The sequence below is a fragment of the Haliotis asinina genome, chromosome 6 (genome assembly GCF_037392515.1).
Source record: "Haliotis asinina isolate JCU_RB_2024 chromosome 6, JCU_Hal_asi_v2, whole genome shotgun sequence".
Taxonomy (NCBI): domain Eukaryota; kingdom Metazoa; phylum Mollusca; class Gastropoda; order Lepetellida; family Haliotidae; genus Haliotis; species Haliotis asinina.
Window position 1 is genome coordinate 40058057 of NC_090285.1, and position 72089 is coordinate 40130145.

The window sequence follows — 72089 nt, forward strand, 5'->3', positions numbered from 1 at the left end:
ACATGACCAGCCGTGAACACACATGACGGATGTGGGTGCAGTCGTGCATACTACCACAACCTGGTTCCCTTGGTCCGTTGCGTCTGTGTCGGAGCGTTAGTGCAGGCGCAACAGACCCAGGGGACCAGGCTGGCTACCACTTCAGTATAACGTTATGTTGGTGGATAGAAACATCTGGTAAAACTGTAAAGTGACTGCACAGATCGATGTTCATGGTGTCAGCTAATATACTGTGCTGTCCTATACTTGACTATTTAAAGCCCCCATCACTAGCTGTGTTTAAAAAGATTGATACTCGGAAATATCTTCGACAAGGAGTGAGTGAGTGAGTTTTAGTTTTACGCCGCTTTTAAGAGATATTCCAGCAACATCACGGCGGGGGACACCAGAAAATAGGCTTCACACATTGTACCCATGTGGGGAATCGAACCCGGGTCTCCGGCGTGACGAGCGAACGCTTTAACCACTAGGCTACCCCACCGCCCTCTTCGACAAGGAAAGCAAATATGATTATCGATATGATTACACGATATGATTATGTCGTTCATACACCTCTGAAATAGAATAAAGTTTGAATTTACCCACACAATACACACTATTCATCGGTTACTTCTCATCTATATTCAGTAGGCCGTATTGTTGAGACCAGGTTCCTTTCTTTCAAACCTTTGGGGGCATTTACGCTCAAAGATATTTCTCGGATACGATCGATAATGGATAATCGATTGATATTTAGTAATTAAAATGATGATTCATTGATCTCTATGACATATATCGACAGTCAGCCCTCTCAGTCAAATAATAAATAAATTGACGCATCACACGGACGACCTTCACATAGGTTTAATGGTTAGGTGTGCTCAATATTAGTTGTCAACAGTCGAACAAAGGAACTACATCTGTTCATTGCTAATAAATACTGATAAAGTCTGTTAAGAGACATGCTGTTGCAATTAAACTTGATACCGTTAAAATAACATCGACCGTATCGATTTCCGTGATTACAGAAACATATCAGGACAATAGTCATTTATTGTAACTACTAGTTTTCGAACATTGCCTCTAAATGCATATCCAGTCAATCTATTTTCAAAGCATATTGAACCAAGGAAATTTAGATTTCATTGGTGAGATTGGGAAAGAAAGGGTATGTTTATGCATGAGTGTGATGTATATATGTGTGCATGTGTGTGTGTGCGTGTGTGTGTACGTGTATGTGTGAGGTTGCGTAAATGAGTACCAGAGTGTGAGCGTATTTCTCTATAATTTGAGATCAGACCAATGCTCTCACTAAATGCTATTTGCAGCAGAACTTAAAATGGACACTGCAATGATCTGTAATACACTGGTACATGGCATTTCCACAATGATGACAACATAGACTAACACAATACATTTATGCAATAATCAGGAAGAAGATCGGGGCTCTTCTGATTCGTCACCAGGACACACAGGCATACAAGTCAGTGCCTCTTTAGTAACGGAAAGAACAGTTTCAAACCCCCTGTCATAACCGACGTACATCCGAGTGGCAGGGGTGAAGGGAATGTAGTACTCGTACCCAGTCATAGCGTGATTTATACATTAATGTCACGACAAAAAGACTGAATGAGTGATATCAGCAAAAGTGCTCAGGTGGATGGCAAAAGAACAAGCATATAAACCTCCTAGTTCTTTGTTCAGCAGTCCAGAATCTCTTCGACTAACTTGGAACTATTTTACAAATGATCTCTTGCCTTGTATTAATGTCCCACTGACAGAGTTCAAACTAATATCATAATAATGCATTGGGGTTATAACATTTAAATCTATCTAGGTGAAGTTTCACTTTCCTGTTCGGGAAACGATTTAAGGATATGTTTTGTAAAATCCAAAACAGATTTAAAACCACCATGATGTTTTAGAAATGAGTACCATGAGATCTTACAAAGGCGGTTTTGATGTCTCTACACCTTGTGAAAACATATTCATGGAAACTTTAATGCGTCCACAATCCTGGGTGAACCATAAATACGAAGCACATACACTGTATGCATTTATGTGATAGCAAGTACTACACACATGTTCATTTCCCGGGAACAAAGCTCATGGGAGGACCCAACTGTCTAAGTGAAAGCGGTCCTAGTTTTACACCGGTACAACCATCGGCATGGCATTCCTATCGCTGATGCTTTCAGACATTGCTACATACGTGTTTATTTGTTTTCAAAGACAAAAAGAAACGCTCACAATTCCTTAAAAATGTACTGTTCGTAATTCATTGTATCGGTATTTTAAACGTTTAATAAACATTCAAATCCAATTTTTAACCAAATGATGCATTCAAAATTTTGACGATATCCTATTTATATATCGGTCTGCAAAAGCTTACAAAACTTTAAATCATTTTTAACAAAAAGCTATTTTCAAGAAATTCCACATTACATTATGCTTCAGCCAGAAAACATGCAAACATGATGCTTTGTACCTCGCTCCCATCAAGATTTTCGAGTCGGACTGCTGGTTTATGGTGTCTCCAGTTGATGTCCACACTCAAAACCGCGGTTAAAAGGAATAGCAGGGATAAAAAACAAGAACCATTCTTTGAGGGTATCGGCTACGACGAGACTGTTTGATGCAAAAGTTGAACATGTGAACAGGCAGGTAATTTATTTTACGGAAAAGCATGATTAATCACACTTTACCTGACAGGTAACGTTTGGGAAATAACATGTAGGCTTTTGCTATTACTATTGAGAACCCAGTTTACGCTGCGCACAATGTTACTGTCACTAGTTCATTACATGAGAATGCGCTTTTTTAGCATGGTTGACAAACAATATGCTGTCGCAGTGTTACAGTTTTCGGGTGTTAGGAAAGTTAGGAAATTCACTAGTCTATTTTCAAAGGATATAATTAAATGTATCTTAACTTCCCCTATTGGCATTCTCTGCAGAGTACAGGTATTTTATAAAACTGTCAGGTGTTTTTAGGTGTTTTTAGGTACTTTTAGTCGAGCATTTTCACTTAAAATGGCTATGTGATGCACCTGTATGCACAATCTATGCAAGAGTGTATTCCCTGTGAAAGTTATGTGTGTTGTGTTGTTTCAAAACATAGAAATCAAAATGTGAACTTGTCTCTTTTATCAGGTCACCGAAGTTCGGCTGTAATATCATAAAAAGAACAAGTACATAAATGCAAGCAAGCATATATGATGTTCTCTATGGTAAAAAGTCCAAAGGCTGCGATGGGAGAAATGGCGACGGCAGAAAAGATGGTGATGGAGACGGCAGGAAAGATGGACACAACGGTGGCGATGGCAGGAAAAATGGTGACAAAGGTGGCGATGCAGGAAAGATGGTGACAACGGTGGCGATGGCAGGAAAGATGATGACAAAGGTGGCGATGGCAGGAAAGATGATGACAACGGTGGCGATGGCAGGAAAGATGATGACAACGGTGGCGATGGCAGGAAAGATGGTGACAAAGGTGGCGATGGCAGGAAAGATGGTGACAACAGTGGCGACGGCAGAAAAGATGGTGACAGCGTTGCGACGGAAGGACAACAGTGGCTGTAGCAGGAAGGAAGCCAACAAGCCATCCCTTTCGTTTTGTTTCAATTTTTCTTTGTGAAATTATTTGGAGAAGTAACAAAACAAACCCAACGCCTGAGTTGTAATTTCAGTCAGTACAATTTTGATAACTATCATAAGATGTCTTGATGTAAAGTGATAATTCTGATTCAAGGTCTATCTGCCGTAGATTTATTTGGTAACACTAAAACAACAGTTCTTTCTGCCTGCGTTAGAAAGTTCTGAGTTGCGTTCTGTCTGCGGTAGAAACAGAAATATCACTTTTCACTAAGCAATGGAGTATTGTCTCGCCCAGTTCTTACTTGCTGGTTTTGGTATGGTGCAAAAGAATGGAGTGACGTCAAATGAGTTGTATACTTACTCTACACACGTTTTGGCAAAATAACGCTGACTAATTCTATTGAGTATTGAGTCTGTCCTTTTAGAATCATCCTTGGTCTTTCTTGAAACGCGTTGGTTAGTTTTGACGTTGACGCTATGTCGGCGTCCTCGTGCACGTTTATGAAGTCACTTTCAGAAGATTTTGAAAGCCACGGCAAGACGTCAGTAATCAGCTCCCCGTGGTGTGTGGCTGTGGGGCATGAAGCTGGCTTTGAATATATTGGTCGATGTTGCGGTTTGCATACATTATACCCTTAACCATTCCTATGTCAGATCTTAGAGTGTAATGTATCACATTCCCGCTCGGGAATTCTTTTGGGAATAGTTTCTATCGACGTCGGTAGACATGTTGTCTACCATACAGAGTTAGAAATGCTGTTCCATAGAATACTTTGTCGTCGGTGCTATCGTATCAGTTAAGAATCAGTCTCGAGATGCTGTCGAGAAACTTTCGTCAAATGTTTTTGGCTGCTATACTTTTATTCATTGTCACTGCCCATGACTCTCACACATGGCAATTTAACTGTTACTGTCAGTCGTGACATGTACATTTATACGTTTACTCAACCGCAGCGTGCCATCAGTTTGAAGCAAACGTAAAATCGGCTCATACGGTCACACATTTAGTATAACGGTGAGCATTTAGTAAAACACAAGTTAAGATAATTCCTTGAGCTAGTTGTGTAAGCGTACCACTGACAGTCTGAATAATTATATATAGATAATAACTGTATTATTTATCCAGGATTAGAAAAAAATTCTGAGTTTGAGCAAATGATAGATTTCACTGCAGTGAAAATATCCATACTGATCAAGGACCCCGAGTTATTCAGTGTTCCGGCAGTGATCTTCAGTAACACATGCTTGTCGTAAGGGGCAACCACCGAGATCAGATGGGCAGGCTCGTTGACGTGATTGATATGTCATCGTATTCCAGTTGTGTAGATCGATACTTGTGCTGTTGATCACTGGGGTGTGTGGTCCGCGGAGTACGTAGTGCGGAATAAAACTAGCCCTACACACTCAATCAATCACTGTGAGAGTGAGACTGAGTTACTCGCTCTTTGGAGGTCACGTCTCATATCTGGGGAGTTTGCTTCTGTCCGCCTCACGTACAGTACGATATGGCAGCGTTCAACACTGACATATCTTTACGCATGATTGGGAAGGGCCATCACGTTATTCTTACTGACATATTTATTCGTACTGACATTGTAAGTCGTTTACCTGGTTTTGCAATCATTGCGTTGTTTTTCTCCTACGTTTTTAACCGTTTACGCTAAGACTAGAAACAGTCGTTTGAGCGATATTAATATCCCATTCACAGATTTACCAAAATGGCAGTATTTCTATGCTAATTCTAAAATACAGTGACGTGTCCAAAGACAAATATTTCACTCGACACCCTGATTATATCTACACATAAGAAGGAGTTCGATGAAATTGAAACTCTACATGGCTATTCTATGTATAATCGTCCTGTTTGGGCCTAAAACTTACTTTACTCGTTAAAACTTGTATTTACCGTCTTTTCCTTTGGTTCTCTTATCTCTTATCTTGTCTTCTGATGAAAGGATGTTTGGCATCCTCTCTTTCAAAAGGGTTACTGACCATCCGATCCCGTTAATCGGCTGTTACGACCAGTGCGGGTTACTGAAGATAATTTCTATCCCCGATCTTCGTGGGTATCGACCAGTAACCATAAGAAAGCGTGATCATATATCACTCTACCCTCCATTTCCTATTAACGCTGGCATGTCATGATACGTATGTTTGTTTTCATTGCTCTAAAGTAATCAAGAATAATTATACGCCCGTTTTTATTGTTCACACATAATAAAAATCACCATTCAATGTTTACGTTTCACTTATATAAGTTTATTGCCTACGCACTGTTGATGCATAAAATGTGCTCCGAATCGCCGGTAACCTAGAAAACTAATCTCATACATAAACGTTGAATACATACACCGCAAAAAATAATTCATGGATTCTTGGCTGTGGAAACCCACACATACATGCAATATAGTTAACAACATATGGTGCAGCATGTAATTATGGCAGCTCCCCGTAAAACCCATTCGTGCTTGTATTTTATTCAATCTGAGCTGTCTCTGGACCCGCGAAGATTCGGGGCATCAATAACCCATACTTGTCGTAAGAGCAGACTAACGGGATATTGCAATATATAAGTGCAGAGATATATCAGATGATACTGAGTAATATTTATGTATCCAGTCAAATGAATTAGCCTAAAAATTCGGGACTTGTTATTGCACTAAGTTGCAAACATGGACAGAACCCAGTTCCAGACCGAACGAGACTGTTGTGTAATTGCGATCAACGTTTTGATCGTATCCTAATTGCGTAGATCGATGCTCATGGTGTCAATCACTGGATTGTCCGATTTCAGATTCGATTATTTACAGACTGCCGCCTTAGAGCTGGAGTATTGCTGAGTGCGGCATAAAACTAAACTCACTCACACGAATTACCTAGATCCAGTCTCAGAGTCGACTATTTACAGGTCGCTGCCTATAGCTGGAGCTCACTCATTCACTCACTCACTCGCTCGCTCGCTCATTCACTCGAGACGACTGACATGTTGGGCAGGAGGACATCATACGCACCTCATATGTCAACTGTTGCTCGATGAGATCTAGACTAAACTGTTTTTCTGACTGCACTGACAGATTGATCGTTCAACAGCTGTGCATAAGATGGGGTGGTCTGAATTCGGTCATCGCTGCTGAATGAATTACATGTCCAGACAGAACTTGTTTCGCGACTTCTGTAGATTTCAATAGGACATGGGGCAGTGGGACACCGTAGTGTTTGAAACGTTGGCTTGTCACGCCGAAGACCAAGGTTAGATTCTCCACATGGGTCCAATGTCTGATATTGCTGGAATATTGCTAAAAGAACTGTTAAACCATATTTGCTAACTCACTTACTCAATACGTTAGGCTAAAGCGATCGATAATCGGAGATATGATCAATAGGAAGCATTATCAGTAATTATCGATACGGAATAGGAATGATCGATGACATGGTTTATACACTTTCATGACAGAGTTAGTCTTCATATACTCACACAATACACCAACTTAGGTTTTTATTCACGGATTGCTTCACATTTATGTTCATATCCATCACTCATTTTCAGTGATTCGTTCATAATATGTTCACAGCTATTTTTCCTTATATAGTATTCCCAGAAATTATTGAGAATCATGTTGCGTCATGTAACTCATTACGTTTATTAACTTCTGGCGTTTTACTTACATAAACATGTTAAAACATCATCCATTACTGTAGTCTCAGTCTTGTTTTAGTACTTTGTTAGACCTCCTCGCTCAGCAATGCATGCCTGAATACGGCTATGGAAACTTTCCCATCAAAGTTTGCAGGTAATCGTGTGACAGGGTATCCCAATATTGGACCACCTCGGCCTTCATATCTTCAATATTTCTCAGTCCCTTTTGGTTTATTCAGTCCTTCATGACTCCCCACACATTCTCAATTGGGTTTAGGTCTGGACTGTAACTGGACCAGTCTAAAACTTGAACATTTTCGCCCAACAACCACTGTTTTGTGTAGCGCGCAGTGTGTTTTGGATCATTATCATGCTGGAAAATCCAATCATCTTCATACAATGTTTGTGCTGTCGGAAGAAGGTGACCATTTAGAATGTCAACGTATCTTTCTTTTGTCAAGTTTTCCGTGAAAACACACAATGGCGTCACTCCGCGAGCCGATATGCCACCCCATATGTGAAACTTCAGGCTATGTTTTGGTCGCTGGTAGATAGGTTTGACAGTATCTTTGGTCCAAATTTTCACACAATTAGGGAAAAGCCAAACAGAACTTTTCCGAAAAGAAAACATTATCCCAATCTTGATTTTCATGAGCCCGACACCAGTTTAAACGTTTTTCCTTTTGTGCATCTTTCATCAACGGCGAGGGAATTCCACGTTTTTTCACCCAATTAAGTCCCTGTAATTCCTGCCTAACTGTTTCATTGCATACCTGAGGACTTCCTCTGCTAATCATTTCATTCCTGATGTTCTCAATACTTTTCAATTTGCCCCTACTCACAATCTGCCCAAGTCTTTGGCGATCCACAACACTGAATTTCCTAGGCCGACCTGCCCCTGCTTTGTGCTCTATCCCGGTTCCTGTTTGAATATTCTTCAAAGTTCTGCATACTGTAGACAGAGGAATACCATGTCTACAAGCTAACACTTTAGCATCAGCCTCACCCGTTTCAAAATCATCTAGAATGAGCTTTCTTTTCTCTCTTGCTGTAAATTCTGCCATGTCAACACAGGAAGCCGTCTGCTCAGACAAGGGAGATAACTCTTGACGTAATGAGCTGCCTTCTAAGCCTTCAAGAGTTGTCTCCCTTATTTAGTATGCTTAGTGCATAGTGAAAGCCCCTTTTCCAATCTTATCATCATTAGAAAAAAACCCAAAGATTTTCTCAATAATTTCTGGGAACACTGTATATCGAACCTAGTGTGTTGGTGAGGATAGATGATACCAGTTATTCTCTTGGACGGATATTCCTAAGGCTTACTGAACTCGGGGCTGGTTATCGATACAGATCATACAGATCGATACAACGTTACATATCGGAGAAGTAACTCGGCAAAAACATCACGTTTTGTGCATGCCCATGCATAAACATGTCACAGTCCACCCGTGATGTGAAATTTATTAATTTCTTGCTCAGATTATTTTGACAGTTTTGCTCAGAGATTATGTACATAATCACGGGAGCGCAATGATATACTGATCAGCAAAGGAAGCGCAACTTTAGCTATCTGGTCTAGAAGACATAGACAAAAACGCTTGGTTTTATGAGATTTCATTTCATTGGAAAACTGCGTTCCTTTTGCTGTTCAGTAGACATGGCACAGTGTCATGTGTAAGTTAATCACTCTTAATGCTTATAATTGCTACTTTTTGTGATCATCTACAGATTAGGCTCAGCTACATCTGTTGACTAAGGCCATGATCCCGTGTAGTTGGCAAGTAGTCACCTCTAACTGCCATACTGCCTGCGTGAACGTGGTTCATCGTCTATGGACTTTCTGGCCCGCTGAAACTGAAGAGACCAGCGACAAACCGTGGAAAAGCTGTGAGCATCCTCACCCATCACGTTACAAATGCGATTATGTATTTCTGTAGCTTTACATCATTCCTGTGTAAGGAACTTAACTATAGCGCGTTGCTCATGTTTGAGGGAATCCATGATTATGGACACCCCTCGGTCAATCGAGGATTTATATCTAAATTACTGTTGTGTCTAGGAATTGTTATGACATGTGCCAACACTATGTTTTGACTACGGTAACGCCTGCTAAGAGCTGACACTGGAAATGTAAACACGAAGGCAAAGCTTGCGAAACTTATTGAATGCCCTACGAGGGTAATGTATTATCAGATTAGTGTTTTTTATCCGCTCCCCAAAATACCTGTTGTCACCCCGACCTAATACACTAAGGTACCCGAGTGATCAGGCTCGCTGAATTGGTTGACACATGTTATCTATCTCAGTTACTTAGATCGATGGTCGTGCTGTTCATCACTGGGCCGGTTGTCTAGTTCAGACCGCCGCCATATAGCTGGACTGTTTCTGAGTGCGGTGTTAAACAACAAATATACAAACAGACAAAACAGAACTTATGAAGCCGTAGGGTTACATTACACTGAACGTGTAATGAGTGCAGTGTAAACCTAAACTCACTCACTCTGTCCAAGCATGCTCCATACAGGCTTTTGGGATCACAGGATAAAGATCTCTTTGTTAAACGCGGATCCAGCAGTAGATTAGTTGATCGATCTTTCAGGTGTGCAATCCCCACTCTTTGGAGCAACATTCCTCTTACTTTAAAGTCTGCATCCTTTGTACAGCCTTGACGCTTTTTCTTTTTTTTTAAAAAAAAAATCTGTTCTCCGCAGAATGATGTGTTCTAGCGCCGGAAACTGACAGTATGTAAAGCCTGTGAGCGACCTACCTGGAACGCGACGCTAAATAAATATTTGATTATTGTTAGTTTACAGATTAAAAATAGTATGCAACAGAGAGGGTTCGGGTGATCCTCACAAAGTCTGGCTGGGAAGACTCATCAACAGTTCAGGAGCCTTGCCCCTTCAGACCGCCGCCATATAGCTGGACTGTTGCTGAGTGCGGTGATAAACAACAAATAAACAACAAATAAACAAACAGCCCAGACAGCAAATAGGACTCCTCCCAGGAAACGTTGTCTAGTCGAATCCACCAAGAACTTTCCGGAGAATATGTAGGCTCATCAACACTGCAGCGTTTCGTTTTACCCACAGTGTCAAAAGGGTTGCGCTCTCGGTGGAGAACCCGATCACTCTACTGCACTGAGCCAAGAGGTCAGGAGAGTGCTCAGGACAAAGGCACCGTGAAAAATGGGAAGTCGGACGAGCGTGTTGTTGGGATGCAAGCGAGACATACCTCAGGCGAGGTCCGCCAGAGTATAGAAGTAAGACAAGAGTAAAGACAGAGGTAGCGTCGGGAGAGGTAGTTTTTACTCCAGATGTAAATATACGTGGTAGGTGCACTCTTGAGGTTACATGGACGAGATTTCCACAGTGAAGCAGCTGAATGAGAGGAAGATCGAACACCGAAGACTTCAGTCTACATATTCTGGTACAGTCAAGAGCAGATGGTAAGCTGATCGAAGATTTCAAGGGGGTTATAGTGGTGAAGCATATCCTGAAGATTGGCAGGGGTAGTGTACCATAGTAAAGGTATTTATTGCCAATGTTAGATTTGTGTATTCTCTAACACCACTGCCACCGCTTCATAAACTAAGCAACTGAACAGAACAGAACATATTTATTGAGATTTCGTGGTGCGCATCGTGATCCAATCTTACACAAATGTGAATATGTGTCACCACTGGATACGACACACAACCATCTGCCTTAACCAGCGATTCCGCTTCACAAAACAAATTAATAAATCAATATGTTACTTGTCTTGTGAAGGCAAGTATTTCAATACAAATCCATATCACAATTAACCAGTCTATAACTTGACTTTTAATTTAAAAAAACATAGAACAGACATAGAAATATACTAGTTTTGATTGATTATAATCAAGACAATAATTATTATTCATGAATAATTTACATATAACACACGCTGATTCAGGCGTCCCTCCGTGCGAATGGTTCCACTAGAAGAAATACGGCTCCGATGAACTGAGTTGCCCCAAGGACATGAAACGAGGTTGTATACGTTCCCGTGACATCGCGTAGAAATCCTGTGGATATATGATCGATATAATAGAAAAAGAATGAAAACATTCAGTGTTACAATAATACTGTTAACATAAAGAATGCTTACACAGAATGTACACAGAACACCAAAAGACATGCAAGGTTCGAAAAAATGAAATCTCATTAAATTACTACTAGGCATTCATGTTCATGTCGTATATTTAAAATCTTGACAATAAAGAGAGTTGCGTTTCTTTTGCTGTTCGGGATATTGTGTTTAACCTTACAACAGTAGTGCAAACATGAATATGGTTTATCAAACAAAATAGAGACAATACTCTGCCGCGGTCTTTGTTGCAGGAGTTAAGATGTAGATTTTCGAAAAAAAACCTAATACATATATTATGATAACGATTTAACTAGTGCAAGTTCAAAACAGATCCATAACTACCCCAGCGGTAATTGCATCAACCACACTTCACTTGAAATCACGAACCTTTAAAATTATTTGGTTGAAGTCTCTGAAGCATGACGTCGACCTGGGTACTGAGGGTGAGACATGACCTGATTTCTTTTCATCAGTGAATTAGGAGATAAACATCATGTGATGGCCAATTTCCGGGTGTTATTGAGTATTTGAAGCACGGGAATGCATTTGGAATCGACGGCTTCAGCCGGAGGTTTCAAATGAAATATTCCCGTGCTTCAAATACTCAATAACACCCGGAAATTGGCCAACACATGATGTTTATCGACATTGTAAACACAAAAGTAAACCAAAGGGGTTTTAGTGTCTGCACTCGTTTACATCGAATACGGACACAGCAGTGAAGTGTCATCGGCTGGCCGTTTCAGCTGGTTCTCATGGTAGCATCTGGAGTTGCTCATTTGTGACGTCATTCTAACTTTACGTCACAATACGATTTGAATGACGTCACCACTGTCGATGACACAACACAACAATTGTTTACGTGTCAATACGCGGTGAATAGTCTTTCAGTTTCCGGGAATCTAATACCATTTAATCATGTTTTTCAACCAATCAGATTACAGAACACAGTAACTTTTGGTTTACAATTAGGAGATAAACATCATGTCTTGGCCAATTTCCATGTGTTATTGAGTGTTTGAAGCACGGGAGGGCATTTGGAACCGACAGCGTCAGCCGGAGGCTTCAAATGAAACATTCTCGTGCTTCAAATACTCAGCAACACTCGGAAATTGGCCAACACATGATGTTTATCGACATTGTAAACAAAAAGTAAACCAAAGGGGTTTTTACTGTCTGCACTCGTTTACATCGAGTAGGGGTACAGCAGTGAAGTGTCATCAGCTGGCCGTTTTAGAAGGTTCCCACGTTAGCATCTGGAGTTGCTCATTTGTGACGTCATTCTAACTTTACGTCACAATACGATTTGAATGACGTGACCACTGCTGGTGACACAACAAAACAATTGCTTACGTGTCAATACGCAGTGAATAGTCTTGCAGTTTCAGGGAATCTAATACCATTTGATCATGTTTTTCAACCAATCAGATTACAGAACACAGTAACTTTTGGTTTACAATATTCGATCAATCGCAACTATCTGTACGTTAATAATGCCAAGTTATGAAGACTTTAATGTCACTGCACAATACAAAATACAGTTTTTTGCTACTTGTTCATTTTTGTATACTTTTATCCTTATGTGTAGCTGAAACATTTAATCGTTTCGGATTGGGATACATATTTTGTAACTGACAAATTTAATTGTTTCGGCTTAGCTTGCGATCCATATTTTGTATGCCCAAGGGGCAAGGGAGGTAACTTTAAAGATGGGAATGATAGTGGACCATGTGCTTCGCTGCGGCGAAGATGGAACTTTGTGGGTTTACAAATTTTGTGAGTATAATTTTTTAATTACAAGTAATGTAATACGCAGTTTGTATCTATTACAGTTATATGCATAAACCTGCTTCATTTAGTCACAAATGTGCAGTTATTTCAGTTTAGGAACGCGTGGGTTAGCCAAGCTTAGCGTCATGTTTTTCACGTGTTTATTTTTTCTTGACTGTTACACGTGAATAGTACCCTCATATTTAGGGTCTTTGGACATGTAGGAATTACAGTTGTTCTTGCAGAAATAATTTCACACTCTGTCATGAACTTGTGAACCATAATGTTCCATGTTTAATGCGTTGCATTACACCGGCCAGTGTTTGTAATGTTCGTTTATGGCTACTAGAGTAAGTGTATTTCATCTCCAAAACATTATCCGAGGATACATTGTTTACCATGATTATGTAATTGGGGGGAACATTTGTCAGTAGGTATTATGTATTATAAAGTATAAAACATCATGTTTTAGCTTGAACCGACTGCCGCGATGACGACAGGGATGATGATGATGATGATGATGATGATGATGAAATGTGGAAGAACATGAGAATTAATAAACACTGTGGTGTATGTAATGATGATGAGATGTCGAGTACAAGAAACAAACTGAACCCATTTGTTTGTTGAATTATAACATTATGTGCAAAAGATCACGGCAGGTGAAACGTTTAGACGGTTGGAAACCTTTCATTCAAACTGTTTGTGAAAAGAAAGAAATACTATAACCTTGCACATTATTATTGAAATATTACATAAATATCTATGTTCGACAAGCTTTTTTTATATTTAAAAAAAAAATTAAATTTTTATTTTATTTTTTTTTCTTATGGATAACAACTTTTCTTTTTCTTTTTTACAGGACGTTTCAGGTCACATCATCAGGTAATGACGTTCCCGTTCAAGTTGTTATCCATAAAACGTATCATGTGTTCATGTTCTTTCAGTTTCTAAATGCCTTTCAAAATCATCAAAATATGCTGTTCGTATAAACCACATCATCGTCGAATAACCATTTCATGTTTAGTACCTTCTCATGCTTGATAACATATACTATACAATACTAGCGGGATCGGTTGGTCAGGCTCTCGTACGTTTTTGACACGCGTCAATATATCATAACTGCGTAGATACCCGTGACGATCCAGGTTAGAACGGACCTTGTCGTAAAAGAAGATTAAGCGGATCGGGTGGTCAGGCTCGCTGACTTGGCTGACACATGTTATCGTATCCAAATTGCATACATGTCGACGCCATGTAGCTGGGATATTGCTGCATGCGGCGTAAAACAACAAACTCCTACTTGATATTGTATCAGTTGCAGAGAACACCTTTGTAACTACTTACCAAGCAGAGGAAATGAGGTAGACATTGCAGCGCCGTGGAACACTTGAACAAATCCAAACACTTTGGAGAAATGGTCGAATCCTAGGAAATCTATTATGAGCGGTGGGTGTAGAGTAGCGTATACTCCATTAATGAGTCCAAACAACACAACAAACATAAGCATGAGCTTGAAGTTGGAGTAGAAATATGTAAACTGATAGATGATCCCAAGAAAGATAAACATGATGATCAGCATGTACCGCTTGTTTACCCAGGGTAGCTCTGCGACAATACCGGAACACAACCGGCTGATAAAGTCTAATCCAGCAAATAGACTTACAACCAGTGCTATTTCCATTTCACTCAAGCCCTTTTCATTGGCTAACGGTGGTAGGAGGGCTGGAAACATGTTAGTTCCTATGATTCCAAAGAAGGTAAATCCAAATATTATCCAAAACTTTAGGTTCGTAAATAAAGCCGCATCGCACTTCCTGTTGGAACATTTGGATTCCCTGTTCAAGGAACTTTCGCTCAATGCTGTGATATTGCTGTGCAGATTAAATGTAGACAAACTAATTGAGTCAGAGTGACTAGAAAACTTGAGAACCTGAGAACTACTTGATATATCTGAAGTTAAACAGCGATTGAAATTAGCATCTACGCTGTTACCAGTAGATTCTGGTAGACGTTCCTGAATCCGGATGATCGGTTTGTGGGTATTGGTAAGTTGTCTCTGACAATCACAGGATTGATCTTCTCCTGTGATATCAGCAGAAGTAAGTTCAGGTAGGAGGACGTCTTGCAGCCCATTACACTGTTGTTTATGTAAACATCCATTGTTTGCTGTGTCATCCACAACTCCAACATAATGTTCTTCAAAGTTTACATCTTTGTCACCGAGCCATTTTCCTTCAATTTTGCCAGTAGGTGCTCTATAGAAGCTCACAAATACGATAATTTCCATCATTAACCCCCCGAGTATAAGAAGAGCGCCTCGGAGGCTATACGTATCGAGGAGGTACCTCAACAGAAGCGGCATAAGCATGGCTCCAACACTGATCCCAGATGCAGCTATAGCTGTTGTTATGGTTCGCCTCTGGTCAAAGTATTGCCCAATCAGCACTATCCCAGGACCATACAACAACCCTTGCGAGGAACCTAGAAAAGAGACATGTTACGCTTATAACTCACCATAGATTTACGGTCGTATACATATTCAGTGGCTTCTTTCGATAATTTTGGAAACTTTACCAATGTTGCCACGTTTGAAATGATAATATAAAGTGTGACGATGGTATTTCAATTGGAATAAAGACTCAAAAGAGGATTCGATACGGAGCATTTCTGTATTTTATTCTTTTTAAATTAGTACTTGGGCTTACACTTTACTGGGATGTTCAATGACTCTTACCGACGAGTAGACTTTGGGAAAACAGGAGGAATTCTATACTGGCAGATACAGATGAGAGGGTGACACCGAGGGAAATAAGAAAGGCGCCTGCCAGTGCCAATTTCCTGATGCTCAGTCGGTCCATAAGAATGTTCAGAACCACGAGAGCTTGCAAAGGAATAAAACAAGAATATAATTACACAAACACAATTATCATATCATTTATTCTGTGTAAATTCTTATTTCTCACAGTTTCTCTCTTTGAAAAAACATAACTCAACTCGGCAATGACGAATGTTTATATGTAGTTAAGAAACCTTTGTGACATCACGGCATCAACAAAAATAAAATATACATTGCGTTGGTTGGTTGGTTGTTGTTTGCCGCAGAACTAAGCAATATTCCAGCTGTATGGCTTCTTCCGTGAGTCTGGACCAAACAACCCAGTGATCGACATCATAAGCGGTGACATGTGTCAAGTAAGTCAAGTAAGTCAGAGACCACCCGATCTCTTTATTCCCGACACCGGTTGTTGAAGACCAATTCTCACCCGGATCGTCACGGGTCATTTTTATGGTGATGCAAGACCATTTATTAAAGAAAGTGATTTCCATGAGCATTAGTGATGTTTCCATCCTTTTTATCACGTTTCTATATGCATGTGATTGGGACATTTCTGTTGGGTCCAGCATAGACACAAGAAGTCGGGCCAAAGGTGTGGGTTACTATGAGGTATACTAGCGGTAAAAGTGTTCGGTTGTCATGCAGAATAACGGGTTAACTATCCCACATGGGTACAATGTATGCAGCAGATGCCTGATATCCCTCTACTCTGATAAATGCTTGAATGTTCCCAATTTTTATCCATTCGCTCACTGTATTATTATTAAGATCAATTCAGTGAGCATCTTCGCTAATCGAATGGTTAGAATGGCAACATCGGGACAGTTCGTCATAAACAGTGAGTGAGTTTAGTTTTACACAGTGTTTAGCAATATTCCAACAATATCATCTCGGGGGACATCAGAAATAGACTTCACACATTGTACACATGTGGGGAATCAAATCCGGGTCTCGGCATGACGAGCGAACGCTTTAAGCACTAGGTTACACCTCGTAGTCAAGGGAGACAATTGGGGGAGTGACTCGGGTTCAACACTGCTTCCAAAGCAAACACTGATCATTTTATTTTACAGTATGCAAAGGTGATGATGGCCTTACACGTTTGCCACTTTCCTTGCTCTAAGGATGGAATGGACAAACCTGGACCTGTATTCGAACTCGCAATCATGTTTTCAGACCTGCACAATGAGACGCAACGTCATATACCGATTTCGGGCATCTTTGGACAAATGGCTGACAGCGTATATAATTCAAACATATTACAAGATATTATCTGAAAATCTGAAATGACTATAATTATATCTTCCTACAACGTTATTAGGCAGAACAATCGCTTCTACTAACAATATCACTTCGTGTATGACCTATTTTCAATTTGAAGTTGATAATTTATTCATCCTTTGTAATTATACCTCATAATAATATATGGCCGTCAGGCAGTCAGCCAAAAACTGTCATGTCATATTCTGAATTTAATTAAGTCATTAATTATCATACGTTTAGTCTGTGTGGTTAACTTGACAATGGGCTGTAAATAACAAGAGTTTTAGAGATGTCAATTTGACCTGGTTTCCACAATATCACGTTGGAGGAACACATACCAGTATATTATAACCGCTCACTACATCAGTCCACTGTGTTTGGGGACTTGAGGTTATATTAATCTAACCCCTGGGATCATGCCAAGTGTATACTGCGTGATTACCTATTTATGAGGATAAGCAGAGGTCACACTATAACATGACAGTAAACTGCTTGTTGTCATCTACTCCAGTGGGCATAAATTCCATATTCGAGGAGAAGCACAAAGGACTCCTGGTGTCACCAGTCACCAAGTATGGCCCAAAGAACGATATTTCCCATTTGATACAGACATCCAAACATTTAGATACCAATGAGAACGACATATTCGCGTATGTGACAAACGGGTTTTTATTCGACTCGTGTATAATTCATGTGTTTCCGTTTGTCTCACATCGGGAAACAAAGCTTGGAGAACGTTGAACAGTATGATCATGTATACTAGGCATGTTTAAATGGACAGGACGATCCCTGCGTGATTGGAATATCGATTGTCACCTGTATACGGTCGGTAAGTACAGTCGGCTCGGAGTTATACAGCTTTGGAACAGTAGATCCATTTCAAATGCTGGAGCCTGTCCCAGCTCAAATAATGTCAACTAGTTGGCATTCACGTACATTGTACATGCACGCAGGAGCCATACAAATGCGATACCTTTTAATGACACTTTAAACCCAATATCACATCCACTTCGGCATCTGCACATAACAGCTGCATACTTTGGATACTATGGGACCAGATGCCTACCCTTACTTTATACCCACATATTATACCCGTGAAGATCCGGGTAAGAATTGGTCTTCAACAGCCCATGCTCATAACGGGATCGGATGGACAGGTTCCCTGACACATGTAATCGGTTCCAAATTGCATAGACATGTACGTTCATGATGTTGATGTCTGGGTTGTCCTGTGAAAGTCAAGTCGAAGTCAAAATATGTTTATTTGTATGTGAGGCCACCGACCCATATACAATGCACATTGGATACAAAGAAAGTTTACATCCAGGAGGATAACAATTGTTTTCTTAACATAATAGCCTGATGAATATACAGTGACCATCTTTTTTAACATACAGACATCGCATGAGGAAACAATTTTGTAAAATGCTGAATTATTACTTCTGCTTGTAACAAAAGTGCCTAGATGATCAGAACGGATTTTTTCATAGACTGAACATTCAACAAGAAAATGTAATTCGTCTTCGATGATTTTTGTACAAAATGGACATAATCTATCATTTCTGTCAGTGGATAGCCTTCTTCCTTCATTTACTTTTAGATCTAATAGCCCCCAATCTAAACTTTACAAGTAGCAGTCTCAGATTCTTTGTAGTCACAAGGGATAAGTATCTTTCTGGTTCTAAAAGGGATTTAAACTGTCTGTAACAATCACAACGAGAGCTTTCTTCTAACCTCGAGCGCCATTCTTTTTGAAAAATACATAATACAGCGATCTCTGGTTCAGGAAAACACTCACATCACCTACGAATTGGTTTAACCAGACAATACCAAAACCTTTGGAACAAAGGAGGTTCTCTATATGGGACGCCGTTATTATCTAAATGTAGAAACATATTGTAGGAAATTTTCGGCAGACGGTGATCATGCATTTGCACTATCTTTAGACAGTATTTGAAGCATCTAATCTGAGCATTAATGACAACTGGAAATCTCCCATATTCTCCATATACCATGTCGTTAGGGGTAACTTGTGTGACGCCTAAAACGTCCTGTCCAGACTCGATTATTTACAGACCGCCGCCATATAGCTGAAATATTGTGAAACAAACTTACACATTATACTGGTTGATGCTGAAGTCAATCCCATCACTAGGGACGTCATTGATGCAGATGCCTGGAACTCGTTTATAAACTCCACGAAAAGGATTCCAAAACACTTGATGTACCCCATCATCAACGTGTTCACACCGAAACAAGCTGAAAGAAAACAAATATATAAAGTGTCCCTTGATTAAACACGTTATGTCACCCCAGTAGCAATGACTCCACTCCCGACCTCATTCAATACTTAAATGTTCGCTAACTTAACTTTCAACTCCCTATTTATCTTTACCTTCTTTCCGAGTTCCAAGTCTCTTGTTTTTTCTTCCCCGCCTCAGTCTATCTACTTCCTTCTGTTATTCCCCATCTCAGCGTATCTACTTCTCTCTTCTGTTACTTTCCCACCTCATCCTATCTACTCCCCTCTTCTGTTACTTTCCCCACATCAGCATATCTGCGTCCCTCTTCTATTATTCCCAACCTCAGCCCATCTACTTCCCTCTTCTGTTACTTTCCCCGCCTCAGCCTATCTACATGTACTTCCTTCTTCTGCACCTTAACCCAACTAGAACTATTGACATTCCACAACGCAATGTGTATTCTAGCCACGTAAATTCATCTCAAGTTCGCTTGCTATTTGCGAGCTGCAATATTATGACTCAAATAGTTTGGACAATACAGTACATGTTCTGTTTCACGAATGCGTGTGTACAGTCAGGTTTCAAAGTCATAACATGAAAGAAAAAGGCTGATGAAACGTCTCCCTGACTGATGCACGGGAGTAATGATAACTTTATCCTTCACGTATGAAGACACGCAACGTATGACTCACCTAGCACAACTAGCCACCCTCCTTGACACCGCCGTCGGCTTCCCCCCAAACAAGACATCGCACTCCAACAGACGTCAGCAGAATCATCGAACTTGCTTCAGGTTCAGGGTAGAGATCAGGTACCGTTCCACTCACATTCTCCTAAAGCTATGACCCGCCGTTATCTGAATGTATGACACGGGCTATTATGTTAGTAACTATACATACCATTTGTTTGTTTTTCTCAAATGCTGATATAACATGTTTACAATGGCTAAAAGGTAAGAAAAAGGGCCTACGCTAGCGCAGTGTGCGGAACATCTGCACAAAGCAAACAAAAGCATCTTATGCTCAAATGATTGCTATACTTTCAGTACTGTGCTTCGGTGCATTGCGGTAAAAGATAATTACGTCAAAACTGAATGAAATATGTTCTTAATTCAGTGTGTGCACTGAGTCCAGGCAGCTTTATATGTACATCGGAAGCAACGAAAACACTTTATTCAAGGATATTTTAAGTATGGCCTTTGTATTCAATGTACATTTTGTTGAAACAGAATTGTATATTGCACTCACGAAACCATTCTGTCCCATAAAGATTCCAGCATCTGGCAAACTGTATATTATCAGTGTTATTATGAATTCTAGCGTGAATAGCCAAACATTACGGCAATTTGCATAATGTATTTATAGTATAACAATATATTTACACTAGCTGAAAGCCATTTGAATTGCTGATTTGCTGACAATGTATTGTACAAACGTCCAATTTGTGTCTCGAATAACCTGTTTGAAACATCGGTGAAAACCTTCCTTGTTAGAGTGAGTGAGTGAGTGATTTAATTTTAATGTATCCAGTTACATTCAAGTGTGAAGTTTGATGACTTTCAATGGAGTCTATTGTCATATAAAAGTATATTTGACACGGATATTGTTGTACTTATTTGTTAAAAACTGGTTTGCTTCGCCTACGAGTTTCATTCCAGAGATTTGTTTCCATTATACACTTGATCAGTGATAAACAAAAGCGATGCATGGCTTGTTTGTAAAGGTAGAGAGCACAACCTCCCAGACCTTGGGATTTTGCATGCTTTGTAAATAACCCTGACCGTTTTAATCCTGTAGAGAATCTTACATATTACATATACATATAAGATATCACACTTACCCCGAGCTTTGTTCACATGCAGCGAGAGCTATTAGCAAGGATGATAAGCACATCGTGTTGTGCAAATCTTCTGACAGGTCGACCAGTTTGGTTGATTAACGGCATATAGCTTTCAGGAGCATATCCAGGTTTAATTGGTACCCTATGCATAATTACACAGCTGGCTGATTGTCATCCGTCACAAGGGCATCTTTATTTCCATGGGAGCTCCATGAATAGGGTCTACTGCAGGTGTGCAGTTGTGTTGTTGCTAGACAAGAATCAATATACGGGAATGTGAAGGTCAGGCTTCGGTGGACGCGCACACGACGGGCATAGATCTACGCATGTTTATGACGGTTACTGTCTCGAGAAAGTAACGCATGACATGACATTTTGCGTGTCACTCCATGACAAGGTTGAAAAGTACAGTCCTGCAGATTATATATGTACAATGCTAGGGGACTATTGGCCCGAAACGTACTGACGTGGGTTCCTTGGCAATGCAGCAATCAGCTGATAATGAGTTTCAGATTCGTCTGATGTGTGTGACAGCTCGATCACAGCGTATCAAATGTTAGAGTGATTGGATGAGTTGGGCTTCACGCCGCTTTTAGCAATATTATAGCTTTTAGCTATAGTACTGCTGCGGACTCAAAATTAGCCATGAAATTCCTGACCGATTTCCACAATCAATGCTTGCCCTGAGAGGTGTGTAACAGGATATCGGGTGGTCAGACATAATTGGTTGATATGTGTCATAGCAGATCCGGTCGAACAAGATATACGCACACGCATAAGAAACGCAAGTCAGTTTTTATCCAAATAGGACACAAAGTCGGACCCTAAACTAATATAGGTTTTTGGCATATAGTGAAAAGTGTTGATATTATCAATACTTTTTGTTTCGTTTTGGAAGGCAAAACACATCACTTAAAGGAATCACCAAAACGCACCACACCAGTGAACATGTGGATATCATGCACACACTTCTCGTGAAATCAAACATGTGCGAACTGTCGCCACCATGAGTGGGTATAAGACTGGACAACAATTAGGCCTATTACTCTTTGTTCAACAATGCTACGTTTGGCTCCAAATGAAAGTGACCAGGCTATCAGACGTTCGGATGCTGGAGTGTCTGCCCAAAATGGTGTCCACATAAGCATAGCCACTATTTACATCTCCGTCATCGATACAACGCTACAAAGACGACAGACGACCTTCGTTGGGGTCGTCCAAGGGTCATCACACCTCGAAAAGATCGGCACATTACCCATCAACACCGGCGAGATCCAATCTTGTCAATCCCCTTACCTTTCGGAAACGTAATAATGCCCTCAGTCTTGGAAGCCAATGAAATTTCCTCTCTCAATCTTTTGTCTATCTGATCCTGTTTGCATTTCTTGTGTTTCATATTGAAAATTACTACCCTATACTTGACTTGCGTTACTTTTGCGTTTGAGTATAATTTTATTATGTAATATATATTTGGTTTGTTGTTTAACGCCGCACTCGGCAATATTTCAGCTGTATGGCGGCGGTCAGTAAATAATCGAGTTTGGACCTCACACTCCAGTGATCAACCTCGTTAGCATCGATCTACGAAATGGGATACGGTGACATGTGTCAACCAAGTCAGCGAGTCTGACCACCTGATCCCGTTAGTCGCCTCTTACGATAAGCCTGGATTACTGGAGATTAATTCTGATCCAAATCTTCTTGTATAGTTACCTTATTGAGCGCAATTTCATGCGTTACATACACTGCAGACTAGAGTAATACTAGTATTAATAATCATATCTTCAACCAGGCAGAAAGGAGAACCACACAAATGCTTAACAACTATAATACAGCTTTGACTACGGCAAGGTATTATTAATAATTAATAACTATACTTAGAGACACAATAATATGTAAACGCTAAGATGAAAGCAACTCTATTGAAAGTAAAAGTTGTTTTAGGTATCTCTTCATATCAATTAAAATTTTGTATTTTAGTTTGGAGATAGCTGGGCTATCATGCGTGAATGAGATAGTAATGTTAGTAAATATATTGTCGTTACCTTTTTAAATAAAATTTATGTGTGGTATACCACAATCAGGAAATGGCAGTTTTAAAAGTCAGCTGAAGAAAGTGATTTTTCAAGAATGACCTGTCGTCTGTCTACTGTCACAGTTCTAATTCAATACATTCCTTCACATTACATGTCATGTTTGTGTATATATGTACATATCTGTATGCAGATCAGTTTGTATAGCTGCTGTCGCAATGCAGAATGTAGAGGTGATCGAATAACCACCTTAGTTCTTGAAAACCAGCAATATAAAAACTTCCAGTCTGGTGATGTGTGGCGTGAGTTAATGCCAAAGGAGTCTTGACGCAAGAGAAAAACAGGCTATCAGCAATCAACTCAACCGCTAAGACTAAAATACATTTGACCTAAAATTAAACCATGCTATTGTTCGTGCTCAAGGTATGCATGTAATGTGATGGCCGTTATAACGATGGCGTCCTTGCGATGACAATGACGGATTGCCAAGCGCACATAAAATCCATGACGTTTATATTCCTGAAGGTGAGAATGCTTTAATCAAGAAATTATAATTCGCCTTTACGGTAAAATATAAATACAATTCGTCATTCCGGTCACATGATAAAATTTCATGTATATCAAAAATACACAACTCTTTTGAGAGACATAAAGCAAGTGCAAAAAATATGTTTCACATCGTCAAACAGTTCATGTTGTGTATGGGTTCAAGACCATGCCTGATGCTATCCCAGCGAGCATATTTGTAAAGACCAATTCCTACTTTCCACCACCGCTGGATGTTTCATAGACAATATTGTCAACCATTTCGATTTCTTCCGGATCGTCACCCAATGTTCTTACTCCAATCTCAGCAGATGGGCCAGTCAGGACACTGCCTGTTTCATAGACAATATTGTCGACCATTTCTACCTTTTCCACGTCGTCAACTGATCCTCCGACATCAGCAGATAGATCAGTCTGGACATCGTTGGGTTGAATATGATTTCCTGGCGTACCTGCTTCACGTGTTGTCCCAGGATATCCACAAGCTGTGTTCTCCTTGGTCATCACATCGTCATGGATGACCTCAGAGCTGGTGATACTGGCTCCCTGAGCCGTGTGGTCTGGCAGTGGAAGCTTGTATTCACCAGCCGTCTTCTCTCGCCTCTCCTCCCCTGCATCGTTCTTCTCATCCTTCTCCTGCCCGATACTAGATGCCCTTTGTAAAGCTTGGAGTATCCCATCCTGTTCACTACTGCTCAATCTTCCGTCCCTTCTTGCACATCTGTAATAAAGAGGAATGTGACCTGACCTAAAATCCACGCATTATGCTCATAAATGAGTGAGTGAGTGAGTGTGGTTTTACGCCACCTTTACTAATTTTGTAGAAATATCATTGAGACACCAGAAATGGGCATCGCACATTGTACCCATGTGCCTAATCGTACCAGGGTCAGCTTTAACTGCTAGGCTTCCTCACCGCCCCACACTTAGAACAATAATTAATATTAAAAGCATCAGTAATCAGCGGCTGTATTCAGCAAGACTGACACAGTCAGACTTAGTCCTTTTCAGTTGGACGAATCGGAATCGGAATATTATCACACTTGACAAATCCGAATTCTGCAAAGAGAAACCTCCATAACGGCCTGAGCAATACTACAGCACTGATAAGCAATGACAAATGTTTAGGATTGCTATGTCTTCTTTAGGGTGAGTGCGTTGTAAGTTTTACGTCACCTTTATCCCAGCATTATCACGTCGGGGGACACCAGAAATGGGCTTCACACTTTGTACCCATGTGGGGAATCCAGCCCGCGTCTATCAGCAGATTCTTTGTCAGCAATGACCTTCAAATGTGTTCCACTTAATCACTGATGAATAATGAGCAACATATTTCAAAGAGAGAAATCCATTTGGAGAACGTTACAATAACAAACAAACAAACAAACAGTACTTAAAAACATTGCAAAAATTAAAAATCAAATTCGAACGTCTTGATCGATTTTGAAGATCATAATTCAGTTTGTAATAACAGGTATGTTAATTTCAACTTCGATTTTGTTCTGAATTCTGAGAAGCTCTGGCGCTTGCAACGAATTACTGTCAGTAGACAGAAATGTCACGACTTACCAAATTACCTTTCAACCACGTGAACTAACCTCGGTTTTTGGAACATGAACACCACCACGAGTGCCACAAAAGCCAGAGCACCAGCCAGCCCGCACAGAAACCAAATGATCAGTGATGTGTCTGGAATCGACGTTAATACCCATGCAAGGAAATAAAACCAAAGGCAACACAATCATTTCTTCTTGCCTTGAAGATATGATACTTACTTACTAATTTATTAATGCCGTATGAATTAAGCTGCACGCGTACTCTTCAGAAAGAGCAGGGGAGTCTGACTTTCAGTTTGGATGGGAAGTATGTGCGTTAACAAACGTTTCAAAGACAAACATCCTATGAACGCACCACGCAAATTTCTGTTGTCACCACCCATAAAAAACAACCCATGGAATTCACGTGCACAATACAGTAGCCCCATGCACGTGCATGGAATGCATTTTGTATATTTTTATGGGGTTTAAGAAGGGTGATAAATCGCTGCAGACCATTATTTTTGATAACCCTCTTGCATGACAGTTGTTTGTTTCTCGTCGTGGTTCTTTAAAAATTATAAGCAAGTTTCACGTCATACTCCAGTCATCTTTCAAGAGCGATTATTGTTTGTAACGTCATACACCAGTCATATTTCAAGAGCGATTACTGTTTGTAACGTCATACACCAGTCATATTTCAAGAGCGATTACTGTACAAACAACTATGGTCATAAGGAAGTGATGCACTCTGAAAGCATTCATTATTATCGCATGAACGATAAAGAATCCAGATAGATATACCACACAAGTGTAAATTCCTATTTCAGTCATAAATTAAAAGTATAGTTCCCTACTTTTTAAAGAGTATATGACGGTTTAGAGAAATCAATGTATGTTTTAAACAAAAAAGTGTGTAATACATACTCCTCGGCTCAAGCTTGCTAGGTTCCATGTTGCGGCATACAATAGAGAATCTTGTTTCTAATGGTAACAAAGAATGACACAGATTAATGTGACATAAGGACATGTTCAAACCTCAGATAACAAGTTTTGGACACAGCTAAAGTGTGCAATATGCCCTATAAATAATATCAGAAACATAGCAGTTTGAGAAAAAAGATCATTACACCATAGCGGCTGGAAAAAGTAGCATCACAACGTAGAAGCTGAGAGGTCTAGCAGAGGTCTAGCAGCCTGACTACTTGGTATTTGACCATTGGTACATGGTAACTGGTGAGTGAATTAAACTTTAACGTCACATCGGCACTGTTGCAGCCATATAGTGACGAGAAATGTTGCAGGTACACAATAAAAACTAGTAGTTAAAGAGCCGGTCATCGACGGACTGTAATATATCTAAAGTGTCTCAGACAGAGTTAAAACTAGCTAGCATGTATTTTTAATAAGTAGAAACCTATGTAATGTATGTGCAGTGGGGTATTGATCACCAACAGCTGAAGATAGATGGGCATACAAGGGGCCATGGAGACTCACAACAACTCTGTAACTAGGGATAGAGGTGCTGGAGTATAGTAGATAACAGTAGGGGCAATTTAACTTGAATACAGCCGCACCTACATGCTGAACAACATAGCAATTCAGCTATTACAGTCACATGAAACTGCTAACTAAAGCATAAGGTTAGTCAAGCATAGTAGATATGAACAGGTGATGGGTAGCTGAGTGCTGTGGAAAATATTCGGTAAACAGTAGCATCGCACCAGAGTAACATGAATAAAACAGTGGACGTGTTACACAATACATTTCACCTATAAAATAATTTTAACAGAATTGTTAACGTAAGTCAAGGCGATAAATGTAATGTGCTATAACATCAATTCGTTTTAAGCGTTTTCCTTATAAACATTTCCTTAGCCCACTTAACCAATCTTAACTTCGTAGGAGAAACATAATCCTTGAATTGCTGCACGCTCTGGTTTCAGGTTTGCCTTCGACAGGTACACAATCCACTGCCTCTGCTTAGATATGCTGTCGTTCCAGAATCCATGTCTGCCGCTGATATTGCCACCGCCAACTCTTGCAACGTGGAACACGAAGTCATATGTTGCGTTGGGTACGGTCGTCGAATACTGCATATCCATCAAATCTTCCTCATCTGTTGAAAGGTTACAGTTGCACTGCTCTGGCGAGGCGGACATATTGTATGTGAGAAAACCTGAAGCGGGGTTATCAGAGCTGCTCTCGCAGAGTGAGATGGCTGCAAACAGAAACAATTATTTATCCTACGTTTACTTGAACAGTTAAACTACTCAGCAGAAACTAAATGTCAGGTATGACCACCGCCAACTATTTAAGTCATTAACAAGTGCATGTTTATTGTTTCTAATCTTAGTCCAATGACACATGAAAATCAGATATGTTTGACCCTGTAAGTACAGAGTAGGGTTCTTGAGTAGGTGACGGCTCTTCGCGAGACCGGTGACAATCAACATACACTTAATCCGGTCCAATAAAATCATATGTGGCGGTTCGGAACCAGTCTATGTTCTTATATATACGTTTGTCACCGGAAATCTGATACCGGAAGTAAGCTGGGCCTATCACGCAAATTCTCCCACGCAAAGTGAGCCGAGAACCTGCTCAGTAGCGGAAGTAGCGCCTTGCGAAACTTACAAAATAATAAAAAGATTAGAGAGTTTGCATCTACTGTTTCTGTGGAAAATCGTTGTTTTGTTGGGGTTTTTTGTTTTGTTTTGTTTTGGTTTTTTCTTTGTTATTGTTTTTCTTTTGTTGTTGTTGTTGCTGTTGTCGTTGTTGTTTGGTTTGGGTTTTTTGGTTTTGTTCATATTGAAAATATCTTCGCCGTACATGTGTATGTGAGAAACTGGGCACAGTGTGACAATATTAATTCAAGTTTAATAGCATTTCCGTCATATGACGACTGTTAAAATTCTGTAACAAAACGCCCGAGACGGTTGATCTTATGTTGAACGTGCTTGTTTTGAGAAAACATGAACCAACTAAATCTTGCTGGCACGTTCCGAAACATCACCAGGCAAGTGTTGGATCCAAGTAATTGTTATCCAGATACGTACAAGGGATGCAACTCTGCCTAGGTACACGCAGGGAAAGACAGAACACATTCACCAAACAAGCGTCCAGTGATTAACTTATGTTTTAAAGAATTAAACATAACAAATACAAACTAACCGATTTCTAAGGGCAACGGCAATATCAATAAACGTTAATATAAAATGTCTTGTAGTGAAGTAATGGCTTTAGTAACTCCAGAGCTTAGATTATGTTCATCATAGATTATGTTCATCATATATTATGTACACATTATATGTTCATGTAATGTTCAAGATAATATATTAACATATATCAGGTTGACATCACCGAATTCATCACCACTCACAAAGAATATTGATATCTTTTTTTATTAAACATCTCATATTTCATATAGGTTTTACTGAACTGAAATAAAATCGCTACTACATATTTTAGGATAAACTTACTCACAGATACTACACAACAAGACAGTTACCGGTAACAAGTAACTTCATTCACATTCAGTAAATATTCACATCTATTCGCAGACACTTGTGATAGTACAATCCTTCGCAGTAATGTACCTTTTTGGTGTCTCTCACATGGCTGGGTGACGCTTTGTGTTGAACCTAGAATGAAAAAAAAGCTACGTTGAACTGTTGAAACGTGTATACTGTACAGGGGCGGATGCGAACCCACCCACCCACACGAAACAAATTTGGAGGGCATTTCCTCTAACTTGGACATTGTGATATACGTCACGCAAGATTCTCTGAGATCAAGGGTCCGACCCTACTGCAAGATTTCAGTTCTTCTAACTGAATATTACAAATGATTATGTAACCTACTTCAAACCAAGTGCTGCATTTATGCCTCCCTTACGACCCACTTTATAAGATAATAGAAACCGGAAACTGGTTTTATTTTCATGAGTGTTTTGCATGCTTCAGGAAACAAATCTACTGTTCACACAAACTACAGGAAATTGCTCTCAGACACGACACAGACTGACATATGATGTGTGCTGACTAAAAGTATGAGGGCAGGTGCGTAGTCAGGAAAATACATGTAAGCACCCCTGAGGAAACATTTTGAAATCAGGGAGGGTATACCACATATAAAAGTAAAACATTATTCTGAACACGAGATAGAGTCCAGGAAAGCATAAACAGCATGCAAGCCATAAAGAGAAACTCTAAACTAGTGGATCAGACTGAAGCAGACCCTTACCAAATAAATATTGTCAATACCGTCGAATGACCCAATAGCAGTGCTAACAAAACCAGTCTTGATATTTGTCACTTCTTCAGGCCCAGCAGAGACATAGTGTTTGATTTAACCATTGGCGAGGAATCAGTACACGACTCAGATAATGTTATTATATCAGAACGTGGGAACACTGGGTAGATGAATGTTTTGTACATTTCATATTCATTTATGCACATAACAAATAAAAGATACAATACATTACAGGTAAAACAATTTCAAAGACTTGATCAGCGATGTCGCCTGTAGGGACTGTAGTGTCAGTCTGTTTCCTGACAAACGCTATAGCATAATGGGGATAAAATGTTTTTTCTCTATCCTCTGCCACGGTGCTATACCAGAAAATACTCAGAAATCCTGACAACAGATTGAATGTTACCCCATTCATAACATTTTTGCTTTCATTTTTAAAGCGTGAGCAGTGATTGATAGTTGGTTGGTTGGTTATTTAACGCCGCACCTACGGTCTTTAAATAATCGAATCTGTACCAGACAATCAAGAGATCAATAACACGAGTATTGATCTACGCAAATGGGATATGATGATATGTGTCAACCAAGTCAGCAAGCCAGTCCACCCGATCCCTTATGGCAAGCACTGATTATAGAAGACCAGTTCTACCCCACGAAGGTTGATGGCCAAGCCAACGTTTAACCAGCTGCTCCCCTGCTGTGCTCATAGTATATGACACTGTTTATAGGTGAGGTTGGAATACAAATGTCCGCATTTCTCACATCTTTGAACTCCTAGGCTCAAATGCCAAATGGAGAACCACGTCGTTTATTCATCCATCTCATTTGTATTTATATTTAAGGCCAAGATGATTTCTCTTTAACGTGTCTTCCCACGCCCGCCAAATAGGCAGGCAGTGCAGAAAACACCAGGTGAGCAAAACCCTGTTCATGGTTACTTTGTACAGCATGTTATGGCAAGCAAATAGGAAGTGAATGTTACCTTTGATTTCTCCGTATATGAAGCTAGCCAGAAGTACGAACGCGACAGCAGATGATGTTTTCTGTTCCATTTGTGTCAGCCTAATATCTGAAGTTATACAATCATGTCTGTACACCTTATTATCCACGTATTAGCATACATTGCATCACGGAAGTAAATAGTAGTGATTTCAGATTTTAACTTTAGCGTAATTATTTTCCTTGTGAGGTTTTATGTTTAATATCTTCATGGTGCATCTTTACTGTCTCATGTGAAAGTAGTTCCGTCATTGATACGTCACTGGCGTGAGCTTCGCGATAGCGTTATGGACATGTGTATGCAGTTGGGTCGCCAGGAATCTCTGTGGAATCAACCAACATGCGGAAATAACAGTTTACTGCATAATAACACATCCCAAACGTCCATAGTCACTTTTTAATGATGATATTGAGCTGAGTGATCCGACAATCTCAATCTTGGGGGGTTTCACATGTAGAAATGACCTCGGCGATAAAATCCTTCTTTCCGTAAGAGTGCAATTCAGCTTAATCACGCACAGTGACTTATGATAATGGGTGAACAGTGCAGATGTGAACGATGTGAACGCGAGTGACTCACTTGACATGTCGCCTTCCTCTGTAACTTTAGGCAATAAGTTCGCCATACTTTGTTACCAAGGAGATGTTAAATTATTCGCACAGGATCAGATTCCGAAGACGAGATGAGGACTGGATGTACATTGTCGGTATTCTTCGATAACAAGTTAAACGAACTGGAATACGCTATGTATAATGATAACACGAGGAAGAACAAAGTGTACTTACGATGAGAGCTCGCCTGCCCAGTCGTGGCAGCTACTGGCGTCAGACAAGGAAGTTCAATGTCTTTCGTCCAGTGTCATATCACGGTCGAGTTGTATACACGCCAGGATCAGTTAAAACAATAGGGTCCACAGCTACGTGTTCACTTCCTACATAACTGTCGATTCCAAGCAAATGTGACATCTCCCTGATGACTAAAACACTATCAATACCAAATCTATTCATCATGTTTAATTGTGAAAAGGGATAGTGTAAGTTGTAAGTTTAGCATGATTACAATGCTCATCTTAGGAAACTTTAATTGAGAAAGGTAGATATGTAATATGAATAGAGAACTTGTCAATAATGTAACTCAATTACAACTGAAGACGTTAATTGTTTTCTTCTTGTATGCCCTAACCACAGGAATCTTCGAAGCGAATGTATAGAAAAAATATGATTTCCATCCATATTAGCTTACGTTTTCAGTATTGCTACATTTGCAAATCCGAAAGAAATTGAAATTCTTTGCATGTGTATTTTCTACGCATTTGTACATACATGGCGTATCGGTTCCTGAATGTGTATAGTCACAGATGTACAGAGAGTACTATAGGCCTGAGGCCTCTTAAGTACCGGAATAAAGATTGATTATAAAAGTTTTTGTATCAGAACTTCTGACTTCAGTGAACTGATATCTGATGGAAGATGACTTGGAAAAAGCGAGGATGTCCTTTGTTGGAAGGAAAGTATAAATAATGTAATTAGTGAAGATCCGGGTCCTTATACAATACAACTAGATATTTGTATAGCGCCGATATCCAGTTAGTTCAACTGCTCAAGGGCGCTTTTTTGCCCTCGATCATTGGATGACCATAACAACGCCACATCGTATTTTCAGTCTCAGCTCCCGGGGGATCATACAACTTTTGCAGCCTTACCAGGCGCACCGAGTTAGTGTGGCTTTCACATCCTTACGAGGTACCCATTCATAGCTGGGTGGACTGGGACACATAGTCACAGTACTTTGTCCATGTTTATTGCACGTTACTGTGGCCGCAACTAGGTGTTTGTACCAGGCCACCATCTGGTCATTTACCAACGGATTCGTGGGTTCTCTTAAGTGCACACTAGGGGTTGTGACAGCACTGAAAGAGTCTGCACACAAAGTTGACTCCAAGGTTTTCCAGACCTGGTCACAGGTGGGCTCGATCCCAGCACCTCCAAGCTCGCTGGATTAGTAGCCTGGCGCCTTAGACAGCTCGCCCACCGTGCCCCCACAACCCACGTTCCTCGTCATGAAGGAGATCGTATGACCATGGAGAGGCTCGCTGACCTGGTTGACATGTGTCATCTTTTTCCATTTGCGTAGATTGGTACTCATGCTGTTCATCATTAGGTTTCCTGGTCCAGATTCGAATATTGCCCGACTGCCGCCCGCGTTAAGTAATAAACAAACAAACATCCAGATAATGCATGTTTCCGTATACCAGCTGCATAGATATAAATGAGATATCATAGATATCATTGTATGGTCCAGATTCAGTACGAGCCTACAGTGAGGTATGCATGATCAAGAAACTAGTTAAAGCTAGAGACGTCTAAAAATTATTCTTTAAAACTTGTACACGCTCCCGAATCCCATGTTACAATCTTAATGAACAGCTCTGTTCAATGATCACTTTGCTGAATAGGTATTGTTACTGTCAGCCAAGGTTCAGAAGAGATGTTATAGCTATTGTCACGTGTAGGTCACCTAGAAATTGTTGGTGAAATGCTGGATGTACTTATTTTATGAATATATGAATGTGATATTGAACCAGGAAGGTGTCTAGACAAAGACGTGAAAGGACAATCAGGTATGGTCCGTATTAAACTATGCTTTACCGACTCAATTTGCTCTGTTCATTCCAACAACATTCGAATGTATCGTGACCTTGACTTTAAAGAGTAGCAAGAAGGGTACTGTGAGTGTAGTTCATTTAATTTAGGCTTGGATATTCTCAGTCTGGGATCTTTTCAGCATTTCAAGAAGAACTGTCTTATTTGTTTTTCACCTTTTATTATATACATCACATCGGGAATTCGCAATCAAATTAAAAGTTTTGGGACAGAGACCATATACTATGAAAATTATCATGACTCTATAGAATCTTATGAGTAATTATATTTCACAGAAAACTTCGATTTGTTGTTAGACTCATCTGAACAAGACAGCAGGAAATGTGACAATTCCTAAAGTATAGATACCTTGTGTTCAAATGAAGCCAGTCACAAATTACTGAAGAAATTCTAGACCTTGAAAACTGTATGATATATACATTTGTACAAGTCAACAGGACACTTAATGCTGTTTGTCTGTAATAGCTATGTGAGAGTGCATGCTCACTATAACGCACCCACGGAACTCCGCTCTTCTACTATGTAGGCCTCTGGTGGGGGTTTGGGGAACTCCCACTCACCCTCCCTCGAGTCAGAGTCTGTCACGTGACCAGCACACACATCCGGGTTAATTCTAATGGTTCTTTTCAAAGATGGAATAGTCTTAGGTGATGTGTTTTGTGTTTCGATGGGTATTGTCGTGAGTTCATATTCCGCCCGGGATTTGGTCCTGCTGTAAGAGAATGTAAACTTTGGTATTTACCTGATATATGACAGATATCTGTAATTCATTTAAAAATAGAGTATCATTTGTCAAAATACATGAAAGGAAAAATAGAACCTTGTATATTCACGGTCCTCGTGCATATGTTTACATTATATTTTTGGCGAAAGGATATATTAATGCATTTGGACAATGTATTGCCAAGATATACATGTATCCAAAATGAGGTACATTCCAAATAATAGTGAGTGTGTTTAGTTTTACGCGGCACTCAGCAAAATTCCAGCTATATGGCGGCGGTCTGTGAATAATCGAGTCTGGATCAGACAATCCAGTGATCAACAGCATGAGCATCGACCTGCGCTGTTGGGAAGAGATGACATGTGCCAACCAAGACAACAGGCCTGACAACCCGATCCTATTAGATCCTTAAGACAAGCAAAGTCGCCTTTTGTGGCAAGCAAGGGTTGCTGAAGGCCTGTTCTACCCCGGACCTTCACGGGTCTCCAAATAATAGGATATACGATTTAGATACATTCATGTGGCCTTGAACATATGAACAGTCTTCTCGTGCATTCACGAAATATCGTATTGTGTGTTCATGTACGTGTGCATATCCATTAACACAGTGGCACATAATATGTTATCAGTGCGTCCAGCGAGTTCGAATATCAACAAAATGGCTCATGGTGTTCACCAGTGTACATGTTCAACCGGGCAATAGCATGAGTGAGTGACTGAGTCTGGTTTTACGCCGCTTTTAGCAATACTCCAGCAATATCACGGCGGGGGACACCAGAAAATGGGCCTCACACATTGTACCCTTGTGGGGAATCGAACCCGGGTCTTCGGTGTGACGAACGAACGCTTTAACCACTAGGCTACCCCACCGCCCCGGCAATAGCATGATATGCATTAATAGTGCACCCTTGCATACATGCACTGATGTTTAATAATGCGCGCATGTGTCCGTTTAAATGAATATCTCTTAGCAATCTCCACATTTGTTGATAATATGTCCAGGAAAATAATATAATATGATGTAATCACTGTCTCCAGGCACCAACGGAATGCGATGTAGTGTTCAAGGGTATACATGTGTACAATATGCCGGAGTAATGTCCACATGCATCCGTGCAATTGGATACGTGTTAACAATGTCCACATGCAGCCATTTAAACGTATATGTGTTAACAGTGTACATCAACACAATGCTGTGTTAACAATGTGCACATGCATCCATGCACTTCGATACATTGTGTGCCATGCCTAGATACGTGTGTCATGCTAAGGTGCACCAAGTTTACCATGGCAAATACGTATATCTTCATGTAACCTACACTAACCTGTAAATTGCATAAGAGATGACGATGACGGTAAGCAGGAGAACCAGGAGAACAGGAACCAAAATGGCTAGCGTCAACGTCACTGACAACAGAAAACGCTGAAACTGTTAACCGCCGACGAATACCACTGTTGGACGAATACGTCGACGGCAATTTAGTAAAAGCTGGAAAATAGCTGAAAGACGAACAATTTATTGGAATGGTCAAAAGAGTCCGTAGTGTCTTCGAGTTGCGTCTCGGAACGTGGCAGAATCAGGGTTCAAATCCCATTTCACCAAAGGTTATGATCGTCGGTTATAAAAAAAGCCATATCCAATAGGCTGTAATTGTCACTTGCCTACATGACATGAACATGAAGGTGATTCTATTCATTTAAAGAACTAGTCAACACGTTTAAAATCTTTTCATTCAGTCACATGTTAGGAACCGTGGAATTCGAGGGAAAGAATATCAACCTTGGCATAACGCCTGTTATGTGTAGAAAAGCACAACTCCTCAGATGAAGGCCATTAGTCGTATGTGATAGGGATGTGTCGATACATGCAGTCGAGCCCCGTTTATCCGAACGTTTTGGTTAGACCCGGAAATCGCCCGGATTAAGTTTCATGAATCGATACGTATCATGATACCAGTGTCACGATTCGATATCTCCCACGATACCTAATTCGCGGCATTATTACGTAGATTTAGCTACATTTTGAACATTATTTTTCATATTTTAGAACTGTCCATGAAAGGATCAAGAAATTTGATTCAGAAATTAAAAAGTTCTAATTTCCCGTCTTTGTGAATGAAAAGTAATCATGTATAACTCTCACTACATAAAAAAACAGGACACAACTGCAAAAAGTAAATGATGCATAAATATCTTTAAACCGATACTTTTTAAACTAAATATCGATACAGTTTTGAATGTATCGATAATTTATCGTCTTAGAAAAAATATCGATGCATCGATGTATCGTGGCATCCTGTATGTGGATTCATGACGGTTTAACAACACAAAATGTTTAACACGACACCACTGAAGATCAGTGTTAGAATTGTTCTTCAGGAACTCATGCTTGACGTAAAAGGCTTCTGACCGAAACGGTTTGTCAACCTCAATGGTCTGGTTTACAGATGTCATCGTATCTGCCTAGACCGATGTTCAGGGTGTTCATCAGAGGCTTGTTTGACCCAAAACCGATCATTACAAACCGCGCCACATAGTTGGAATGGTGTTGCTTGAAAAACAACCAAACAATTAAAACACTAATACATAAATCTATCTGAATACCCTTGTATTCATAAAAAGCATTGATAATTTACCTTTCTTTAGGACAGGCGAGGCCGTTCTTCGATGTCTGTAAAATGAAGCATTGCAGGTGACCAACACGTCCACATCTGCAAACAAAGATGTTATTTGACAAGAATTATGAAAGAAATCATCATGTTGTTCGGCTCAACCCTGCTTCAATGAAACGTTATTCCTTCATCCTTTCACACCGTTTCATAAACGTTGTACCTCTGACTTTCCAATTATAACCCTGACTGGATACTGAGGGTCCTTTATAATATCTCAGAGTGATGTGTTGGCCTTAACCCTTGGGCAGAATCGAGTGTGCAAAGTAATGAATGCTTCATGATGAATTTGCCCAACGTTTTAGTCCTGCACATACCAATAAATAACACCGGCACAAATAAACGTTTACTTGCTTAATATGACGTCCGTTTCAAACGTTACCTGCTTAATGTGATGCTCATTCTAAACGTTTGTCTGCTGACATTCATTCACTGAGGCAGAATGTGCTTGCAGCTTCACGAACATACACTGTTGTCACAGTAGAATAGTGATTCATGAGCACGTGCGTGTGAAATATGCACCATCATGCAGAATCATACAAACAGCGATGAGTGTAACGTTATTGCAAACACGTATCTTTTTATTTGTTGGATCATCATACTTGAAGTTGGTGAGTCAATAATAAAGCATTGATTGAATTTCAGATTTATCAATAATACCATTTACCTTTAGCTTGAAAACCGTGTACGAATATACAACGAAACGTCGCTCTGTGCAATAACCAAGAAGTTGTGACCGTAAAGTTCTACGCTTTATAGCTGTGCACTTTCCTAGGCGGTGTGTTGGTCGGTGGGAGTAGAATAGTAGTTAAAGCATTCGCTCATCAAGACGAATACCGGGTTAGATTTTCCACATGAGTAAAATGTGTGATGACCATAGCTTGTGTCCCCCGTCATGGGATACTGCTAAAGGCAGGCTAAAAGTAAACTCACTCACGCACTCTTGAACGTGTACTTACTGCTGACGCTGTATCCCAGACAGAGACTTTCATTCCGGCTAGTCTGACTGCCTTGTTTAATATGCCAGTTCCTGTTAAGATTCAACTGCCAGGACTGGGTGTTGCTGATCGCCCCGCTCCCCACGCCCCTGCCCACTATACCGGCGTTGACCGCTATCTTGTTGACCGGCCCTGCAAACAGGTTGAAGCTGTGCGGGAAGTACCCATCTGTGTACAGCCCCACGTAGAGGTGGTCAGGGTGCAGCGTGGACAAGGTACAGTTGCAGTCCAGAAGGGATGAAGTGATCCTGAGTCGGAGGTACCCGGATGCTGAGACGTTCGCTGTCTCAGCATTGGTTTGGCAGATGTCAAAAACTGCAACAAAATTTCACACTATAAAACCTGTGGCATTGGTCCGGACTGCATTACACTGATGTGAGTGAGTGACTTTTACGCCACAGTCAGCAATATTCAAGCTATATGACGGCCGTTTATAAATAACCAAGACATCCAAGTGCTCAAGGGTATGAGCAATTGAGATATGATGGCATCTCAGATCTACGCAATTGGGATATGATGGCATGTGTTATCCATAAGGTATCTATATTGTACTTTCCAACTTATGAAATGCCACTCAAGTTGATAATAACTGTTCTAATGTGGAAAAACATACGATCCAAGACGTGAACAGGCGTGGATACATGGCGATCTAGGTTTAGTAAAGATCATCTGCACATGCTTAATGAATCTCAGGACAACATTGCGTTAACATGCATGTATTAACATTACATCGCTCATTAGGAACAATTATATCTTTCTGGGGTAATTAACATGGTTTGCATTCCGAGGCTGGCAAATTATTTTAAAGAGACGCATGCTCGGCCATCTTTGAATATGCTGGCTAGACAAAAGTTGTTTACTTAAGTTGTCTTCGTGTTCTCTTGGACAGCCACGTGATAATGCCACTGAAAATAAAAAGATTGAGACAACGTAGATTACCTCAAACAACATGGAGTTTTGTTAAATAGTGAACCACAAAAGAAACGCAACTCTGGCGTTTTGTCAAGTATTTAAATAGAAGGCACTTTTTTGAGATTTCATTTTTTCGAAACTTGCGTTTCTTTTGCTGTTCAGTATATTTAACACAGTCCACGAGCGTACTTCACTGCTAGACAAGCAACGACTGTATTCGCTACATTGCTAATATACATTTTCAGAAACTTTTTTTTAGGATATGAAGATGGAAACAGATTTTCTCATATTTAAATGCACCAAAGTCCCTAAGGACAATCTCATCCCGGGAAATGTCGTCAAATCTAGTGTGGTAACAATTTGGTGTTTTATGAACGTTTTCTAAAACATCAAAATAACGGACTGACATTTCCAGTAATTTACTACCCCCCCCCCCCCTCCGACTATCATGCCCAATGTCCACGTTTGAATGTTTTCTTTGCGTTCGTGTGTGTTGCCAAGCAACACTTATTACGGACAATTTACAACCTTCTCGAATTTCCAGTAATTACTTGATGCTAAACCGCGTGGTTGAAATGCATCACGCCTGTTTCTTCACGGTTCTCTGTGATATATCGTATAGCTTTCTCAACAATAACACTGACATGAGGTATTTCGGACAGCGAGAAATGGTTTATTTGCGAGAGCAAGTATTCGTCTAATGGTCAGCTAAAATACTCCGATCATAATACTTTCTTTCAAACACATGTCAATAAAATACCTTGAGCTCGTTTTGAGCGGTTTTATTTGCATTTGACATTCGAAGAAGAAATCAAGCACGTACTGAAGTTGATCACATCAATGAAGATCCGGGTTAGAATTGATCTTCAGTAACGCATACTTGTCGTAAGAGGCGGCTAACGGGATCAGGTGGTCAGACTCTGTGACTTGATTGGAAAATGTCATAATGTCCTAGTCACGTAGATCAATGCTCATGCTGTTGATCACTGGATTGCGTGGTCCAGATTTGATTATTTACCGGCCACCATCATATACTTGGATTATTGCTGGGCGTGGCGTAAAACAACATGCCAACCAATAAAATTCAAGGACCACTGATCATAATCTGAATGTATTTTTGGATACGAGCACATGCTAGTGCATCGTGACGATGATCCAAGAAATCCAAATAAGGTTAACATGGTTGTACATGTGGGACATAGAAATTCCGAATTCCCGAAAACAGGACCTTATTGAAAGTATAGACCAGGCATATCTGTGACTTGCTCCGATGAGCCAGTGTTGTTTCTCTGAAGAAGGCATGTTTGAGCTATATGTCAGCAGGATGTGCTCATTTCCGCATCCGATGAACACTCAGGGAGCATCCTGAACCCCCAAACTGTCGACCAGTGATATGTATCATCGTCAATAGCTCATAACTCCTACATGTGCAGAGCATGGCCCGTCTGATAATGTGATATATAGCGAAATGAACACCCCCATACTCTTTCCCATAAACCAGAGCCCCTAACTAGCAATTATCACATCCGTTGAAACGAATAAATTGTAAAGTCTCTATCCCCGTTTGCCTTGGATAACCAGTTTGAAACATGCAAGGTCAATACTTACGAAACATGAGTGACAGACAGAGACTAGCTATGTCCATTTCGCTATGTGTAACATTATGATGTGTGCACCAAGTGCGTTATGAGCAATTGACGATGATTAGTTACACTGACAATCATCTGGCTGTCTCCAGGGGTTATTATGAGAAGATGACAGCAGCACGAGCCTTAATCAGCGAACAATCAGTACTGGATCAGCTCCGACTGTCAACATGACTCTCTGTTATGACGGCACACACACAAAAAAACCAAAGCACATAACAATTTCGGTCCCTTCAGTGGCTCATTGCGGTATAAATGTTTCGTGAACAAACATACTGGACATGACCCCGGGGCATTTGGAAAGGAAGTGTGCTAATAGTTGTGTCTCATGCATACGGTAAAGGAAATTGTTGGTATTTGTTTGCTATGACATATATTTGTGCTAAAATGACATGTACTGGTCATAGCATCTAATTGCCGTTTGAATTGTGTTAGTGAGGGCATGCATTGTGCAAATTGCTGATGAAACGGTTTGTTTTTAAGTGCGATGCGTTTGTGTGTATCATGTGTCGTTGTATAAACATTAAATGCTGATGATTTTATGTAGGTGCCATACGTTAGTGATGTCTTGCACCTTATAGTATGTTAATGGAACGTGGTATTGATGGTATGTATTGGTATATGATGGTATTATGTAACTGACACATGTCTGCATGCCTCAAAACCAATCTATTTTGGTCGAAAAATTAAAAGCCATAATCCAAAATGCCCTTAACCAACCTATCTGCTTAAACTGTAATTTTCAGATAGGGCATTCTTTATAACGGAGCTGCATGAACCTTTCCCGACAGTTGTACTTTTCTGCTAAAACCCTTACCGGTCCATCCCTACCCATGTATTGCCTGGGGTTAATAGTTTCACATTAACTGTGCCCTCACTACCTATAGGGGTTTAACATAATAATATTAATGAACTGTGTCCTGACTAGGAGTGTAGTATACACATGAACTGTGCCCTTTCTAGGGGTGGAATAGTTTCACATGAACTGTGCCCTGACTTGGGGCATAATATACACATAATATGTGCCGAACTGAGAGTAACTATTTCATTTGACCTGTGCCCTGACTAGGAGTTTCGTATAAGCATGACTGTGCCTTGCTCTGTCCTGACTTGGGGCATAATACACACATATCATGTAGCCGACTGAGGGTCACAATTCCATTTGACCTGTGCCATGACTGGGGGTTTAAGATACACATTACATGTGCCCTGACCAACCCTGACCTACGGTAACAATCTCACTTTGCATGTGCCCTGACTAGGGATGTTAAATGCACATAACTCGTGCCAGATTGAGCGTAACAATTTCACTTGGCTTGTGCCCTGACTATGGGTGTAATATAGACATGAACTGTGCCTTGGCTAAGGGTAAGAATATAACTTTGCCTGTGTCCTGACTCGATGGAATATATTCACTTGTACCCGACAGAAGGTAACAATTTCACTTGCTCTGTGCCCTCACTAAGGGTCTAATATACACATTACATGTGCCCTGACCACTCCTGACTGTGGGTAATAATTTCACTCGGCATCAGCCCTGACTAGGGGTATAACATACACTGCATATTACACTATACTTCTCTGTCGTGTCCCTATTCGAACAACAGGTGCAGTGACCACCACCTCTGACACTGGAAATATCAGGCTGGTGATATCACCTTCCGTATCCCATATTCATCTTGTAACATGTTCCCACGAGTACACTGCTGTGTTCAACTGACGATCGTTACTCAGTGTCAACAGAGGACATGTAATGCACATTCTCTAGGATATGATATGCATGGTGCGCAAACTAATCTTCACGGGACCTTCTTACTGTAACCACGTGGTTCTGAGACTGAGGCTGGAATACTGTACATGAAAATCTCTATTTAAACAGTGGACATGGACACCACCAGGGTAATGGCGGCCGTCTACTTTATTGTCATATTTCAAAGTAAGTAGATAGTATACAAAATCTTAAAGCAGGCTAACTGATGTTCTGGACTTTTGAATTCGTGGACTTCATGAATGTGAAGGGGTACATTGATCAATAGTTGTAGTGTATTTGTGTATTTATATTTCTAAATGGTCTAAGACAATGAATATTGGGTTATATGCATTTGGTAGCTATCCAGTTCATAAAATGATTGATTTTATGCGTAAGGAGTTACACAGAATGAAATCCACTTTACTTTCACATGTCGTACACTTCATAATCTGAGAATTCTGTATGTACCAATATATACATAGGCAAACAGCCAGAAATCGCATTCTCATCTTTTATGACCTCCACAAATGATACCGACTTATAACACTTGTCTTTATATTCAAAACGTGCAACAAGCTAAAGAAATAATGCAGTAATAACAGTGTCTATGTTTGGTATGTGTACCGGAGGCCTAAAATACAATTCTTCTCCTTCTTCTTCTTCTTCTTCTTCTTCTTCTTCTTCTTCTTCTTCTTCTTCTTCTTCTTCTTCTTCTTCTTCTTCTTCTTCTTCTTCTTCTTCTTCTTGGTGATGCTGATGCTAATTCCTATGACCCCTGTAGTTGAAGAAGCGCGATGAGTACCTAGTGTCATCATTGGTAGTTGTAACAGTAGCAGTTCAAGTCTTGAATAGAATGTTCTAACAAAATATGTTCTATTTGAATTACATGATGCTTCAGACGCCCCAATAATCTGAGCTGGAAACCCCTGTTCTAGTGTACGAGTATCTGAGTACCCACATCACTGAAACAGAATTATATACATTTATTTATAATTTCTGTTTGCTTTCACCAACCTGTTAACCCTATATGTCCTGCAAGGCAATGTCCCTTCCTCCCAGATGTAACTGATACACTGAGATATATCTGAAATGTCATTCTCACCCACAGGAGCATACCCCAGTTTATAAAACAAGCGTTATGACGAATTCACAGGGGCCACTAATGTTTGTTCGTTATATCCATAGTTTGTTATTGAGTTGCATTGATGCAGCAGGTGACCAGGACGAACTTGACGTCGACTGTTTGTATATATTATTTTCTTTTCATTTACAGTGTGCAGGCGAGCGGCTTGTGGAATATGCCCCGATGAAGGATTCCAATGTAAGTAAACATGGTACATGGTTTGTTTATGGTTGGTGTAGCTTCGACACATCAGCTCTATTAACCACATATGATTCTAATAGAATTACAAAACATAAATTCAGAATGGGGAATATTGTTTCTCTCGACAATACTTTTTTTTGAACTTTTATTCCCGGATAAGTAGGATGTAATTGCTACGCACGATGGGATAGAAGAACAACCGATCTCTCTGATATCATGTCATCACACTCTCTGCTTATCGTTCATTGGTGGGTGGACTCAACACTGTCTGTCTTTATGATTACTGTGATGATCTCTGTATTATTGTCATTCTATATAATGACTTTGTGGATCTTTGTAATAATTTCACTCTCGTATAATCTCGGCGGTGATCTCTGTATAGTCTCACTCTATGATCTCACCCTATATAATCAGTGAAGGATCTTTTACTAAAGTCTCTGTATATTGTCACTGTATGGATCTCAGTACACAATGTCACTCTTTGTAATCATTGTATGGATCTCAGTACTAATGTCAGTCTATATAATCACTGCATGGATCTCTTTACAAATGTCACTTGATGTCATCACAGTATGGATCTCAGTACTGATGTCACTGTATACGATCACTGTACGGATCTCAGTACTAATGACACTCTGTATAATCACCGTAGGAACCTCAGTACAGATATCACTCCATATAATCCCAGTATGGATCTTAGTACTGACGCCACTCTATATAATCACTGCATGAATCTCAGAACTGATGACACTCTATATAATAACTGTATGAATCTCAGTACCGATGTCACGCTACATAATCCCTGTATGAATCTCAGTAGATGTAGGAAGGGTTTGCTATATCTATCATTTTGTTTTCATCGTGTGGATCTCTGTACTGATGTCATACGTTTGTATCAATGGATATCTATCTAATGTCTACCTTAGTGTGATAATTGTGTCAAGATTAGTAGTAATGTCACTCGCTGTGGTATTGTAATGGATCTTTTCTGTGTAATCTGCTCCTGAACTCGCCATTGTCGCTCCCTCAACATGAAGCCTTGATCCATCAATGAGTGTAAGGTCCCATCTCATCAAGGTAATCAAGGAATTAATACAACTGTATTACATTCTATTGTTAACCAGTGATTAACATATGTCGGCGTCCTCAAGACGAGTTCACCTTCACCATGGGAAGCATCCGTCTTCATCCGAAAGACCTGCAACCTCACGTGTCTATGTGTGTATGCCAGCTAACGGTAAACAACTTCAGCCGGGATTTACAAGTCACAAGGCGTCACTATCCTGTCATGCAACAACTGTTTGACGTGTACATTCTAACCCCTGCTTTGACAGCAAATGCGAGTAATGTTTCATTTCATAGTATTGCAAAACCTATTGATGAAGACAGTCCTTGGAGTTTTGTTGTGAAGAAACGGAATTCATCACGTAGCACTGACGATGACCCATCTGAGTACTGTTTCTCTCTACGGTCATCAGGTGAGTGCTTTTGTCGATACCCGTGAAGATCCAGGTTGGAATTGATCTTCACCCAAACTTGTCCTAGAGGCGACTATCGTGATCAGGGGGTCAGGGGCTCGCTGACATTGTTGGCACATACCATCGTATCCATGTAATCGTACAATGCTCATGTTGTTGATCACTGGATTGTCTGGTCAAAACTCGATTATTTCCAGAACGCGCTCATATAGCTGGATTATTGCTGAGTGCGGCGTTAAACAACAATCAATCAGTGCATATGTCATCCTGTTATACAATGTCATGTATTGCATATTTGTAGTAATGATACATCATGTGATCATTGTGCTCCTGTGGCTCTGTTATAATAATGCAGCAATGATATCTGTCACACTATCATGTAAAACCACTCTCATTCACTAACCCTTTACCCCTGAAGATCCTGGATCAGGAACATATGCTTGCCACAAAAGGCGACTATGCTTGTAAAGGGCGACTAACGGGATCGGGTGGCTCGCTGACTTGGTTGACACATGTCATCGGTTCCCAATTGCACAGATCGATGCTCATGCTGCTGATCACTAGATTGTCTGGTCAAGACTCGATTATTGACAGACTACCGCCATATAGCTGGAATAGTGCTGAGAGCGGCGTAAAACCACGCTCGTTCACCCACCTTATAGTATTGTTATGGATCCTGTCAGTGTAACATCCTCTTATAGTGGTGGATCATATCTTTGTGGCTCACTTAACACGGTGAATCTCTGTAATGATTCAGATGGTCTTTGTAGTCCATGTGTTGTGATAGATCTCTGCCATGTTGTCAGTCCCTGGGTGCTGCTCAAAGCTGTACTAACATTTGCCATGTTTTCCAGACAAAAGACCTTTATCTCTACACTGTGAGACGTTTCCACATGGAGCTTCAGAGAGCACAACGCAAGGTATAAAGTTTTTCATCAAAATGCGGTTTGAACTCGTACTACGCTGTACTGTCAGGGACGAAAGGGTCGCCGGTCCCGTTTAACCAAAGGCCCGGGATAACTCCTCACATGGGCACAATGTGAAGCCCATTTCTGGTGTCCGACGCCGTGATAATGCTCGAAAACTGCGGCGTGGGACAAAACACATCCACTTTACTTTGTGTATTTATGTTCAAAGCGAGAAAGAATGAGTGGTATAATTCAGGTCTAACCATTTCAAAATTCCCTGGTTATATGACTTAAGTGAACGCCGGGGTGTCGAATTTAGGACATACGTAAATACCTCGATGTTCGATACAACTGGAATATGATGACTAAATACTACATGCGCTGGGACGTAGATTGTACTTCGAGACAGCCGTATGTTCGATACAATGATAGGTGATTGTCGTTGATCAGCTGATGTTCCCCAGTTTCAGTGACGCTGTTGGCCAGCTGTCTCTTGGGTGTTGCATTTGTGTGCTTCGTTGCTGGAGCTGCTATAGCATATTGCTGCTGGTGGGTATACATGTTGTTTTGTCATATCGATTTCTTCGGAATCAGATTTGCGTCTGAAGCAAACATAATATCGTACTTCCACCATTGCTCATGACTCACGTTTTGTACGTAATTTTGATGGTAACAAATAAACCCATACCCAAATTGAAAATGAGCCCCAAAGGGGACCTGGGGAAATCTAGACTAGCTTTGCTAGGGGTTTAACATTACAGGGTGCCTGAGCAGTAGGGAAATAATGTGAATCAGAGACTATGAGACAGGCTACCATTACACAGCTGTGTCGTTAAATATTTCCTAGAGAATTCCTGTTTCCCACGAATCTAACACGTGATGTAAACGTGGTGGGTTTTTCTGCTGAACTGATTTGTTCGTGAACAACGTATATTCGGCATGGAAGCAGTCTCATTCTGTCTCCCTTCAAACACATGAACATACGGATTAGGGTTGGTCTTCAGCTACCCATGCATGTTGTAAAAGGCAATTAACGGGATCGGGTGGTCAGGCTCGCTAACGTGGTTGACACATGTCATCGGATCTCAGTTGCGTAGATAGATGCTCATCATGTTGACCACTGGATTGTCTGGTCTAGACTCGATTGTCTTGTAGCTGGAATATGAATATGAGTGTAGCGTTAAACATGAAACCAACTAATCATTAGTCCTTCGGTGAAATTTGATTTTGGCAATAATCAAAACATTCCCTGTCCATTCCCTTTTCGTACTGGCTTTCAACACGTAATTACATCTCGTACAACGAGATAAATGTTGCATAGCAAGCACATGTACCACCAAATACCTGTCTCACACCTAAACCATTATCATTAACAACATGGAGATTTGTTTGGGTTTTTTCATATTCACAGGAAGTATTTTAGTGAAATTGATACAATGTAAAATTTCAAAGGATTTTTTTGTCGTAAATTGTATATTCACTGTGAATTGCTGAATAAAGATAACTGACACATTTGTTTCAGCAGCAGCAGCAGTAGGTTACGCGTGAGGAGCCTGAAGGGAGAGACGACTGTGTGTCAGTTCAGAGATAGTGGGATCCACTCCAGCAATATGGATAACCAGCACATAGCTGAAGAAGTCGACACTTCGAGCGAGTATGCAACGGTCGGATGCCGGAAATGCGTCAACGGGATTCCGGAGGATGCCGTGATGAGGATGACAACGCCGAAGATAACTGCAGACACCGACAAGAGCAGCCTTGTGACCATAGAGAATGAGTTGTATGAATGACACTACACGGTCAGCTGACCTAACAGTCGAGGGCAGTTGTTACCCTTGGGTCATCTCGACCTCGTTTGTGAGGATTTTATTTAGCCATTGTAAACATGTATGTTGCCGTAGACAAGTCCGTTGAACATCCGTGATGGTGACAATAGCTGTTGTTATATAGTCTTCAAACAATACAAATGAAACTAGACATAGGAAAAATGTGAAGTTTAAGACAATATTTTACACAAACCAGTCAATGCTGAGTCCCAACATGTAGGGCCGTTGCCGACGTCAAACCATTTTAAAAAATGAAATGTTGAATAAAAAGGTAACGTTAGGCTTACGTCTCTAGTGAATCGTTAAAGCGCACCCTACGTGAAATGCACAATTATGCATCATGAAATTGAAATTGTGCATCACCATCACCATAGGCTTTAAAAAGCCACATCGATGGTACCTCTCATACATCACTTTAAGTTACTATAGCCAGACAAAAGCTCACCGACACAACGACGTCGGCCGTTTACAAGGACGGGAATCGCAACATCAGGTGGCAATGCACTTCGGCTTGACTACACAGACCATCTCAAACCTGTGGCCTTGATGCAATACTGAGACTGTTAATGACAGACTCAGGTCAAGTCGACCTGGAGTTGCCACCGCGACCAAGGGTCGCCACACTCGGCCGAGACATCTTTGTTCAAACATCATGACCTCATCATCCAAATCCTTAGACAATCCAAATTCCTAGATTGCGTCGAATCTCCGACCAGACAGTGCGCAGTTGACTATGGGACGTCAGACGTTTTGGCCAGTTGAACGTCACGTCGTTCCCGTTTCTCATCAACGTCAACGGTTGATCTTTGGAGCATAACCATGCTCGATGTCACGTGTTTGATGGGACTTCCTCCAACATAGCAATGTTCATGAACCTCTTGAAATGTTTATGGGATACTCTACATTGACTCTTGCGCCAGCGTGATCCGCCACCTCAGACTCTAGAAGAACTGCTCAAAGCACTTCAGAAAAGAGTATCAAAAACATTCCTCAAGACAACATTCAGCATCTCGTTTCTTCTGTTCGTCATCGCTGTCAAACTGTTATCGGTGGCGGTCACACTAAAGACTGACATTTTACTCCATGTGTCTCTAACAGACCTCTATGGATTTACCGAACTCTTTCTCTGTAATCATGGTTTAGAAATTTGTAAAGCGGTGATTTTACTGTAATTGAGCAATGATATCATGTCTGAATCAGTTATATGCTCTTAGTATGTTAACACCAAAACAACACGTCAAGTTTTTTTTGTTACGTTGTCGTTACAGAGCATGTATATAATGTTGAGATTGTTTGTGTGTTTGAAAGGTCAAAGTTTTCGTAACCCAGGTCAACACTCCAGCGTTGTGTTTTAAGAACAATAAACAAAATGAACATTAATAGTTCATGATATTAATGCTTTAGGAAATAATGAATACACATGAGAAGAATATGTAGAAATAAAATCTCTTTAAAATAGCATTTTTATCAGAATGTTTTTTCTGTCTAATCCATGGTAAAAATGGAACGCAGGAAAAAAGTTTTATCACCGGAATGTTGTGCTGAGCATGTAAACGATTCCTACCTGCTATTCTCAGTGCAAAGCTTCAAGTCGTCAGTCTGACTAGCTGGATCGATAACAGAACATAAACATAGTTATATTTTCCTTTCATATTGATCCCATGCTTGCCATAAAAGGCGACTATGCTTGTCGTAAGAGGCGACTAACGGGATCGGGTGGTCAGGTTCGCTGACTTGGTTGACACATATCATCGGTTCCCAATTGCGCAGATCGATGCTCATGTTGTTGATCACTGGATTGTCTGGTCCAGACACGATTATTTACGGACCGCCACCGTATAGCTGTAATATTGCTGAGAGCGGTGTAAAAGTGAACTCACTCACTCATATTGATCCCAGCTGTGGAACAAAACACACAATACAGGATAGACCATGAACATCACAATAAACGTCAGGGTTTCATCCAAATCAGGCACGATAGTAAATGAACGAAACATCACATTGACCGTCAGATACAATATCCATGTCTCAGCTGTGGAAATGGGGACGTTACATCAATCATGCGTGAGCAATTCACCCAGTGGTATGCAGAGAAAGTGTCAGAAAACCTGGACAGCAGTGATAACATTGGCGTGGACCTCAGGATTAGTGTGATGAAACCCATTCATGCCAGGTGGATGGTATCGGCTTTCGACACCGTGGCTAAGAACAGAGACGCGGTATTACGTGGGTGGCAATTAGCCGGACTGCCTGGTGTATTTAAGTGATTAAGAGGAAATGACAATATTGTGAGCACCAGAGACTGTGACTTTGAATGTTATTTATTGCCGTGTAAGTGCTCATGTCTGCAAGAATAAATTTTTGAATCGTCACTTTAATTGTTTTTAGTTATTATCACGTTGAAAAAGTAGACTGAAATGCGTTTAAAAAGTAATGCGAGCAACAAATACGCAAAAGGTAATGCGAGCAACAAAATTCGCATTAATTTATTGTTCGCGTTAATTTCTTGATTTACAGTATCATATCATAGACAATGAACTAGAGACCGAGTTCCATCGAACACAGGTAAAATAAACCATAAACCAGACACCCAAGTAACTGTCAGTGTTTCACTCAACACAGATACAATAGTATGTCAAACAAATTTCACAATAATCACCAACCTCCCATCCACTACAGCAGACGTAAGGCAGAAAATGAGTCAAACATCACACAGACCGCAAGTTTATCAACCAAAACAGGTACGACAGACCATGAACCGAGCACCACAATATCTGTTCATCCAGTCCGGTTGATGTACGATTGGACATCGCATGCGGTAAGCGTCACAGATTCTTTCAGTACAGGATATGTTGACACCAACAGTCCATGATACAAATATTAAAATACCCGTCACTGTATTATTCAACATCGTAGATATACGATAGGCCAAACAAACACCACAGTAACTGTCTCTCAGTACATAACGTACATAGGCGGTACAACCCTGCACCGTAGGTCGATCAACCGTAGCCCGTGTCTTCAAACTCACAATAGGCGTTACATTTCTTTCTACAGGGCGTGACTGGTGAGTTCGGAGAGTCGCATATAAAGACATGACATAATATCCAAAGACATAAGAAGTACGTGTATCTAATACAACATAATCCTCGTCCATGTTTGCTCGAGCCACAGTCTCCATGGTAACTAGTCTGTTTGGGTTCTGGAAAGAGTTGAATGTTTCTTCTTGTAAGGAAACAGATGGAAGTCTGATCAGAAGAAGTGGGCGCGTGCTGAAGGGGATCAAAACCATACCTGTGGAATGTAGTCATGACAGTGAACATGTTGCTCACTGGAGCACTATCCTGATGGAATCGTAAGTGACTACCACTATTTGCTTCTCCTTCTGCCTTGCCTTTTGAAAGACATCCCTCGAAGCTGGAGGCCGTAGCAGTTTGTTGATGGAAGTGTTTCTTCCTTTGGTGATAGTGATGACAAATGCCTTCACTCATCATACGGTTGTTTTGCAAGTGGCGAATCCAGGTTTCATGATAAATGACAATTCGTTGTACAATTACGTCATGTGACTAAGTGCAACTGTCTCTTGAAATTGTTTGAAGCGGTCAGCTAATCGAACTAGTCGGCGGTTAAATGTTTTCCTTGATATCATTCACAGAAGGAACTTTGAAATCCTGGTGAAAATTTACTATGAAAAAAAACAGACATCACGCGACAACGATGGTGACAGCTATGTACGTAAATGTAATGATCACTCCGCTCTACTACATACATTTACATGCATGTACTATTTTTCTATTAGTTTATCTATTATTAACAACCTATCTTGCCAGGTGACTGGAAGAATTACGAAATGTTTACGAAATAACGTATCGTGCCGCAATGGTCTCGCAAATCATGCATCACGACTGACTACCTGACACTACTGAAAACTGTCACACATGCTGAACATAGACGGATGTTAAAGTGTTAGAATTTGATTTATTCATTCAACGTATCAATGGCACAACAGAGATTTCCCCCAGGCGTTATGTTTGCATAACAGCACACCAATAGGATACACATTGGGCATTCTTTAGGTGAACTTCCTCAGTACACCCGCTCAGTGTGAATGGGTGCTGGCTTTTGACAGAGGGTTAAATCTATTCAGATTATACTTGAGGCAATATTTATTTTGGAAACGTGAAACATTACTAGTATCGAAAATATCAGCGTACCCCGGATTGTGGCTGTATGTATCTATGTATGTGTATGTGTATGTGTGTGTGCGCGGGCGTTTGTGTATGCGTGGCTTGATTAATGTTCAGTATAAATACACGTTCATAGAAACGCCCTATGCTTGTCATTTTATGATGCATATATCTGTAAACCCCTACCCTATCCTCCACATGTGTTGATTAGAAACTACTGTAACAGAGTGACGCGGTTTCATAGTTGACAATGTCAGCTGTGCTTATTTCTTTAATACCGTCCAATTCGTGGTAGCTTTCAGAGTAATGCATACGTGAGAGGTGTCAGAGTAATGTCATATGTCACAGGTGTCACATGTAGACAGGTGTAATGACATATGTAACGATTTTCAGTGTAATGTCATACGTGTCCGACTAGTGCCATATGTGACAGGTGTCAGAGTGACGTCAACTGTGACAGACGTCAGAGAAGTGTCATATCAGACAGGTGTCAGAGTAATGTCATATCTGGACAGGTTTCAGAGTAATGTCATATGGTGATGTGTTTCATAGTGGAAGGACAACTCATGGATAAAGTAGGACGTCTTTACAAACGATGTCACAAAATGCACCTGGCCAGATTTTACCGTCAACTTCACTGGTAACGTGACAAAGGAAAACACGTTAATCAGTCGGCCGCTGAAGGCGAAGTCGTACTGCCTATCATCACAAACGTTCATGACATAGTAAGCAGCGCTGTCAGCAAAACCACGCACCAACAAAAACAGACATTCTCCATGCACGCTAATCATTCGTGGTTTTGCGCCAAAGCTTAGGGCGCTTCGTAGAAATAACGGGATTTCAGACTTCGCGATCAGTGAAAAGTTCACATCCATGTCACCCGAACACACGGACGGTAAGATGTGCCCCTCAAGCAACGTCTCCAGTCTTCCTTCCTTCGTGTTGACGTCCAAGGAATGATTGCTGTGGGATTCATGTTTCAAGGACACCGTTACATCCTTTATCAGTATAACGTTCTTTGTGGAAACGGCCCTTATTTCTAAATCCATCAACGTAACGCTTCGGCCGTGTTGGTGAGACTTACGCACATTAAGAAATCTTACACCGACTACTGGACGACAGCTGTTTCTAATCCTTTTTTCTGTCTTGATCCTGTCTTGTATGTAATTGTTCATGAAGCCCACCGCAGTCTCGGCAAATGCAGCCTGGATAGTATCGTTAGGATAGCGTAGTTGTCGTGACTCACATATAGGGAAACTAGGGGGTCTTACTCCGAGCTGTTCGGTTGAACGGAACGGGATTATGGATCTCAACAAAGATAGTCCCCGGTATCTGCTGGGAGAGCCTTCGAGTTTATTTTGATTGTCAGCAATCGGAACTGAAGAAATGAAATCTAAAATCGTTAGATGAATGTCGTCTACAGAAATCAATTTATCTCTGTTCTGAGCAAGAACTGCCAGTTTTCTTTCATTCTCAGAAGATGAAGGATAGAAAATAGTAAGAAAGGGATTTGAAGCCTGGGTTTGCATGAATAGCGAGTGGTCAAGTCGAGAGAAGGACGGGTTGCCCACGTCGCTCATCAGGAATACGATGGAATCAATGTCGGCGCGGATGACACTGTTGATTATGTCAGTAATAGCATCATCAGCTGCCTTTTCAGTAGAGAATTCCCAGTGCGTGTTTTCTAAAAAAGTCATCGTCAACAACCTGTTTGCTGCGGGAATGTCATTTACGCTGAATAAGCACTTTCGTAATTCTTCCAACTTTTGTTCCGGAGTATAGTCAGCCCCTTGATAAATAGAACATTGACAGTATGGAATGTCCGCAAATGGTTTTACTCGATCTTCATCAAATAAACACCCTGTGTTACTATCCTCTAAAATATGTTTCAAGTCAAGAGAACGATGATAATCCTCTTCTGATAAATCAAATATTCTTACATTGAATCCCTTCTGCTTTGCGATGTCAATGAGAGTGGGATTGGAATCATTTTCAGCAACATGCCCCTGAAGAAGAGCCCGAAGATTGTCATTGTCTTCCCACATAAGGCTCTGGTACTTAGAAAAATCTAACACTTTCATTCTATGTTGTGGTTTTGAGGTGACCAGCTCACTTAACCGCTTCATTCTGGCAAAAAGCTCCCACCGTGAGAGGAACCTTATATTGATTATATGGATGTTTTGGGGATATGTTGCTATGCTCCCATCATGGTGGCACTTGCTGCGATGCCGAATTATTACACTCTGCCAGTGATTATCTGCCATGGTTTTTGTATTTCCCAGGTCGCACATTACATCGATTCCACTTTTGTTGCTTCCTCGAAGACTTAAAATGTCCCCAAGAGCATCAGGCGCCACATCGTGTATGATATGGCTTGGGGATCCCATTTTAACCTTAAAATGAGAACAGATATTTGTCTTGCATGTAACCGACTCTCGTCCATCACAGGCAACTAGAACTGAACATGTGGCCAGTCTAGTCACATCACCTTGCTCATTAATGCCACTGTTATGTTTCCCTTGATCCGAGTCTTTATTAGGCTCCCGTGAAAGAAGCTTTAAAAGTCTCATATCGTCTTCGGACGGCGTCAGAACTTTACATGTCTCTTTAATTTGAGCTGACTTTTTAACTCTTTCCTTAACAGGGTTCACCGCCGAGGTGGCTTGACGTGATGGGACTCTCCACAGAGTCTGTTCATTATCCCCGGGGAGGCTCCACAGCAACGCTGAAAGTAGGCACGTAACAGCAACAACTAATACCACGACTCCTTTTAAAGACGACATCACTAGAATGCCATCTCCGAGGGCCGGCATGGCGAAGAGTTGGAAATGGTCGGCTGGGCGTTACAGTGACGACTATGGAAGATCAATATGGTTTTCATTCATCACAGTTGCATCCCGTTTTTGACACAACGGATCAGTTATTGGATGTTCTGTTGACAGTGGCTACCGATGTATCCCGAGGTGGCCTGTCTTTCTTCAGAGTTGATGGCGATTTATATCGCCACAGACGTCAAACTGAAAACAAAAACATGAGTGAGTGAATATAGTTTTAACCCGCTTTTAGCAAAATTACAGAGACATCACGAAAGAAACGCCGCTGGTTTAATTCGTTAAAGAGTGTAATATCTAGTTCTGGTATCCCCTGCCATAATATTGTTGGAACTACTCATTTCAAAAGAGTAGGTAGTTGTATGTGAAAATAGGAACATTGGTTATAGTAAAGCAAAGATATGTAGAGAATTGTTTGTAGAATCCATATGTCTCTCATCATTACTGCTCACATCAGTCCGGATATAGCTGGAATATTGCTGAGAGCTGCGTACACTAAACTGACTCACATAAATCAAGAGTATCTTTATGTCTGTTCTTAATAATCCGCGAGGACGGGTGTAAATTTATCAAAATTCCAGAAAACACAAGTATTCTAAAATACCAGAAAATACAAGTTGACCTATGACTGTGACATATGTCACATTTATGATACACTTTCTTAGGAAAGTAAAAAATCTACTTTATTATTATTATATCCTTGGTTGAGTCCCAGTCAGGCACCTATTCGCCAGCATCCAAGTCACCAGCTTAACCCGCTAAGCCACCATCCACAACTGGTATTTGCGTACCTTTTGTATCCCTCTGATGAGTGTAAATTGGCACGGCACCCACGGCCGAAAGCTATGATTACACAGAACCATTTGGAAAGTGGTCAAATGTAGCATAGGTCATACTTGGGATTACACTTTCTTAGGAAAGTGTAAATTCTAGTACTTTTTTCGGGTGGGGGTTGAGTCCCATCCGGGATTCGAACCCGCACCGTCAATGTTTGGCACTTAATCGTCAGTACACGAGCGCAGTTGCCTAACCCGCTCAGCCACCCCGACTTCTACGAAAATGGACATATGTCTGTCCGAAAACATTGTTCGATGGGCATGCAAGAAGTCTACACTTCTTCCACCCCTCAATTCCAGCCCCTAATACACATCAACCCTCCACCTAAGACACGCATACACATAGTAGATGTTCACTCCGAAATGGAAATACTTTTTCGGCAGACATGTTAGTCTGGAAGAGATAAGATTTTAAGTCACACTGGCAATATTTCACCCATTTCGTAAACTGTATTGTACATTGTAGATGCATGACATGTGGTGAGAAACATACATGATGTATTTGTCTGGCGTGGTGCAGCTGAAGGTTACATCCACAAATTGTCATACGTTGTCTCACAAGACGACAAAATGATTAAAGTTTCTGTTATGTAAATGTCTTTATGTGGCAGCTATGAATGTGAATACTCTGTGATTTTCGAGAGACACACAGAAGAAAAGTCTATCAAGTAACGGAATATCGTTTAAGGGCTTCTGTTCTTGCAAATCTACAACGTACAGGAAACAGACCAACCAGTCCCGGTAAATCATCTGCCGACAGAGACTCCCCAGAGCTTAATTACACAGAGGTGTACATTGCATTAAAGATTACCGGAGATCATTGACAACAAACAGGTTTTTAAAAAATTATAAGGAAGCATGTCCTTCCCTATCAACCAAACCCATCTACCATACACTTTTAGTACATTTTTGATGTTTGACACAGAGCACATTATTGTTGTCCTACGACATTGGTCGAACCTGTGTCGAGCAAATATAAGAGCAATTTCCAATACTATGTGCCTGTCATATTCAGATCTTATATTTCACAGTCTTCTAAGGGATTCTTCCCAAATGTTGTCAATGTAAAGATACTTCATAGCAAAAACGTCGCAAAACTATAGTCTCTGCATATACAGATAAACTGATGACAAGAAGTTGAGACTAAAGATACGATGTGCGGTCATGATGGACATCCAGTCATCGGAGAAAAAACAAAAACGCCCTTGAGCAGTTGAACTAGCGAACTGGATATCGGCGCTACACAAATGTCTCTAATAACAAGAAGGTGTGACCTTAATGATATATTGACGTTATTTTGGACCTTGTTGATGGTCCAGCAACCATGTGATCCATGGTTTAGGGTCCATTACTTTTCCAGCAATCTCAAGATCCAGAACCGCGACTGGTGACACAGTATCATAATCCCGAGGTCAGTCAAATATTGTCCAGTAATGAAGCAATGTTAATCCTGTGTATGAGAATACGTATTATGTAGAAGCTGATTTGGATGTTTCAACAGTTCATTTGTTTTAAGAATTGTTCACAGTTACGAAGCCAGCAATATCGCACAGTTCCTATTCTGAATTAGGTCCATTTCACCACAGTTGTTTCAATGACTATTCCCACATTCTTCAGGGCATAATCAAAACGGATATGTCGACAACCTAACTGTAAAAGTCAATTCATTATTAGATATAGCAGTGCTTGAGATACATATTTGATTTTGAACTAGATTTGTATAGGCACGACTGTATCATTCGGAGCGGATTTTGTATCACTCATACCTTTCAGCGGTAGATGTAAAGTGGAGACAACCCCTATAATAAACCGCACATCTATGAAAGTCATTAGGGATGAACACTTAGTCAATGTTTGGGAAACCATCGGGTAAAATTATTTATTTCCGACCTGGAAATTGATAGTATTTACTCTTACCATAAGTACATAAGTGGCTGAACTAAGCCGAACACACACTTGAGATAGGATGAGCATTTTTAACTTTCTCATTAATCGGTCGAGAGAAAAGCTTTCATTTGCAGCAACTATATTATATATCATTCTGAACTTGTCTGTGGTGGTCTGTCATAGCATTTGAACAGGAAACCACACTAAAAAAAACCATTATTACACCTACCGGTACAGTTTTTCTTTTTTGAGTCAGAGGACATCATAGACGCAGAGCGCTAGAAGTCTTGAGAAGAAGATATGGTGCGACAAGGTGCGACGAGCAAAGCACGATACAAACTTACCTCTGATCACACCGACGAATGGCGACAGGATTTATGTAATTAAGATCACTTCTGCTTCCAATCTTGTCCAAACCATGCGCAGTCCAATTTGGAAAAGAAAAGACGACAAAAGATGCCAAATCCAAATAATCTATATGTGTCTGACAATTGCTGGAACGAGGCAGTGCGGATATTTGGCCTGTGCCCACAGTGAGGACCGAGCAAATCAATACACTGCAGACTGCGTGTGGTGGATCGGTGGCAGTTGCAGGGATCACTAATAGACTGTACCGGAGAACTGCGTGGAAACCCATGAATACACACTTCCACACTTCGTTATCGAGTTTGAGGTGAATTAGACATCCTTCTGACCGACTTGCTGGTTGTGTGGACTTGTGCATGGTAGAGTACATATTCACAGGCACATCATTTGGCATGTTTCATTGAACTAGTGGAATTTACATTGACATATGCCTGCTTTAGTCATGGTGCTCTGAATGGTATCGATCTGCATAGTATGCCTAAGGTTTGTGATATTATCTATATTTTAGTTCCAGGTCAAATTGAGTGGTAAGGTAGCCTAGTGGGTAAAACGCCCGCTCGTCAAGTCGAAGGCTCTGGTTTGATTCCCTACATGGGTACAAAGTGTGAAACCAACTTCCGATGTCCCATGCCGTGATATTGCTGGATCTTTTGTTACGGTTACAAAATTGCCGTGATAAAAGGTGTGAGAACTCCCCTCAGAACCAGCCAAATATAACACTGCCAGGTTTGATATTTTCAATGATACTCTATATTGAGCAAACAAAGGCAAAAATATACAGACTCACAAGAGAGGTTTCATATACAATACCACTTAGTGAATTCTAAAGTACGGGTCACAAGTATAATGTCAACTCACCGACGTCTTGATGTGAGAGTGAGAAATAGTTATGCAGACTATAACACAGCGAGCGGTCAGGCAGCGGTTATGTAGGTCAAGCGTTCACGGACAGGCAAAGGTATGTACTCCAGTTAGTCTGTGTGTATCCGTGTCGACAACACGGCAACTGATCTTTATATATACATTTCCTGAAAGTTCGAGCACATGCGACCATCGCCATCAACGTAGAATCGGTCAGCCTCCCGGAAGTCAAAAGTTAATCAAAACACAAAGTCAAGGGGAGATAACTCTAAAGCACTTCCTTTAAGGCCTGCAACCAAAATACTAAAAGTACTGAACATTTATGATACGAAATGTGGCCCATAATAATTATTACTTAATTAATAATACAATTTACAGAAAATACACTCTCGTAACACGTTGTTAAAGGCGATCCCCGATATTCATTCACTCAAATTGAAATTGGAAGATACTGACACAGTTTGAATGACTGGTGAACGTAACGTCGAGATAGTTACACAGAATGTATGTATGTGAGAAACCCTACCCACCAACAAGACTACAGTAAAACGACGTAAGAAGCAGCTCGCTTCACATCAAACCAGTAAGTGCCCTTGCCAACGGGCTTATGTTTGCCCCGACGCCACCCAATGCAGATCTGCCCATCACCAACATTGGGAAGGGCTGTAGCAAATGACCCCTGTGACAAAGCTGACTACTTCCGCCACCGGATCAACAAGCATACTTTTGAACACACAGTCTTAGCACCCGAACTTCACCTGAAGAAAAGACTAGGATCTGTCTCGAAACGTTGTGGCCTTGTATAATAAGGAAGTTAAACCATAAACTTCTGATTCATCATTGTTCCAGCTGACAAATGTAAGTCCACTGTAGTGTTAAACCGGCCCCACTTCCATGATGGGAAATATGCTGCAGACCTCAACGACCTACAAGAAGATTCAGAGGGATTCTACCACAAAACTTGACTCACACGACACGCCGTGAAAGTATTAACTATATGTGAACTTCCATCGCAAACTTTCAGTATCTTATCCTAACTTTTCAATGCCAGAGCAATAGTGAAAGTCCATAAGGACCCTCTCAAAAGTCGTCTCCCGGTCACTTCCCGTGACACTGTCTCTTACAAAACTGCTCAACACTTCACCAGAGTGCTGGTCCCATTAAGTAAATCTGCTAATTCATTCATTTTGGAGTCAAGTGACCTTTTTAAGAAAAAGAGAACTATGTGACCTTGGTTCACTTATCGTTTAGGATGTTAAGGACCAGAGCCTAGATTTTCGAAGCTGTCTTAGCGCTAAGATAGTCGTAAGTGCCATACATATACATTAACTTACGACTATCTTAGCGCTAAGAGAGCTTCGAAAATATAGGCCCTGTTCACTAACCTTCGACGAGAAGAAGTCCTCCCTGCCTTGCGACAACGGCTCAACAACCTTGTCTCTTTTTGAGACTGTGCAGGTTCTGTTTTTGAAGAATCTTAATGGGTTTCAGTCTTCTGGTGTCCATGCTATTAAAATCCCATTGTTTTTCTCTTTGCATCAAGATCCCGATGAATTGGGTTGCACTTTAGCCCTGTAGAATATGTTTTATTCGTATATTCGGATAATCGAAAGTGATCATTTTCCCCTCCTGTTTGAAACAAATTCTACCATGACTTCAATAAATACTGGATTGTGATTGGTTAATCAAAGTCATTCAGAGGTATATAATCACGTTATATACCTCTGATTTTCCAACACTTTAAGTATTGGAGTAAAATCTGAATAACACGGTTATGGTAGAATGGAGATAAACGTTTTGTGTTGGAAAATCAGAGGTATACTACCGACAAGAAATAAGGGAACTAATGAAATAATAGCGAATTTGAAACTGCTTTAAATATTCACTAAATCAATTTTAGCCGTCAAGTTCAATATCTGGTGTGTCCACCATGTTGGGCAACACATTCACGGCACCTTGATGGCATGCTGTTAATCAATTTCCGGATGGTTGCCCGTGGTATTGCCCGCCATTCCTCTTGGAGAGCTGCACCAAGCTGGGCCAGGTTGGCGGGTGCTAGGTCCCTGGCGTACACCCTTCGACCAAGAATGTCCCAGAGATTTTCAGTTGGGGACAGGTCTGGGGACTTAGATGGCCAGTCCAATATCTGGATATCTTCTTGTCGGAGATAAGCGTAGACAATTCGGGCCCGATGTGGTCTGGCATTATCATCTTGGAATACAAAATTTCGGCCGATAACTCTAGGCAATGGAACCACAACAGGACGCAATATTTGGTCAACGTATCGCTGACCAGTCATGGCTCCGTTAATGATGACCAAATCTGATCGTCTGTCATGTGGAATCCCACCACACACCATGACACTACCACCTCCATATCGATCATGGTCAAGAATTGCTGCTCTGGCATATCGCTCCCCGCTCCGACGCCAACAACGGTTTCTGTCATCTGTGAATCGTAGGCAAAACCTTGACTCATCAGAGAACATGGTGTAACGCCAGTGGCGCATAGCCCGTCCCTGATGCTGCCTAGCCCATGCCAATCTTTGGCGCTTATGGTGAGCTGAAAGGGTGACACCCTTAAAAGGCCGTCTTGCTTTCAGACGAGCTTGATAGAGTCGGTTTTTAACGGTTGTGGTTGAAATGCGTCTTCCAGTGAGTGTGCGGAATTCTCTATTGATGGCAGAGGCCGATTTAAACCTATCGCGTAGAGCAATTAACGTAATGAGGCGATCCTGTCGTTTTGTCGTTGATTTTGGTCTACCACGCCCAGGTCTCGTTGCAACCCCACCCGTTTGACGGTACTTATCCCACAGGCGTGAAATACACTTTTTGATTTACCCATCTGCCGGGCAACTTCACATAATGATGTCGCCCCCCCACCCCCACCCCCACCCCCTTCCCCCCCCCCATCATCCCCACAATTCTCCATTTTGTTGCTTCACCGAGATACTGCCTCGTAGGCATTTCTGACAGTAAGTGTCAATCTCTATTGCATTAGTGATTGCGACTTCTCCAGCACATTTACAGGAGTTAACTTCTGTATGCACGTGTAGCACGTGCTGGGCATGCATTATGCGAAATTCCATTGTCATTGGATGTTGCGTTTGGGAGATACGCCACGACAACGGACCCTGTCACAGTCAAAGTCATCTACATTCAATTTCTTGGTTCCCTTATTTTCTGTCGGTAGTATATATAACGAAATTATAATAGCTCTAATTTTTTTTTATTTAAAACCTCACGCTACGCGTTCGGTTTTAAATCAAATTTAGAGTTATTATACGTTCGTTATACACCTCTGATTTTCCAACACAGTATGTTTATCTCCTAAATGTAAACCCACACAATTTCACAAGAACAAAATGATGATGCAGTGGCAGGTTATTAAAATTATTATTTGTAAATGATATTGTTTAAATATATTCAACATTAAGGTTAATTTTTGTTTGATGTCCAGACTTTGAAATTTCTCTGTACTGTCTTTTATCAAGTTTTACAATGGCGATGTGTGTGATCTTACAGTTTACTGCCATTATTTATGTCGTTGAGTAGATCGTTTTACAAGAAGCGCACAAAAAATCCTTTTAAATTTCCGCTCACTCAGTGCTCTGAGTGCATTTCAGGCTGAAATGATGATGTGATTTTAGTAGTATGTACCAACTACGGATATTGTTCATTGGGTTACCTCAGGATAGTGGGTAGGTGTAGGTTTGGTGACAGTTGTATGTACCAGCTACGGATATTGTTCATTGGGTTACCTCAGGACAGTGGGTAGGTGTAGGTTTGGTGACAGTAGTGTGTACCAACTACGGATATTGTTCATTGGGTTACCTCAGGACAGTGGGTAGGTGTAGGTTTGGTGACAGTTGTATGTACCAACTACGGATATTGTTCATTGGGTTACCTCAGGACAGTGGGTAGGTATTGGTTTGGTGACAGTAGTAAGTACCAACTACGGATATTGTTCATTGGGTTACCTCAGGACAGTGGGTAGATGTAGGTTTGGTGATTGGGTTACCTCAGGACAGTGGGCAGGTGTAGGTTTGGTGATAGCAGTATGTACCGGCTACGGATATTGTTCATTGGGGTACCTCAGGACAGTGGGTAGGTGTAGGTTTGGCGATACCAGGTCAACATGTAAAGTGATGCTAGACAACACTATGCTCGGTACTGCGGGACCCAGTAGGAGCTTTTCAGGATAACATGTAATGTGAGCAGCTTCATATCAAGATACTATGTAACGTGGATAGGTCCATTTCATTATAATATGTGCTAGGGGCAGATCGATTTCAAGATAACATGTAATAAGGGCAGAGTTATATCAAAATAACAAGTGAGGTGCGTAGGGTGACATCAGGTCAAGAGGCATCGTTGGCCAGACGATATTATGACAACGGCCACTGTGATCAGGTTGATGTCAAGATAACATGTAATGTGAGTAGTAATGTATTAATGAGTGAGTGAATCAGTTTAGTTTTACATCAAACCTATCAATATTCCAGATAAAATGTATATATCGACAGTCTGTAAATAATCGAATCTGAACCAGGCAATTCAGTGATCAACAGCCTGAGCATCGATCTGTGCAATTTGGATACGACCAAGTTGGCGAGTCTGACCATCCGATTCCGTTAGTCCCCTCCTACGACAAGCATGGGTTACTAAAGATCAGTTCGCAGGTGGGTGTGGCATTACAAAAGGTGGTAGTGTTGGTTAAATGTAAGCATTAACGACAACATCAAGTTTTTCGTTTTAAAGAAAAACACATAAAGGCATATCTTGCAATATTATGAGTGTGTCTTATTGTTTATTCGTTTTCCTTTTCACATCATTCCATGTTTAGGAACAGAATTCTTGTATAATGCATAAACTAATACATCAAAAATTAATTCTGTATGTTTGCCAACAGATAACATCCCGCGTGATATTCAAAAATAAAGTTTAGAATAATTTGTTGACCCTTGTACTGTATTCATAGGGGTTCATGAGATGATCAGTTCCTCACTTACGGCAATGAATATTTTACGGACGCAATGTGAAGAAACGTGATTCATAGAATGACATAACTGTCGAAAGCGTCCTGAAAAGATCTCAAGCATATATCCATAAACGTTCAGTGATGTCACCCCGACAATCCTAACCTTTCTCAGAACACGCAAACACTTTTATTTGTAATCTTGTCCAGATCAGCATCTCACAGAAAGCTCCCGACTTTCGAACTTAACTGCAGATTGTTACGTCACCAAGCCTATAGAAACTCGTATTATTGGTTGGGTGGTTGGTGTTTAAGGAATTCCAGCTATGTGGAGGCGGTCTGTAATTAATCGAGTCTGAACCAGGCAATCCAGTGATCAACGTCATGAGCACCGATCTACGCATTTGGGATACGATGTGTTTCGCTAAAAGGCAACCCAAATACTGTTTCAGGTGTGGGCGATAATACCGGTTAATCAGCTCAATTCCAGTTAATTCCAGTTCTAACTTCTCAATAGCATATATTCCCGCGATACAACAGGTTCACCCAATATGATCGTCAATTTCCGTGACCATAACTGGTAATTTTCGTAATGTAGTCAAATATGCTAATAATTTGTATTTCCTTTATGTATAGGTTATACATGTGCAGTCTAATCCACGAATCGGTTGGTCTTACATTACGGCAATGAACAAGCTGAAAAATAAGTTAAAGTGGGTGTTAAAATGTTAAAATGGACCATAGTTTCTATATTAAACTACCCGTGAAGGCCCCGGGGTAGAATATGCCTTCAGCAACCCATGCTTGCCATAAAAGGCGACTATGCTTGTCGTAAGAGGCGACTAGAGGGATTGGCTGGTCAGGCTCGCTGACATGGTTGACACATGTCATCGGTTCCCGTTTGTGCAGATTGATGCTCATGTTGTTTATCACTGGATTGTCGATTATTTACAGACCGCCGCATTATAGCTGGAATATTGCTGACAGCGGCGTGAAACTAAAGTCATTCACTGTCGTACAATAGTAAAAATCATGTCTAAAAATTTGAATTTTCTAAGCTAGTGTATTGAGTAGTGAGCTTATACATGTTTAATTAAAGTCTGTTGTTGTTTCTTGATAACCCTTCAGTTAAAATATATGACAAAAAGATAATTTTGAATTTACTATTTTTAGATAGTGGTGTATAACAGAATTAATGCTTGTCTTGTTAAAACCACTAGGCGTGATGTATGTTTCAGTTGTTCAAAAACAGTTTTTATAACTTAAAATATGCCATCATCAGTGAACATTGATCAACTTACCCCGTGAGCTGGTGCAACTTACCCCACTCCTTGGGTCAGCTGAGCCATTTTACAATCTTTTTAAAATTAATTGCTACACGAAAAGTACATGACATACGTTGACGCATATCACAACATATCGCCATACGAAAATAATGCCACTGGTGATTTTCCTGTCATTTCCAGTGTTTCTTACGTAAAGTCATTAGATCTTCTCCTGATTATGATCACTGATCACAACTACTAATTACGCTGAAAACCTCAACCTTGCACAGCAAATGTAAAGTCCAAGACTATATTGACCCGCTTTTACTGGGTGACAATAAAGTATTGAAGTATTGGCAAAATGCAGTATGTCTGTTTAAAGATTGTCTGCTGTGAACATTAGCTTGAATCGGTTGTTTACCACAACGCCGAAAGAGTTTGCACCTTTCAAAGCACCCCAATGAATCTTCATGTTAAGCTGGGTAGGTAAATTTCAGAAATTCAGGTGTGTTACAGCTATATAGCAAAACAGTAAACGCGACATTGTTTAATACAGGCACATGTGTATTTCGGCGTGATAACCACTGAGCTGCCTTTATGTTCAGCTGAACACTGGATCCGAATAGTCAAAGGTAGACAAACAGGCTAAAGGAATGCTACAACAGATTAAAACCCCATTGTGAAATAACCACAAAAGGAGCGGCTTTCACCCGAGAATAGCCCCCTCAGCTATTCACGTCGCTGTCAACGTCTGGACCCATCAAAGTGTCCGTCGATGATGTTCGTCTGTAAGCCCGGATGCCATAAGACCTCAGTACCCTGGCTTCTGTGTCTCGGGCTAGATAGTGACCCAAGCAAAGAGTCACTGATGACTTCACCGCCAGGAATAAGTTCCTGAGAAGCAGCAAGCGCAGCAGATACTGGTCCTCTGGTGACAGTGACGCGATAACGGCCAAGCGTTCTTGCAAATGTGCGTATGGCAGGCTCCCTTTTCGATCATCATGATCGCCCGTTCTCGTTGTCGCAAAGCTGACCGAGCCATTCTTTTCGTGTTTCTTTCAACAGGAAGAGTGCCCGACAACCCGTTTGCGTTGGTTTTATACCTGTTTGGTATTTAACAGTTTACCTTTACGTAAATAATGTGGAAAATGTTGTGAAAAAGCATGCATTACATGCGTTATTTCCAAGTGGAAAGCACACTGTTGCGTTTGGGCGATGTATTCAAAGTGGTAACGTTTCTTTACCTCGTCAGTTTATCAACTTAAACATGGCTAACATCAGTTTTGAATAAGACGCCCACTACCATCTAAAATGTTAGAAACAGCATTGATCTGATAACTATATTCTCGAAAAATAAAATGATATTCAAGAACTCTTGTGTATATTACCCACATATGATGCCATGAAACGTTAACCTTTCAGTCTCCTGGTCTTCAAATCCACGTGCATACCCTGGGGGAAAGTGTTTAAATGTTTCATCGTTGCCATTGCGTTTATCAGTTTTCTAGTCAGCATAAAGTAACTCGTAAAGATATGACAATGAAATATTTAATGAGTGCTTGTCATGCCTGTGTCATCCTACACGTCATTTTATGATCAGTCTTTGTAGGCTCTGCCAGCAACATATTTGTTGCCATTATAGTGAGTGCCTACGTTCCTCCCGCAACGACCCGCGAGGATACGGGTATAACAGGCCTTCAGCAACCCATGCTTGCTATAAAGGCCGACTAACGGGATCGGGTGGTCAGGATCGCTGACTTGGTTAACACATGTCATCGGTTCCCAGTTGCGCAGATCGATGTTCATGCCGTTGATCACTAGATTTTCTGGTACAGACTCCTCCGGAGCTAAATGGACCAGCCCACAGAAACCTTTATCTAGTGTATTATTTTAGCGTAGCTTACCCCCTTTCCAACCCTAAAACAAGCCTAATTTCCACGAACAAAAATAACCCTACCATTACAGGGTAGAGTAGATTTGCAATATATGTTTTAGGCAATATATCTTGTAACCTCTGTGACGTTGTACCTCACCCTCTGTACCTATCACTCTGTACCTCACAATGTGTACCAAATTCACTGTATCCCACACTGTGTACCTGTACCTCACATCCTGTCTCTAGCAGTACACTGTATATGTTTCAGGGCATCCTGTAACCCGTGCAACTGTGCACCTCAGACTGTGTTCCTCACACCCAACTGTACCTTACAAAGTGAACCAAGCACCCTGTAACTTGCACCCTGTATCTTGTACCCTGTGCACCATGCATCTTGTGCTTTTTCACCCTATACCACGTACTGAGTATCAAGAAACTTGCCTCACATCCTGTATTTCTTACATGTGCCTCACATCCTGTACTTCCTACTCTGTGCCTCACATGTATCATTTCTTACCTGTGCCTCACATACTGTACTTCTTACCTTTGACTCACATTCCGTACTTCTTGCCCCTTGCCTCACATCTCGTACATTTTATCCTGTGCCTCACATCCTGCACTTCTAACCCTCTGCCTCATTTCCTGTACTTCTTATCCTGTGCCTCACATCCTGTATTGCTTGCCCTGTGCACCACACCCTGTATTTCATACCTGTGTTTCACATCCTGTACTTCTTGCCCTTTGCCTCACATCCCATACATTTTACCCTGTAACTCACATCCTGCACTTCTCACCCTCTACCTGTACTTCTTATCCTTGTGCCTCACACCCTGTACTTCGTACCCTGTGCCCAAACAGACTATAGAAAGTCCCCCAACTATACCCCTCACCCCATCTCCTGATATTCCACACACAGAACTTCAACAGAGCTCTACGGCTCCCATTCTGCACACATCATCGACTTCTTGGTATGCACCCATACTTTTCACACGCGCTTCTTAACCATCCACACAGTCGACCTGTGACAAACACAAGAGACGAATGCATGAAAGGGACAAGGGGACTGTGAGATGTGTCTAATTCAAACTCTCCATGTTAGGATGCATGTATGACCGATTACATACACTCAGTCGTAAGAGTCAGATATGTAAATCTAAGGCAAAGACTTGTTTATTGCAAGCCTGCGTTTTCATGAATCAACGAAATATAGAAATGGATACATTTAATCTGAACTGAAACTCTATCCGTAAACCTTCTGGGTAAAGAGTAAGAAGCTATGTCACGAAGTATGAAACGTGAATGGTGCCATTCATTTTTGGAGCGGCCGTGCAGACTCTAGGACAAAGAAGGACTTACAGCAACGTGTTCATTGCGTGACGTGAAATTTTAATAAACCGTTTATGGTGTATGAAATGAATGTTTCTTTACAATTGTCTTAAAGAAATGACATTAGGAATCCTTGATTCGTACTGATGTGTGAAGTTTGTGAATATTTGTCTTTTGGGTTTTACTTTTCTTTCTCTCTTAATTCTTGGACTGATGCTTCATTAACTCCTTAAATCATCATAATCTTCCAGGCGCGATATTTATGTGATTTTAATATCTATGTGTTTCTGATATTTCTGTACATTCTGATCATCACTTGTTGTCATTTACCACTACCATTATTATCAGAAGTAGTAGTAGTAGTAGTGGTGGTGGTGGTAGTAGTGGTAGTAGTAGTTGTAGTAGTGTTGTAGTATCATCAACGCCAACAGCAGGATTGGTTTTCACAAATCATTTGCACGATACGCCGAAAATAGCGATTCCTTAGTAAAGTGGAAGTACAGCAGAAAGAGTGAGTGAGTTTAGATCTACGCCACACTCATCAATATTCATGCTATATGGAGGCAGTCTCTAAATAGACCAGATAATTCGGTAATCAAACGGATGAGCGTCGATCTACGAAACTGTGATACGATGTGTCATGCAAGTCACAGAGCCTGACATCTTCGATCCTGTTAGTCGCCTCTTACAAGATCAGTTCCAACCCGGATCTTCACAAGTAAATTCTGGGAGGCATTTGTTTTTGAAGAAGTGCAATCACTTTCTTACTGACCACCAGATCCAGATCACCTAATAGTGTAGAGACAAGTGTAGCTTGCAGAGGACATATACCCTTACCTAAAACTATAGTAAGTGTTTTTGAACAGATGAGTTTGCGATGCATTTTCTTCATGGTTTACATATCCATGTCATCGTTTCCGCCATAGTAGATGAAAATGTACAAACACAAAGTAATAAAACCTGCATATGCTTCGAAATTTGCTCTAAAGACCAAGGGTAGAGAAAACGTGTTAGGTAAGACACGCGTATAAACACATTCGGATTGTGAATTCTACTTATCACAGTTGTGCTCCCAACGACTTGATTGCTGCAAAAGTAATGGCTCCCCACGCCATCTGTAACACACGTGTAGAATTACCAGCTTAAGAAAGGATCACATTATTCATAAAATTAGAACGATTATAGCTAGGGTCTGAGTTAACGAGTTTGAAAGCCTAACAGCACAGTGGAGGAAATGATATACATGATATTCTATCCTGTGGGTTTTGAGGTCAGTTTCTGATGTCCCCAGCCGCGATATTGCTGAAATACGAGATAGCTAAAAGCGGCGTAAAACCATACTGACTCACTATCCTGTGGCATTACCAGTGCATGTAGGTGCAGTACGCGCTTTGGGATACGAGTAGTCTTTTTCACAATGTCTGAAACTGTTCTGTTATTTTGAACAATGTGAAATTATTTCGAACAATGTTTTGAACAATGGGAATAGTAGATTTCATTCTTTTCATGATTTACAACTGATTCAATATGTTGTTTAATATCAAATTGTTTTCTGTTGTTTATATTTGTTGTAAGTCATTGTAATGATACGTCCTCGGGTCTGCGTTCTGCAAGACAACTTCAGCGCCAAGTCGTACCTACAGTGTGTAAGAGGCTGTGTGTTAAGGGAAATGTGCTAGAAAGTTTAGTGGCATGGACGGCGATGTGTTTGCTTTCTTGCTTGTTTTGGGCGGTGGGGAGCCTAGTCGTCAAGCGGAAGACCTGATTCTCGACTCTCCACATGCGTACACAGAAACCGAATTTAATAAAGACAACCAACCTTTCTGGGAAGCATTGATTCTTGAGGTAATACAATATTCATTCCACACAAAAAAGAAACAAGAATGTAAACGGAAAGGGAAAATGAAGAAAAACTAAACCTTCTCACAAAATTATTAGATGAATTGCATAAACAATCAGCAAAAGAGGAAATTCTATCAGAAATTAAAACAGTTCATGCAGAATTAGAGGAGATCATAAATCACAGAACAAAAGACTTAATGCACGATGGATGGAACAAGGAGACAAACCGACAAAGTAGTTCTTAAGTTTTAGAATCAAGGAACTATTTCAAAATGTTTGAGGGTTTGCAGACAAGGTAATCCCTTATCTCCCTATGTCTTTATACCAAGTGCTGAGTTAGTGACTTAGTGAGTTCAGGTGAGTTTAGTTTTAGATTTACGCCGCACTCAACAGTATTCAACATTCCAGCAATATGGTGACGGTCTGTAAATAATCGAGTCTGGACCAGACAATCCAGTGACCAATAACATGAACATCGATCTGCGCAATCGGGAACCGATGACATGTGTCAACCTAGTCAGCGATCCTGAACTACCGGTTCCCGTTAGGCGCCTCTTACAAGCACAGTCGCGTTTTACGGCAAGCATGGGTTGCTGAAGGCCTATTCTACTCCGGGACCTTCACGGGTCTAACAATAACTGTAAAGAGAGAATGAACGGGATAGCACGTGTTATGATTATATAAATTACGATGGTCGTTTGATCATAAACAGTTGTCAGTATGTCTACCTCAGTTGTGCCCAATGCCCAGACAGTTGGTGTTACATATAGACTGGGAGGAAATGCACCTTCCCCTCATGTGAACAATGTTTCCAAGCAGTTCAAACCCGTCTTTATCAGTTTATATCCGTTCTGAATTAGACCTACCACGTTCTTAACATGCACTACCAAGCTCTAACTCTTTCCTAACTCAACTAGCTCGTATTCAGACTTCTCTTCCCGTTCGCACTACATTCTCAATCTGATTCTAGCGAGTGTAGTGGCAATAGCAGACGTGTCCTGGTTTGATTTCTGTAAGTACCCAGCCCATTCTTATTTCCGTTATCAGTTTCAAGATGGAGACATCGGCATCACCATGCCACCACAGAAAAGTGAGGGTGGACCAAGACATCTTATTTAATGAAGGGGTGATGCATTCAAGAATTTCATCAAACATGGGTGGGGTTATTCTCAAGAAACTGTAGGACTCATGATCATCAAGGCGGAGATCCTGTGTCACTTGAAGTTCCACAGCGTTTGGCTTCTCAGGTTAAAGCCAGTTTCTCACCCAACAAGTTCTTGTTTGTTTCCTCCTTTCTTGCTCTACCGACCCATTGTACTCTTGTCCTGTTTCCAATAAGAATTGCAGAAAATAAGTATTCAGCATGTTGACAGCTGCAAATTTGTTCATGTTTCACAGTCAGAAATATTTATCCCAAATAGAGAACATGTTAAAACGCATGTCTGTATACCCTACCGTGCCATATCGTAATGCACATAGTGTTTGCATAGGAAGACCTGTGTGAGACGTACATAAACGCAGAACGAGTAGAACTTGATGAGAATTCTTTCGTAACCGAGGGGAAAAGGTACTACAAACTTCTTAACAACAATTCATTTGGTTTTGAGAATATTTGCACGGAATACCAAAGTAACTAAGAACATAATGCGGTGGAGTTTCCTCTGTTTGCGAACGGGGTTGACCTGGTGGAAACTGTGTACAAACGTACAGCAACTGATGTCCAACTATTATATATATATAATATTATGTCTGCACACATCCCCATTAAGTTTGAAGTACGTCATATGGCAAACTTGTTCAAGGTGTGTTATCACTCCGTCCCATTTTAGAACATGTAGAACATTAGACAATGGGAAACGCACCAACTACATTCACACAATTAGGTGACAATCAGGATTTTGTCGGTCATTATATCTTGGGGACAGTTTGAATATGAAACCGTCAAATCTCCATTACACCTGACAGCATCTTATTAACACACTTCGGAAACAGGTCAAAACACTTCGGTGTAATATCAGAGAATGTCAGAGAATGTTCCAGATTCTATACGCATACAACGCAGCCATCAAATCCCAACGTCCAGAATAGCAGAGTGAGTGAGTGAAGCGTTTTGACAATTAGTGCAGGTTAGTTCCCCCAAAGTGTTAGTTTTAAAGCCATTCTCAAGGATTCTCACGTTTAGTGAAGTCCTATATTTTTTATGTCCTCATTTTGTGCAGCTGATCCAGTCTACCGAATATGCCCTTCCCTAAAGGATCCCTACGATCATTTAGATGCAAATCTGAATAAA

General features: G+C 40.7%; 5 protein-coding genes across 8 annotated transcripts; 1 reads left to right on the forward strand and 4 right to left on the reverse strand.

Annotated features, from left to right (window-relative positions):
- Nucleotides 1-10510: 10510 nt before the first annotated feature.
- Nucleotides 10511-21503, reverse strand: LOC137287209 (monocarboxylate transporter 14-like). Of its 2 annotated transcripts, XM_067819393.1 has the most exons (6): nucleotides 21280-21503; nucleotides 20133-20296; nucleotides 19313-19456; nucleotides 15833-15979; nucleotides 14443-15579; nucleotides 10511-11260 (listed from the first exon to the last, which is right to left on the reverse strand). In XM_067819393.1, exons 2-6 carry the CDS (start codon nucleotides 20188-20190, stop codon nucleotides 11145-11147), a joined length of 1602 nt encoding a protein of 533 aa, XP_067675494.1. In that variant the 5' UTR covers nucleotides 20191-20296; nucleotides 21280-21503; the 3' UTR covers nucleotides 10511-11144. The 2 variants fall into 2 exon arrangements, with proteins under 2 accessions (XP_067675494.1, XP_067675495.1); XM_067819394.1 differs by lacking the exon at nucleotides 21280-21503 and having other exon boundaries at nucleotides 20133-20489.
- Nucleotides 21504-23832: 2329 nt separating this feature from the next.
- On the reverse strand, nucleotides 23833-31419 carry LOC137287210 (uncharacterized). The gene is made up of 7 exons (XM_067819396.1): nucleotides 31227-31419; nucleotides 30630-30716; nucleotides 28993-29037; nucleotides 27282-27614; nucleotides 26321-26377; nucleotides 25457-25547; nucleotides 23833-24579 (listed from the first exon to the last, which is right to left on the reverse strand). The coding sequence occupies exons 1-7, from the start codon at nucleotides 31270-31272 to the stop codon at nucleotides 24072-24074; spliced, it is 1167 nt and encodes a 388-aa protein (XP_067675497.1). The 5' UTR covers nucleotides 31273-31419; the 3' UTR covers nucleotides 23833-24071.
- A 2034-nt stretch (nucleotides 31420-33453) lies between these two features.
- Nucleotides 33454-40273, reverse strand: LOC137287211 (uncharacterized). The gene is made up of 6 exons (XM_067819397.1): nucleotides 40222-40273; nucleotides 38562-38606; nucleotides 37663-38016; nucleotides 36671-36745; nucleotides 35360-35441; nucleotides 33454-34022 (listed from the first exon to the last, which is right to left on the reverse strand). Exons 1-6 carry the CDS (start codon nucleotides 40256-40258, stop codon nucleotides 33797-33799), a joined length of 819 nt encoding a protein of 272 aa, XP_067675498.1. The 5' UTR covers nucleotides 40259-40273; the 3' UTR covers nucleotides 33454-33796.
- A 1469-nt stretch (nucleotides 40274-41742) lies between these two features.
- On the forward strand, nucleotides 41743-49006 carry LOC137286283 (uncharacterized). 3 transcript variants are annotated; one of them, XM_067818047.1, is made up of 6 exons: nucleotides 41743-42195; nucleotides 43283-43330; nucleotides 44458-44811; nucleotides 45666-45731; nucleotides 46184-46268; nucleotides 47242-49006. In XM_067818047.1, exons 1-6 carry the CDS (start codon nucleotides 42144-42146, stop codon nucleotides 47507-47509), a joined length of 873 nt encoding a protein of 290 aa, XP_067674148.1. In that variant the 5' UTR covers nucleotides 41743-42143; the 3' UTR covers nucleotides 47510-49006. The 3 variants fall into 3 exon arrangements, with proteins under 3 accessions (XP_067674148.1, XP_067674150.1, XP_067674147.1); XM_067818049.1 differs by having other exon boundaries at nucleotides 41916-42195; nucleotides 47245-49006; XM_067818046.1 differs by having other exon boundaries at nucleotides 41979-42195; nucleotides 47248-48881.
- Nucleotides 49007-52250: 3244 nt separating this feature from the next.
- On the reverse strand, nucleotides 52251-54545 carry LOC137286304 (uncharacterized). The gene has a single exon (XM_067818081.1). The coding sequence runs from the start codon at nucleotides 54543-54545 to the stop codon at nucleotides 52251-52253; it is 2295 nt and encodes a 764-aa protein (XP_067674182.1).
- Nucleotides 54546-72089: the final 17544 nt, after the last annotated feature.

Excerpts from the sequence above, each read along its gene's own strand:
- LOC137287209 (XM_067819393.1), bottom strand. The coding sequence starts at position 20,190 with ATGTCTTGTTTGGGGGGAAGCCGACGGCGGTGTCAAGGAGGGTGGCTA. Across the intron at positions 19,457-20,132 it reads AGGGTGGCTAGTTGTGCTAG|CTTGTTTCGGTGTGAACACG; the intron begins GTGAGTCATACG and ends GTTTTCTTTCAG. Across the intron at positions 15,980-19,312 it reads AGCATCAACCAGTATAATGT|CTCTCGTGGTTCTGAACATT; the intron begins GTAAGTTTGTTT and ends TTCCTTTGCAAG.
- LOC137287210 (XM_067819396.1), bottom strand. The coding sequence starts at position 31,272 with ATGGCGAACTTATTGCCTAAAGTTACAGAGGAAGGCGACATGTCAA. Across the intron at positions 29,038-30,629 it reads CATATACGGAGAAATCAAAG|GTTCAACACAAAGCGTCACC; the intron begins GTAACATTCACT and ends TTTTCATTCTAG. Across the intron at positions 24,580-25,456 it reads TTCATGTTCCAAAAACCGAG|ATGTGCAAGAAGGGACGGAA; the intron begins GTTAGTTCACGT and ends TCTTTATTACAG.
- LOC137287211 (XM_067819397.1), bottom strand. The coding sequence starts at position 40,258 with ATGGACATAGCTAGTCTCTGTCTGTCACTCATGTTTC. Across the intron at positions 36,746-37,662 it reads TCTGGGATACAGCGTCAGCA|ATGTGGACGTGTTGGTCACC; the intron begins GTAAGTACACGT and ends CTTTGTTTGCAG. Across the intron at positions 34,023-35,359 it reads ATCTCTTATGCAATTTACAG|CAGGACCAAATCCCGGGCGG; the intron begins GTTAGTGTAGGT and ends ATTCTCTTACAG.
- LOC137286283 (XM_067818047.1), top strand. The coding sequence starts at position 42,144 with ATGGACACCACCAGGGTAATGGCGGCCGTCTACTTTATTGTCATATTT. Across the intron at positions 43,331-44,457 it reads CCCCGATGAAGGATTCCAAT|TGATTAACATATGTCGGCGT; the intron begins GTAAGTAAACAT and ends ATTGTTAACCAG. Across the intron at positions 46,269-47,241 it reads GCTATAGCATATTGCTGCTG|CAGCAGCAGCAGTAGGTTAC; the intron begins GTGGGTATACAT and ends CATTTGTTTCAG.
- LOC137286304 (XM_067818081.1), bottom strand. The coding sequence starts at position 54,545 with ATGCCGGCCCTCGGAGATGGCATTCTAGTGATGTCGTCTTTAAAAGGA.